Genomic DNA, 69,967 nt, shown 5'->3' with positions numbered 1-69,967 from the left:
GCCTCCCAAAGTGCTGGGATTACAGGTGCGAGCCACCACATCCAGCTGTAATTTTAAAAAAACATATCTTCCAAAATACATGAAGGCAAAGACCTTACTTATTTTTGTATCTTTAATATTTAGTGTATTACGTACATTCGTATAGTACATGCTTAATAAATATTTGCTAAATTAATGGAAAGATGGAAATAGATTCCATTGGTCTCCAAAGTTTTTGTTCATATGCTGAATCAGAAAGAATATTTGAGCATGACCCATATGTGTATTTTAAATATATAGTATATGATATTATGTACATTATAAACCACATAAAAATTATTAAAATTGAATAAGGTATAAAATTAGCTCTAACATTTTAATATCTTATTTTTAACAGCAATACCAATAGTAGATGCAAATTTAACAGTAATACAATAGTAGATGCAAATTCATATTTGAAATAACCTCCATAATTTTGATTATTTTTTTGGTCTGGCCTTGTCTGATCTGATCAGGGTATTATTGTTTTCATCTCATAACATGATAGATGAAGTGTCCAAGTCAGGAGCTGAAATGCCTACTCTGTCATCTTTTTCCCCATCGTTTGCTTGTATTAATTGTCTAGTTTTTCAATCTAAAGATTGTTTACAAAAATCCTTGAAAGTTTCTTAACCATTTGGGGATGGGTACTTTTACTAAAGCTAGATCCCATTGTCTTGGCACCCATAAACTCAAGCATTTCTGTAACATGAGGCACACAAATGGCTCAAGTCCCCACTTACAATCCTGTTGGGGACACCCCCTCTTCCCTTGGCATAGCTTGTATATAGCAGGTAACAAATACCCACCTGAAACACAGCCTGAAGGTGGGTGCCAGTGTCAAATCTTATATAAAACATTAGTAAAGGCTCACTTTACATTCTATAGGTAAAACTAAAATATGAATGAAAGTTCCATTATTTTTGTGTCTCGCCCCAAGGCATCATTTTGTGGACTGAGTCATCGACCTTAGGTATCTAGAGAGGCTCCCTTGAACCTTGACAAAAAGGTTTTGAATAGAGAAGAAAGACTAGATTTAGAAAGTGTACAGCTAGAGGCTGATACAGAAAAGCTAACTTCAATTAAATAACGTGGTTTCAAAGCATGGCGGCAAAAGTTCTTATACTTGTCCCATCAAGAGGCAGAATTTATCTTCCTTCTCTTCCAACCTGGGCAGGCCTCTGACAATTAGGATGTGGTGGAAGTGGTTTTATGTAACTTCCAAGGCTAGGTCATAAAAGGATATGCAGATTCCACCTCATTTACTAGAACCCTCACTCGCTCACACGGGGAGTTCTGAGCCTCCCTGAGAGAAGCCCAACTGCCCTGAGGCTCGTGATGTGCTCTAGTTCATAGTTCCAGCCCAGCCCAACCTTTCAGCCCTCCCTGCCAAGGCACCAGGTGTGCAAGAGACACTGTCTTGGACCCTCCAGACCAGCTCATTGGCCAACTAAATGCCCCACGGAACAGAAGAATCATCCGGGCGAGTGCTCTCTGAATTCCTCACGCACAAAATCATGAGCTATAAGAACAGGGTTGTTGTTTAGGTTTGGGTTTTGGTTTTTTGGGTTTTTTGGTTGTGATTGTTTTCGTTTTGAGACAGGGTCTTGCTCCATTGCCCAAGTTAGAGTGCAGTGGCGCAATCACGGCTCACTGAAGATTCAATCTCCTGGATTCAAGCCTCCTACCTCGGCCTTCCAAGTAACTACAGGTGTGTGCCACCACACCTGGCTATTTTTTTTTTTTTTTTTTTTGAGACGGAATCTCGCTCAGTCACCCAGGCTGGAGTGCAGTGGCGCGATCTCGGCTCACTGCAAGCTCTGCCTCCTGGGTTCACACCATTCTCCTGCCTCAGCCTCCCAAGCAGCTGGGACTACAGGCACCCGCCACCATGCCCGGCTAATTTTTTTGTATTTTTAGTAGAGATGGGGTTTCACCGTGTTGGCTAGGATGGTCTCAATCTCCTGATGTCAGGTGATCTGCCCATCTTGGCCTTCCAAAATGCTGGGATTACAGGCTTGAGCCACCACGCTTGGCCACTATTTTTTTTTACTTTTTGTAGAGATAGGGTCTCATCATGTTGGCCAGGCTGGTCTCAAACTCCTGGACTCAAGCAACCCTCCTACCTCAGCCTTCCAAAGTGCTGGGATTACAGGTGTGAGCCACTACGCCCAGCCTGTTGTTTTAAATCACTAAGTTTTGGGGTAAGTTGTCATGCAGCAGAGGATTACTAGACAATAAGGAAAGTGTTTCTCAAAACCCGAGGTCTCAAACAGTGGGACACACCACCTTGGGAGGGAGTAATTGTGGCCATTGTGTCAGTATTCAGTAAGAACTGGATGGGCCGGGTGCCGTGGCTCATGCCTGGAATCCCAGCACTTTGGGAGGCTGAGGCAGGCAGATCACCTGAGGTCAGGAGTTCGAGACCAGCCTGGCCAACATGGTGAAACCTCGTCTCTCCTAAAAATACAAAAATTAGCCGGGGGTGGTGACGCATGCCTGCAATCCCAGCTACTCAGGAGGCTGAGGCAGGAGAATCACTTGAACCCAGAAGGTGGAGGCTGCAGTGAGCCAAGATGGTACCACTGTACTCCAGCCTGGGTGACAGAGTGAGACTCTGTCTCAAAAAAAAAAAAAAAAAAAGAAGAAGTGGAGAAACAGTTACCAAGGGTGGTGGGGAGGTAGCTGTGTTGCACAGAGTGCCGACCTTGAAGTCAGATGACACTAGGAAATCTTGCTACTTAGTAGCTAGGAGTCCTTGGGTGAGTCACTTCACCAGTGTTCCTCACAGGGTTGCAGTGAGCATTAAAGAGATATCAACATCATCTGCAAACTGGAAGGGACCCTGCTGCTATCAAGTTGTCAAATTGCAGGAAAGATTCCTGCATTGGGTGAGTAATTGAATTAGGTAAGTGAACTCTGAGATTCTATAAATACAGGATCAGTCCTAATTCATGTAGTAAGGTGTAAACGTGTAAAAATATATGTTCTCGGTCTGGCGCAATGGCCCATGCCTGCAATCCTGGCACTTTGGGAGGCCAAGGCAGGCAGATTACTTGAGGTCAGGAGTTCAAGACCAGCCTGGCCAACATGGTCAAACTCTGTCTCTACTAAAAATACAAAAATCAGATGGGTATGGTGGCCTGTACCTCTAATCCCAGGTACTCGGGAGGCTGAGGCAGGAGAATCGCTTGAACCCGGCAGGTGGAGGTTGCAGTGAGCTGAGATGGCGCCACTGCACTCCAGCCTGGGCGACTGAGCAAGACTCTGTCTCCAAAAAATATATATATGTGTGTGTGTGTGTGTGTGTGTGCGCGCGCGTTCACGCACCCTCCAACCATGTAGGTCCAGATTCCATCTTTCCAAAGACTGTTCAGAGTGAAATCCAGATGAGCATCTGCCTTTCAGCTTTACCTAACCCCTGAGAGATGAGAGGGTTGGCCAGGCAAGCTACCTTATGATGAGGCTGACAAAGTAAGCAAATCATAGACGCTGCAGATCCTGATGGCAGACCTCTGAGAGGAGGCTGAGGGTCTGGGGATAGTCCCAGAGTGTGGGAGTGGTGGAGAGCATCATTTACGACTTGCCCAAACTCTTCCGCAGTGTTCCAGGTCTGGAAGCACCGTCAGTATTTCTGACATGTTTATGAAGGATTGTTCACGATGCTCAGATAAAGAATCAGAAATATCGAGAGTTTGGGGAGGAAAGTGGCATGGAGAAGGTCAGTTGGAGAAAAGATGATGTGGGTTTCTATGAGATATTAAAGCCCTAAATATAAAGGAAAGGATTCCCAGACAGCTGCCTCACATGCCTGCTTGCAAACTCAGCTTCCATCGCAAGCCACGGAGACGCGGAAGGTAAAGTTATGGCGCCACCTGCTGGATAAATGTAGGCTCGGATTCCCTCCACTTGGAGATTCCGTTCCTCCCTAACACTCAGCCCTAAAGCTCAAGCGTCCAGAGACCCCCAAACCCTCAAGGGTGCCATGTACCAACCAGGTGGAAAACTACTGTCCTGCTTACCAATATGATTTCAGTTTTTCAAAGCTCGTGCTTTGGGGTCTGAGAAATGCAATGTTACAAGCCTAGCCGTCTTTCCCAAAGGAGACTGGGATAGAATAAACACGCTCCAAGCCCCTTAGAAAGGTAGGACCAGAGGAGGTTCACCTATTCGTAAATAATCAGCCCCCCTTGTCAGCCCACCACAGTGAGGGTCCTCGTCCCAGGGACAGATGCTGCCGAGGTTCCGGGAAGAGTCATGGGTCCATGAGAGATGAACGCCTTTCCTGGCACATGAGTCATCAGAGATCCAAAGCCAGTACGGACACTGATGAATGTGCAAGCGCTCCACTCTGTGTAGACCGGGTCTGAAGGGCTCCATAATGACCCAATCATGGCAGCAGATGCCCTGAAACTGGCTCCCTCCTGTAGGGATCATTAGAAAGCTATTAAGGGTGTCTAATTATTTCCTGGTGCTTATAAAGATGCCAATAAGCCAGGCAAGTTTTCTCACTTTTATGGAGATAATTAGAAGGCCAATTATTTTTTATGTCCATAAAAGAGTGAAACTTTAACCGCTGTCCCAGCAGCTGTATTTTATACCACCCTTATGACAGAAGCTGCTTTGTAGCACTTCATTACGCATTAACAAGGATCTCGGGTTTTTAAACTCCAAACCACAGTCTACCCCAGATTCAGAGTTAGTCTGAAGGAAGTGGAGCAGGAAAATAGGCAACAGATCATTCTCCAGGCGCTTTGGGGGAAGGGGTCATCTTGGCCATGCATTCTGCTTCAGAGGTTGTATCCTACCCAACTCTAAGACAGTGGTTCTCAAACTTGAGCCCATAGCAGACTCACCTGGAGGCTTATTCAAGCACAGATTGCTGGGCCCCACCCCAGAGTTTCTGATTCAGTAAATCTGCTGGGGTGGGGGGCAAGAAGTTACATTTCTGATAGTTTCCCAGAAAATGCTACTATTGCTGGTGCTGGAACCACACTGCGAGAAACACTGTTCTAAAACAAATGATTTTAACTTGGACTCCACAGACACCCCCTTCCCTTCACCAAGGAGATTAATAGGTAGAATTCAAAGGGGTCCATGACTTTGGTTAGGTTGTCTTCACTAACTTCCAACTGAAATTTAGCTTTTTAAAAAATGATGAATGTAGGTAACAGACCACAGTAGTATTAGCAGTGATAACAGATATTTTCCAATCCCGTTACGTAGTGGCAGGTTTCTGCAAATATCATCTATGCTCATCCGTGTTTTAAAACTCCAGTGGTTACTAGTCCTGCCAGTAGATTTTATTCTTTAATCCATTAATGGAGAAGCACATATTACTATATCACTGCTTTAAAAATATTGTGATAACTGTATTTCAAAATGATTGGTTTCCTTTGATGTCCTATGTATTATCTTTTGTGCATTTGAAAGTGTTATTCAGACTGCCTGGGGAGGAGGGGGGAAGGGAAGTGGGACTCATGGCACACAAAAAAAGTGTAAAAATCTTGCTCTAAAGGTATTAAATTAATCCTCAAGAAAAACTCAGAACTTCCTTCTTTTAAACTTCAAGGAAAAGTTTAAAAGAAGTGATAATGCTTGGATAAGTGAGGAGAGGATGGACAGGGAGGTAGCCTAGAGGCAGGGGGATGGATGACTTGGCCAGATTGTTTTACCTCAGTGATGAATGGAGAGCAAGAAAGGTCCACTTGGTCTTCCCTGTGCTCTTCACAAGAGGTTAGGTCAGGCCTCTTAAAACACCACCCCTCGGCCAGGGGCGGGGGCTCATGCCTGTAATCCCAGCACTTTGAGAGGCCGAGGTGGGGGGGGGGGGTGGATCACCTGAGGTCAAGAGTTCGAGACCAGCCTGACTAACATGGTGAAGCCCCGTCTCTACTAAAAATACAAAAATTAGGGCAGGGTGTGGTGGCTCATGACTATAAACCCAGCACTTTCGGAGGCTAAGGTGGGTGGATCGTCTGAGGTCAGGAGTTCAAGACCAGCCTGGCCAACATATGAAACCCCGTCTCTACTAAAAATACCAAAAAAAATAGCTGGGCGTAGTGGCGGGCGCCTATAATCCCAGCTACTCCAGAGGGAGGCTGAGGCAGGAGAATCGCTTGAACCCAGGAGGCAGAGGTTGCCGTGAGCTGAGATCACACCATTGCACTCCAGCCTGGGCCAGAGTGAGATTCTGTCTCAAGAGAAAACAAACAAACACACACCACCCCTCAATTCTCAATTTGGTGTGAGCAGTGGCAATAGCAACTATAGCATCAATATTTTAAATATGAACTTCTATCAGGAGCCATATGGTTATTAAGGACTTAGGTGTATCATACATTTTATCTGGGGGATCTGATTTTGTTTGTTTGTTTTTTGTGAAGCAGGTCATCACTCTGTCACCTGGGCTGGAGTGCAGTGGTGCTATCACAGTTCACTGCAGCCTTGACCTCCTGGGCTCAAGCGATCCTCCCACCTCAGCCCCCAGAGTAGCTAGGACCTCAGGTGCATGCCACCATACCAGGCTGATTTCTGTATTTTTTGTAAAGATGGGGTTTCGCTATGTTGCCCAGGCTGATACCAAAGCCCTGGGCTCAAGTGATCCACTTGCCGCAGCCTCCCGCAGTGCTGGGATTACAGGCATGAGCCACTGCGCCTGGCCTGACAGCGGTCATGGTTTTATGAAGTGCAGAGATAGAAAGGCTATCCACTCAGTAATTCAGAGATGAACCTGATCTCTTAACTCCAAATCCTGCACTTTCCAGCCAGTTGAAGGAATGGGGGTGTGTGTGTGTGTGTGTGTCTGCTGGAGATAGTTGGGAGAGATGGCCCCCGCATGAAGTCCTTCTTTACCCCTTCAGGCAAACAAGCCCTGTCCCTGTGGTCCCTAGACACAACCCCAAAGTTCTCTTTTATGTGAACAAAGGAAAGAGCCTGGGATCTGCAGTCAGAGAATTGAGTTCCACTGCTGATTCTGCTATTGTGATTCCAGGTGATTTACTCAACCTCCCCAACCTTAGTCTCTACCTCTGTAAAATGAGTTTACCACCCCCCTGGCATCGCTGTGGTGCTCAGTGGGTACTTAGTAAATGCCAGTGGCCATCACTCTTACACCTTCCCCTGCTCCAGTGGCCCCATACCAGCACCGTCTCTCTACTTCCCTGTCAATGCCTGTCATTTTGGCCTGGCCACACTTCTCTTCCCTCCTTTTCCAACTCACCCCAATCTTGCTTACACCTAAATCTCCTAACTCTCCCAGAACTGGGCATCTCAGTATAGCTCACTCGGTATCTCCAGCTATGCAAAAGAGGGCCTGATTATGTCTCCTTTAAAGATTGCTGCTGGTTGTTGCCTGAACAGAGGAGTGGGTGCCTAGTCAGAAGAGAAAGATGGTTTCTTCCAGCAAGGCTTCCCTAGAACAGTTCAAATCTTTCTAGCATATTTCTTAGCCACAAAAAGTCTGGGACTTGTTTTGACTTTGTCCTTCCACTCTCCTGTGTGTGTTGAGACAAGTCCCCTAAACCTGTGGCTTTGAGTGCAACCCCCATACTTCTGCATCTTCCCCCTTTTCAACCCACCCACCCTTTGTGGATGGCGCCAGAGAAGCACACTGACGCTTTGTTTAAGAAGTGGGAGGAACTGGCAGTGTCAACACCTCAATGTCTTGCATTCAAATGTGTTAATCCTTTTATTTGCTCTGCATCCTTAGGCAAGTTGCCTAACCTTTCTGGGCTTAGGATCAACATATCCTGGTGGAGGGAGGGAATGGTTGCTTCATTTTCCTGAGTGTCTAGAAAGAGCAAGAGCAGATTCAGTTTAAGCACCGCAAAGAGGGGTCGTTAAAGTTTAGAGAGAATGATAGCTATGTCACTAGATCCAAGATTCACAGTGTTTCTCCACATCCTGTTTCCTATCCAGCCTTCCTTGATACCTGCCTTATAAAAGAAACAGAAAGCGTAACCCTTAGGCATTCTGTACAGGGAAGATAGGCTTAAAAACAAAAATGACAGCATATGTGACAAGCACTACCCTGGCCTTGTGGAAAAGCACTCCAGGTGCAGGTGAGTGAGTGACTGACTCCTCCTGGAGTGGGGTAGCTGGGCCCAGATGTGATTTGCACACTAGCTGAGCACAGTGGGCTGAGGGAAGGGAAGGATATGGAGGGGACGCCATGCATTAGGGGATAGTGTGCCATTCACCAAACTGGGGCATTCAGGAGGAGAAGCATGTTCGCTTTTTTTTTTTTTTTTTTTTTTTTTTTGAGATGGAGTGTCACTCTGTCGCCCAGGCTGGAGTTCAGCAGCGCAGTCTCAGCTCACTGCAACCTCCACCTCCTGGGTTTAAGCAATTCTCCTGCCTCAGCCTCCCATGTGGCTGGGACTACAGGTACGTGCCGCCACACCTGGCTAATTAGTTTTGTATTTTTAGCAGAGATGGGGTTTTGCCATGTTGGCCAGGCTGATCTCGAACTCCTGACCTCAGGAGATCTGCCTGCCTCGGCCTCCCAAAGTGCTAGGATTACAGGCGTGAGCCACCGCACCTGGCCTCCAATGCATTCTTGAGGGAAGTATGTGCCCAAAGGACAAGCAAGAATAATAACCATAATCTTTGTAATAATGATGATGATAACTACAATAGTAACCTACATTGACTGGGAACTTACTAAGTGCCAGGCACTTTCTCGGTGTTTTGATTTGTTGTTTAATCTTCATAACAAACCCATAAGGTGGATATTGTTGCCTTCATTTTACAGACAGGAAAACTGAAGTATCAAGGGAATGTGTAACAAGCTCATTATCACACACCACTATGTGCCCAAATCCTGACATGGTGCCCTGGCGGGCCAGGTGGGCCAGACTCCGTTTACTCCCAGCTAATGACCACAGCCTTACAAGCCACCATGGGCCAAACGGTCACTATGCCTGTCCTTCCCAAATTGGCTGTGATCTTCAGCAGCTCCAGCAGTGAGAAACAGGTCATCTAGTAAGAAAGAATCAAGGTCCACAGCTGAGCAGGCCCAGGCTGCAGGCCCTCGTCCGCCTCACCTGGCCAAGGGTGTGTGAGCCGCTAACAAGCACCGAGGCTGAGGAGGCAGCCGAGGGAGCAGGAGGCGGCCTCTCCCTCATCAGAACTGGCCTGGCTCCTCCCACCCCAATTTCGCTTATTTAGATCCCTCTTCCTACTTGATTAGGGAGTTTCATGTCTAGGCCAGGATCCTGACCCACTACTGAAGGGGGATGGAGAAAGGGTGAAGAGGTGGGAACACAGAAGAGCCTCAACATCCCCCTGCCCCCGGCTACTGCTCTTTCTCCTGTTAACTCACCGGGTTCAATAGGCAAGCCTGGGAGCCTGACATCACCTCCACTTCCACCTCCCACCTCCAGGGAGGAGTCTTGCTGTGCGTGTGTGTGCGTGCATGTGTGTGTAGGGGTTGGGGAGGTCCCCACCACACCTTACCTCTGACTTTCCCTGAGCTCTGGCCCAGATCAGTTCACAGATACGCTGGACACAGGGCTGAAAGTTAGGCAGCAACCAGGACAGCTGGATCCGGAATCCGGGAGAGGCCAGGCTGAGGCGCTTTCTGCCTCCAGGGCCTGAGAGGCGGGGCTCAGCCAGGGCTGGGGACTGCGTAGATCCACAGCAGCCAGGGTCTTGCCCACAGCCCAGCAGCTCCTCTGAAGCACTGGAATCCCTCTCACCCGCTCCCAGCTCAGGAAGTCCCTTAGGTAACTGAATATAAAGACCATCTTCTCCCTCTGCTTTTACCTCCCAGTTTGAGCAAATAGGAAGCTGTTGCTGCTGCTATTAGAAAAGTGATTTTTGTAGCGACTCTTGTTTACACAAAACTTTTGTCAAGCGTCCTAGAACCTTAACTTCTTTCAGCCTCATCGGTAAAGTGGGACTAATAGCTTAAATGGGATAATACATGCAAAAAGTTATCTTAGTCCCCTCAGGCTGCTATAACAAAACGCCAACCTTACGAACAACAGAAATGTATTTCTCAGGGTTCTGAAACTGGGAAGTCCAAGATCAAGGCGCTGGCAGATTCGACGTCTTGTGAAGGATCCCTTCTGGTTCATCACATGGTGGAAGGGGCAAGAGATCTCTCTGGGGTAACTTTTATAAAAGCACTAATCCCATTTATGAGGGCTCTGTCCTCATGACCTAATCACCTCCCAAAGTCCCAACTTCTTAATACAATTACACTGGTGATTAGGTTTCCCAGATGAAATTGGGAAGGTCAACCAGGCACCAAGGCTCAAGCCTGTAATCCCAGCACTTTGGGAGGCCAAGGTGGGTGGATCACCTGAGGTCAGGAGTTCAAGTCCAGCCTGGCCAACATGGTGAAACCCCGTTTCTACTAAAGCTACAAAAAAAAAAAAAATTAGCTAGGCATGGTGGCACGCACCTGTAGTCCCAGCTACTCAGGAGGCTGAGGCAAGAGAATCGTTTGAACCTGGGAGGCAGAGGTTACAGTGAGCCAAGATCGCACCACTGCACTCCAGCCTGGGTGAGAGAGCAAGACTCCATCTCAAAAAAAAAAAAGAAAGAAAGAAAGAAACTGGGGAGTTCACAAACATTCAGACCATAGCAAAAGCCTAGCACAGAACATAACTCCACAACTGCCGGCACTCAACAGAGGCTGGTGTTTCTCCCTTCCTCCCCCACACCCTCCTCAGCACTGGGGCTCAGCACTGGGACTAGGAGAGGAGAAGGACCAAGCCACCTCTGGCGAAACAGGCCCCTGTGGCTGTGGCTGTGGCTGGACTGAGATTCTGTGGTCAGGTCTAGGCAAGAGACACCTCAGACCAAAACGCGGTTCTAGAAGGAAGATTTTCCAAAGCCAGGATGTTACACTTGGAAAAGAGAATGCCTCAAAGTGACTGAATACTGGTCTCCAATTCAAGGAGTACCTCACTACTTCTAAGAATGGGATGGGATTCATCCTAAGGAAGCCCCAGGGGTAGATAAGGGACACATAGAGGGCGCTATAGGGAGAGACTTTGAGTCAGGAAGAAAGAACTCTTCAGAGGTGAGTCCAGAGATGGCTGGGCTGGTTTGGCAGTGGCGAGTTCCCAGTCACTGGAGATGATCAGGCAGAGGCTGGGTGAGCTCAAGAGGATTTGGGACTGGAAGAGGGACTAGAGTAAATGACTTTCACCTTCCCTAATCTGGGGCTTCTGAGTCTATCAAAATAGGTGGCTACCAAGAGGTATGATTTGAGGACCCTTCACCCCAAATCTCTCTTTTGTCCATTACCGATGCCTGACATTCCCCAGTTATAGATTCATTGCTTTGGGTTAAGACAGTGTCTCTTGCAAAATGCCAGGCTCCCTGGTTGGTGTCACCCTGGTTTATCAGAGACCTGATCTTGGACTTTCCAGCTACCAGAACTGTGAGCCAAATACACAACTTTTCTTTATTTATCACCCAGGCTCAACTATTCTGATATAGCAGCAGAAAACGGACTAAGATAGATGTCAAATTTTATGTTGTATATATTTCATGATAAAAAATTACACCCTCCAGAATTGGGAGATTCAGAGGATCAGTGAGGGAGGCTACAGATTCTGTTTGCACAGACACAGCCTGCTGGCCCTTTGCCATGGATACCTGTGCACTGCCCACTCCCTGCCCCAGTGCCTGCAGTTGTGGCCGGGCCCCAGGCCCTATGTTCATGGGGGAAAAGGTGCTAGTAGGGCTTAAGGGAAGGAGCTCCAAGGCTTGCTGAGTGAGAGGCTCAAATATCCAGTAGCCCCACTTAGGACTGAACACCGGGGCACGGAGCTATAGAAAGCTAGTTGGAGTGATGGCTGAGTGAAGCAGTAAAGTTGCCGGGAGCCTGAGGGCAAACCAGGGGCAACAGGAAGGGGAGGAGTAGGAAGCTCACTAGGGACAACAATCCTGAAAATATCCTCCCATTAGAAAGGGGCTTCATTGTCCAAATGGGCATCCTGTGGTCAGTGGTAGCTACAGAGTTCTCGTGGAGCAGGACCCTAGAGTAAGCACTCTTTGGGTACTTAGACAATAGGATATTTGGTGCCCCCACCACTCCTGGAAAAAGCCCAGGCTTTGCTCCGTGACACAAGGAGGAAACAAACAGCAAGCAGACTGCTTCTGAGTCGGTAGAAGGAAGAACTTTCTAACACAGCTGCAAATGGATTGGGCTTCCTTGAAAGGTGATGAGTTTCCCACCCTAAAGGTTTTCCAAGATAAGCTGTCCTCTGCAGATTCAGAGCTCCGTATGGGAAAGTGGGAGGGGATGCCCTGAAGAGGAGGTATTGTGTAAAGGAGTGGCCGCTGCTTTTCAAAGAAGCCACTAGTCCTCGCAGGAGACTATCTGGCCCAGGACACTAGAAAATCCCCAACTGCCATTCTGGAGTTTCCTTCCATCCTGCTTGGCATGAGGGGCCAGGCAGCAGAGCCCACTCCCTGACACTGCCTGGAGAAAGTGCCAGGTGGGGGCACAGAATGGCTTTCTGTTCCTTTGCCTTAAATGCTAGGGTGGAGAGAAGACTGGCAGGAGGAAGGGCACAGAGAGACATGGCATGTCACCCTCTCCCTCTCAAAGGGCTACTTCAGAACCTAAGAGCTGGTGGCCCTGGACTGGGCTGGGCAGGAGTGGGAGGACTCTGGGCTCCCAGTATGTGGCAGGTATGAGGTCAGCCCACCTCACAGGCAGGATGTGTCCTGGCCCAGGTGACCTGGGCAGTTTTTGCAGCCTCTATCCTTGGGGCAGAAGAATGGACTCTCCAGAGAGAGCTTCATTTATTTTTTATTTTTTACTTTTTTGAGACACAGTCTAGCTCGCTTGTCAGGCTGGAGTGCAGTGCAGTGGCACAATCTCGACTCACTGCAACCTCCGCCTCCCGGGTTCAAGTGATTCTCCTGCCTCAGCCTCCCAAGCAGCTGGGACTATAGGTGCGTACCACCACACCCAGCTAATTTTTGTGTTTTTAGTAGAGATGGAGTTTCACCATGTTGGCCAGGATGGTCTTGATCTCTCTTTTTTTTTTTTTTTTTTTTTCTGAGACAGAGTCTGACTCTGTCGCCCAGGCTGGAGTGCAGTGGCGCGATCTCGGCTCACTGCAAGCTCTGCCTCCTGGGTTCATGCCATTCTCCTGCCTCAGCCTCCTGAGTAGCTGGGACTACAAGTAGCTGGGACTACAGGCACCTGCCAACACACCCGGCTAATTTTTTTTTTTTTAATTTTTAGTAGAGACGGGGTTTCATCGTGTTAGCCAGGATGATCTCGATCTCCTGACCTCGTGATCCGCCCGCCTCGGCCTCCCAAAGTGCCGGGATTACAGGCGTGAGTCACCGCACCCCGCCAGTCTTGGTCTCTTGACCTCGTGATCCGCCCACTCAGTCTCCCAAAGTGCTGGGATTACAGGGGTGAACCACCATGCATTCGTAAGAGGTTCTGGAGAGGACAGCACTCAGCCCCAAAGACTTGAGTGATCCCTCATGGTGAGATTGAAGGTGGGATTGGCAGGTTAGATGAGGGCATCTTTGGGGGCAGAGGGGTTTTCTGGCACTTTTTCACCCCACCTCGCTCCCTGTCCCATCTGGGGACTCATTTAGTCTACAGAACAATCACCAGCACTGCCAGTCAGCACTTCCCCAGGCAGGAAGGTCTGGGTACACTTGAAGGTCCCAAACCGGCTGCACATGAGAATCACCTCCAAGGCATGTTAAAAACACAGACTCTTAACTGTGAAGCTCCCTTGCTTCAAGGAGCATCTCAGTAAAAGCACAAAATCCTATAGCAAGTGAATATATCCAGGAACAAGAGCTGAGAGGAGAGAGCGCCGTCCCTGCTGGAGCTTTTGCCTGACAGGGTTAAGGATCGGGTGGCAGTGAGAGAAAGTCGTGCGTGCCTGGCTTCATAGGCATCCCACCTTGAGCACTTACGGGCATGTGCGAACTGCCCGCAGCCTCGTGAGATAGCCAGCAAACCGTCTGATGATCTCTACAGTTGTCTGGGTCCCAAAAATGGCCCATGAGTCCCCACTGCAGGGTCCCCAGAGCCTGGCAGACAACCACACAGCAGCCAAGCTCCAGAGATGGCCTCAGGGGAGAATCTGACTTTCTGGGAGCGCCTCCCCAGGCTCTGCTGGAACCTTTGCCTCCCCTTGCTTCAGCCGCTCCTTGATGTCTGCGCCCGTCTGAATGTCTGTGGCTGGGTCACCGCCCAAGCTGATGAGTGTTTAGAAAACCCAACAGGGGCTGTTTTCTCCTGGTGACAGGCAGAGACAAGGGGGAGGTCAAGTGAGCTGTCACCTCAGAGGATGCACAGACCTGCCTCCAGTCACACGTCACCTGATCCCCAGGTAAAAGGCAGAGGTCAAAAGGGGTCCAGGGAATCATCTGACAGCTCAAACCGGGGAACAATACCGAGCACCAGCAGAACCGTGTCCTGCCTGCAGATTCCCCACCGTGGGGAATGCAGGGGGCTGGAAGGAGCAGAAAGGTCCGGTCCCTAAACCTGGGACCTTTTCCTGAGGGCAGAATTGCTTTAATCTGCGAGTAGTTAAGCAAGGATGCCCCTCCATCAGACTCTGATTGACTGTAGATTCTTAGCCATGATAATCTGATTAGCAAACAGCTCATTTCTCTGCCAGGCCTTCCACCTTCCTCCACTCATGCAGTGCTCACATAACACTACTCATACAGTAATTCAAATAACAATGACGGCTGGGCACAGTGGCTCACACCTGTAATCCCAGCACTTTGGGAGGCCAAAGTGGGAGGATTGAGACCAGCCTGGACAACATAGTGAGACTCCCATCACTACAAAAAAGTTTAAAAATTAGTTGGGTGTGTTGGCACATGCCTGTGGTCCCAGCTACTTGGGAGGCTGAAGCAGGAGGATTGCTTGAGCCCAGGAGGTGAAGACTGCAGTGAGTCGTGATCGCATCACTGCATTCCAGCTTGGGGACAGAGCAAGACACTGTCTCAAAAAAAAAAAAAAAGTTATCACTTGCTGAGTTCTTCATATGTCCAAACCCTGTTAGCCCTGCACATGCATTCCTGTATGTTCATCATGGCAGCCCTCGGCCTTCCTGTACTGCGTTGACTTCTTGGACAACACTCTCTTGGTTTTCCTCCTGCGTCCCCGGTCACGCGTCAGCTTGTTTTGCTGGTTGTTCCTCGTCTCTCTTCTCCCCGGCCCATAACAGTCGGAGTGCCCAGGGCTCCGGCCTTGTTCCTTTTCTTTTCTCCTTCTCCACTCTCCCTTAGTGAGATTATCCACTCTGTGGTCTTAAACATCATCTCTATAAAATCTGCCAACAACTCGAACTTGTCCACCTCTCCCGAACTCCTACTCATAGGTCCAACTGCCCACTCAACCTCTCTATCTGGATGTTTCACAGATGCTCAGACTCAACATGTCCAACCTGAAATCCTGATTGCTCCTGTTCCTACCCCAAACATGCCTCACTCTCACCCTCAGCTCTCCCAGTTTCTGCCAATGGCAGCTCCCACCTTCCACTTGCTCAGAACTTCCTAGGGTCCCCAGTTTCCTTGAGTGTGAGGCAATTCCCTGTGATGACCTGAATGGCTTGGCGGGACCTGCACCCTGACCCAACATGGTTTCTGTGCCTCGCACTTCAAGTTACGCTGGCCCCCTTGCTGTTCCTCAAGCACAGCAGGCATATCTTCGGCCTTCACTGTAGCTGTTCTCTCTTCTTGGAACACATCCCTTCCAGATATTTCCTTGGATCACCTTCTTCAAGTTCTTCTCACATCTCACTTTCTAACAGAGGCCTAAACTGACAACTCCATTTCTTGCCACCGCTTTCCCCCACCCCACCTCTCCTGGTCCCCTTACCTGACCTCACTTTTTATTATTCCTTGTTACCTTCAAACACACTACATGTTTTACTTATTGATTTTGTTTCCTTTTCATGTTTCTCTTTAGAGATGAGGACACATCTTTTTTGGGTCCATCGATGTCACTCAAGTTTCTAGAACAATGCCCGATACATCATAGGTGCTTAATAAACAATGCTGAATTGACTCACATAAGCTGCTGAACCTCCTCCAGGCCAATTTGAAGAGCTTCAGAGGCTGCATATCAAACACACTAAACTGTTACCACGCTCACATTAAGTTTCCCGCTTAACAATTTCCTGTCTATAGAATCTTGACACATTTCATTTATGATTGGCTTTGATGTCTCAATCATTAGGCATATTTGGGAAATATGAGATCCTAACTTACAATCTGATTTCAAATATTTTACAAATATTAAATATTTATTTATTTATTAGTGACAGCATTTCGCTCGGTTGCCCAGGCTGTAGTGCAGTGAAGGGATCATGGTTCATTGCACTTGAAACTCCTGGGCTCAAGCAATCCTCCCACTTCCGCCTCCCGAGTAGCTGGGACAACAGGCAAACACAACTGCGCCCAGCTAATTTTTATCTTTATTTTTTGTAGAGATGCAGGGTCTCCCTATGTTGCCCAGGCAGGTCTGAAACTCCTGGCTTCAAGCAATCCTCCGACCTTGGCCTCCCAAAGCACTGAGATTACGGGTGTAAGCCATCACATCCAGCCCAAATATTAAATTAACAAACTTTGGGCATACCAATAAAATGTGTATCAAGGGGATTTTTATAGTTCTCATTTCATATTTGAACCCATAATGTATTTTCAAGATCTGAAATATTGTCATAGGCCCCGCGACTCTGGTGCCTACAGGAAAAAGTCTGATGATGTCAGTAGTGGAGTTGAAGAGTGGACAAAACCCACCTGCTAAGAGAACAGCCTTAAAACCTGGTTCCAGAGATGTCCTCAGTCTTGAATGACCTTCTGATTTTTAAACATTCACTCTCCAGTCTCCATGAGGCATGGCTGGGCAGCTTTCCTCAGGTTCCTGGAGGCCCAGCCTTATGATCAAGACTCTTCTTGTGTTCATGTCCATATGCATGCATCCTGTGAAACTTGCTTTCTGGGAAACCATGTGACTCTGTACTCTAAGAAGTCAAAAGAACCCCACCCATCCTCTCTCCAATCTCTAGGTCCTGTTTTCTTTGTCATTTCTGCATATGTGGTTGCTAGATGGATCCTAGTCTCCTTCATTACCTTCTTACCTGGGATCTCTTCAGTCACGAGTGTCTACAGTGGGCAGAGCATACAAGAAAAAGGGCTCTTGTACATAGCTGGTATAAGCCTCTGCAGAGTCACAGTTTAAAGAATCTTTGTTCAGTCTCCTGACTGTAAATAGCTGGGCATGCAAACAACATTAGCCTGTCTCATGAAGCCAGGACATGGCCTGCCCCCACCTTCACTGTATGTTGTCACTCCCTGTCCATGCTGCCTGCACTCACACTGAGTCCCAGGAATGCTGGTGGCCCATTAGTCCCCCATCTGTGTGGTGGCTTTTGGGTTTGCACTCTGAACTTGCACCTTCACACCTTCAGTTTCAGGGTAACCTGTACTTGCTCTGCAGCTGTCTTGGCCCTCTTAGGGATCCCTCTGGTTTCTGGCTCCTGTTAAAAACAACAACAACAACAACAACAAAAACCCTTTATTCAACACTTCCAGATTCACCAGGCTGTGGACAGACATGTCTCAGCAACCTTGCCAGCACAACATTCCTACACCAGGATGTTCCTTCCCTCAGACCTCTAGGGAGTCTCATCCTGCCTTCTGTCTGCTCTTTTTCCCCACCCCTAGCCCTTGACATTGGGGCTACACATGGCATGTGGCATAAAAGGAACATGAGCCTGGGAGGTGCTGGTGTTACAGATTTAGTTTCCGATTCTGAATGTGCCACTCTCTATCTCAGTGACCTCAAGTATGTCATTTAGTGCATTATTTAACCTCTGTGACCCTCAGGTTTCCATTAGTCAAATGGGTTTTATAATAATATTTATATCTCAGAAGCTCTTTAAGAATTCACGTCAAGTACCTTGGATAGCGCCCGGTGCAGGGTAAGTACTCACTTAACCTTAGGCTTCCTCTGACTTTGCCTTTCTGCCCTCTAACATCTATAAGTGCTGTTTTTGAGGGAGGGGGTCTTGGCTTCAGTCTTAATTCATGCCGTCTTCCAACTTGGGCTCACATATGTCAGCATAGCCAATGTGCTGATTCTCCGTGTCTTCTGTCTTTCGCCAGGCCTTCTTAGAGTTCTGCCTAGTTCCTTAGTGCGATAATGTGTATGAGGACACCAGGGTGGGGGTTGACCTCCGCTATACCAGGGCTCTCTGTGACCCTGTCTGTGCTTGCTTCACAATTCTTCTGAAGTGCCCCCTTTGCTCTCCCCCCACTAGACACGCATTCTGTGGTCAAGAGAAAGAGAGGTGAGAGGCTGGGTCTTTTCATATAGTTTTTGACATTAATCCTGAGTCTTTCAGAAATGGCGAATTTAAAAAGCACTCCGCCTTGATAGGAATGAACACATCACATTTTTCTATTGATGTACTGGGTCTGCATTTGTACATCATCTAGGCAGCCCCCTAGATTTCTGCAGAGCCCATCACTTTGCTGGCTCCCCACCACCCTCACTGAGGCTCAAATGCTTGCAAAGAATGTTAGTCTCCAGGAGCGTCAGCAATGGCTCTGGCCTCTGAGTCGTCGGATGTCAGATTTCTTTCCGGAGATGATTATTTGTGATGTCATTTATCCTGTGTATGTGGCTCAAATTTTACAATATATGTTACAATATATCCCTCTGTCCTCTGTCCTGACTACCAAGGCCAACTGAAGAAGATGGGCCCATCTCTGAAGACTGGAAGCTGCTCCTCCAGCTGGCTTGGGATGTAGGTGGCCTTGTCTGCAAACAGAGAGAGGGATGAAATCAGTGGGTTCTTAGGCTTTTGCAGACCTTGACCTCCTGTGACAGACAAGAGCCTCTCTGCTGCTGCTACAGTTGTCACAGTGGAAACCTCTTCCCCAAAAGGCAAGTTGTCACCAGCCTGGCTGCCCACATGGGGGCCTGGGTGACGAATGTCTTGCAATTATTCTTCAGTTGATGCCAGAAACAAAAAGTATATATCCCACACTCTAGGATTTGAGACCAGCTCCCAGGACCCCTCTTAGCACGGTGAGTCTTGGGGAATGCAGGCTCTGGGCTCATCTCTTACCACATGCCCTTCCCCCCCGCCACCCCTATTTCCCTGCAGATGAACCAAATCAAACTGCACAACCTCAAAGGGAGAGGTTGCCAAAAGACAGTCTGAGGGGAAATGGGAAGAAGCAATCCCCATTCTGCTTTAGGGCTGGGGACAAAAGGGTTCCTTCTTCCTTGAATACTGTTAATCACAGGCCTTTTGGGGGCCCTGCTGGAGGAGACATCCCATGGGCTGTCCTCTAAACACATGAGATGACTCGTCTCCACCCACATCAGCTACCCTGCTTTCCACACTGTGGAAACTTCTCTGTTCTTCTCTGACAATTGAATGCCAAAATTTTTGAGGTTCTTTCCTGCCAATAAATTCTGTTTTGTTCCAGGAGAAATAGGAGTCTACCATAAATGCTTTATTTGTATGCAGTATTTATAGTGTTCGTCCACCTAAGTATGATCAGTGTTTTCCTTTTCACATCCAGCCAGCCATCCTGGGTCTTCTTGCAGGACGGACAGTCCGGAGGCACTGAAACAGGTGCAGGAGATAGAGAGGATGTCCCCTGGCACTAAGACAGATCGTATTTGACCCCACTGTTCTCTGTCAGTCGATGGGGAAGGCTCATTTTAACAAGAGCGGGGATCCCTCTCAGGTTCTTTGAGGTGCCGCCACTCCTGCTCTACCGGCAAACCTAACACCTATTCAATATCATGCCCGTAAGGTATGAACACTGGGGACTAATCAAGAAGAGCAGTGAAGGGGAAACTGAGGCAAGGGCCAAGGCCAGATCGGTGGGTATTGCTGCTTCCAAGGCAGCTGGGGAGGAGAGATCCCATTTCCTGAGCTAAGCTTGTTCCATTTCAGTTTGAACAGATGGAAATATAGTTCAATGTTTCAACATCATTTGCCTTTCTCGTGCTAAAATATTGATAAGTGCTGCCCGGGCTGATGCCCCCGCAGTTCCGAGCAGTAACTGGAGCATGATGTGTACTGAAGTGAGACATGGCAAAGCCTTTAACGAGTGTTTAAAATTCCTGGAATAATGCTCAACACTGGCTCGGCTCGTTCGGCTCCTGAAAACTGCCCCCCCTCCGGGTCGCCCTCTAATCGGCAGGAGGAGTGCGAGCACAGCCCGGCCCCCCTGCTGGTGGCAATTAGTGCGGCAGCTGCTCGTCTTCAGGACGGGAAACAATGCAGGGGGTGCCTGCATCTGCCCAGGCGGCTGAGCCAGGCAGGGAGGCTGGCGCACCGGGGAGGCGAGGACACAGGGAGCTGGCTCCTCCACCTGCAGGGGGCTGTCACACGGAACTCAGACCCCAGGGAGAGGGAACACTGGGTGGGGCCCTCCAGAAAGGCAGATGAGGGAAGGGCAAGAAAAGAGGGAAGAACGCCGGGCACGGTGGCTCACGCCTGTAATCCCAGGACTTTAGGAGGCCGCCATGGCTGGATCACCTGAGGTCAGGAGTTCGAGACCAGCCTGGCCAACATGGTGAAACTCTGTCTCTACTAAGAAAAAAAAAAAATAGCTGGGCATGGTGGTGTGTGCCTGTAATCCCAGCTACTCGGGAGGTTGAAGCAGGAGAATTGCTCAAACCCAGGAGGCAGAGGTTGCAGTGAGTCAAGATCATGTCACTGCACTCCAGCCTGGGTGACAGAGTGAGACTCCATCTCAAAAAAAAAGAAAGACAGAAGAGAAAATGGAGAAAAAGGGAAAAGAGGAAGATGAAGAGGGTAGGGACTCAAGAAGGAAGGGGAGAGGAGGAAGAGAGGAAGTAGCCAGGGAAGAGCTTGCCAAGCCCCGAAAAGAGAATCCAATGTGTGGCTGTAGAAAGGGAAAAAGAACCCTCAGGAGGGCCTCAGCCACTGGCATCCCAGTCCTAAGACACCTCTTTGCAAGTTGCAGCCAAGTTGCAGCCAAGACGAAGGCCCCCAGACCCAGAGCTGAGAGGAAACCTACAGTGTGGACCTGGGATGTCACTTCAAAGGTTTAGAACAATCCAGGTTTCCCAGGCAAGGCTCTCCCAGGATCACAGTATCCCCCGTGTGGCCATCAGGTGGTCTAATTGTAGAATGTTACATTTCTCACATACTTTAAGGTGCTGGGTTTTTGGTTCACAATTTTTGAAAACTCTTGGCTGGCTGTGGTGGCTCATGCCTGTAATTCCAGCACTTTGAGAGGCTGAAGTGGGTGGATTACTTGAGGCCAGGAGTTCAAGACCAGCCTGGCCAACATGGTGAAACCCCATCTCTACTAAAAATACAAAAATTAGCCGGGCATGGTGGCGGGCACCTGTAGCCCCAGCTACTTGGGAGGCTGAGGCAGGAGGATCACTTTAACCCAGGAAGTGGAGGTTGCAGTGAGCTGAGATCATGCCACTGCACTCCAGCCTGGGTGACAGAAAGAGAATCCAACAACAACAACAACAAAAACCTCTTTATAGATCTTTGTAAGATTGTTCAGAATAATGTTTTCCAGGAGGCCTACTTGAATCAACAAGATGATGTCAGCTCTTTTCAACAGTGACATGGTTAAGAGAGAAAGCAAGACTGTGAGAGAAAGCAAGGCTGTGCCCCAGAAAGCTGTGGGGTATCCCCATTGGAAGGAATTCCAGGCTGGTGAGTGTATGGGACTTAAGTCAGTAGAACTCAGAGCCACTAACTGAAAGTATAAGCATTATTATTATACATGATCATAGATTGATTAATATTTACAACAGGAAAGAAAAAATAGGGCCGGGCGCGGTGGCTCACGCCTGTAATCCCAGCACTTTGGGAGACCGAGGCAGGCAGATCATGAGGTCAGGAGATCGAGACCATTCTGGCTAACATGGTGAAACCCCGTCTCTACTAAAAATACAAAAAATTAGCCGGGCGTGGTGGTGCATGCCTGTAGTCCCAGCTACTCGGAGGCTGAGGCAGGGGAATGGCGTGAACCCAGGAGGCGGAGCTTGCAGTGAGCTGAGATGGTGCCACTGCACTCCAGCCTGGGCGACAAAGCGAGACTCCGTCTCAAAAAAAAAAAAAAGAAAAAATAAGAAATCTACAACGGGTTGGAAAGCAAGGCCCAACGAACTCATTACTTATGCTCTTACCTCTGCCTTCCACAAAATAAAACTCAATGAAGTAATGTAAATATAACAATCCTATTTTCTGAGACAAAAAAAAAGGGGGGACATGTGATCTGACACACAGGAGGATATTTATGGAAGCAAACAAGGTGCAGTATAAAATGGAAGGAGTCAGGCCAGGAAGGTCTAGGATGTGAATACAGAGAGGCTGGGGCAGACCATGGGCCTCCAGAGGCCCGCCTGGGGCCGCTCTGATTGGACAAATCTGCATAGAGGAGGAACTGTCTGGGGCCAGGAAGTGCTATGGGGTTTGGGCGTCTGGGGAAGCTGGCAGCAGCCTCATCTTGTCCTTCATCCGCAAGTCAGGCCAGCTGGGTGGGGAATACCTGGCCCAGTGGCACAATGATACTTCTATCTATACACATTAGTTCCAGGCATCTTTCCTCACCCCCATGATGTTTTAGCAGCTGGCCCCTGTCCAGCCACCCTAACAAGGCCAGCCCATCACCCAAACCATTTCTATGTGGGCTGTTTCTGGAACCAGCACAGTCCCTCTGGGCTGAGGCCTTGGCAATGGGTCTGCCCTCTGGGAAGGGGGCTCTGTCTGTGATTATTCTCCAAGTTCTTCTTCAGCATCTGTCCATTGAGTGATTGGGGCATCTGGTTTCCATGACCAGAGGTGGGGGTGGGAAGGAGGGACTGTGGTTGTGGCCAAGGCGGAGACCCCCCCAGAGGCTGGCCATCTTCTCAAGAGTTTATCTGCAAGAGTTGAAGAGCCCTACCTTCAGGCAGCCAGCCTAAGCACTGCGGCCGGGGCTGGCGGGGAGGTCAACACCTGTGAGAAGACAGACGGGATAGGGAGTCCTGGGGTGGCCAGAGTGAAAGGAGTAGTAGCCAAGGACAAGGGCCAGACATCAGGGGCAGTCCACATTTCTAAACTTGGTGAAATGTTTCCAGCCCCACATCCAATCTGGTTATCACAACCAGTGCCAACTGTTATTACCACGAATTCAGAGAGGAGCAAGACCAGAGCTCAGATTGCTGGAATAACAAGACCAAGGTTACAAGGCCTGCGTTTCCCCCCAATGCACAGTGTTACCTTGAAGAATTTCCAACCCAGAGATGCCCCTGTTCCTACAAATCACCTGGGATCTTGTTAAAATGCATTTTTCTTTTTCTTTTTCTGAGATGGAGTCATCACACAGGCTGGAGTGCAGTGGTGCAATCTTGGCTCACTGCAGCCTCTGCTTCCCAAATTCAAGCAAATCTCCTGCCTCAGCCTCCCAAGTAGCTGGGACTAGAGGCCAGCACCACCACGCCTGTTAATTTTTGTATTTTTAGTAGAGACGAGGTTTCACCATGTTGGCCAGGCTGGTCTCGAACTCTAAAATGCATTTCTAAAGAGTCCCCAAGAGATACCAGCGCTTCCAGGACCCCTCCCTCACCCTTGCACTGAAGAATAAGGCCCTCAGGCAGTATTTTCCCATCCTTCCTGTTAAGAAGAATCACCTCCAGCACCTGGGGATTCCAACGCAATAAGGACTCAGAACCGTGACCGTTTGACGAGAGCCTCAGGTGCCCCTCATGTTCAGATAAGTTTGGGAAATACTGCCCCAGACGTGCGGGAGAGATGTGGCCCCCGCGGGGAAGCTTTAGCAGGGCCCCAGGGATGGAGACCTTTTTCACGGGCATCCCGGGTCTCCCAGGGGCCCTTCGCTCCCGCAGGAGAATACCTGCCTTGGCCCTGAGGGTGCTTCAGTGTTCAGCCTTGGCAGGCTTCTTTCCCTCTCTCTGCCTCCACCTTCTCATCTGCATTATGGGAACCAACATCCAAAGGCCAGGACAGATGGAAGGGGCCACCCAGAGAAAGGGGGCATTTGGAGAAGGGGTCTGCTGGAGCTGCTAGGGACAAGGCAGTGTCCATCCTGTGAGCAGGAGGGAGATGGATAAAAAGACAAGGCAGCAGGAAGGGGGAAGGAGGGGAAGCCAGAGTCGTGCTAGATGTAAAAAAGCGAAGATACCATACATTGCCCCTACCGCTTGGCATTAGAAAAAATGCAACCAAACAACCAAGGAGGAGACTAACGGGCAGGGATGAAAGGGGGACTCCAAGGTGAAGTCTGCAGAGCCCATCACTGTGGTCTTCTGTGCCACAGAGCAGCAGAGAATCAATGTCTGGGAGGCTTGGTGTGGGACTGGCAACCAGAGAGAATGGCCAGGAATCCTGAAATGAAATGAAGGCAAGGAGAAGGGGCTCATCTACCATGTGGCCAGATAGGAGGAGCCCATGGGCAGGAGACAGACCCCTGGCTTCCCACTCCCTAGCTCCACCCCCATCCCAGCCACCATCACCCCACTCCACAGCTGCCACCACCAGGCCTGCTTCCTCTCTAGAGGCAGTTGTTGAGCATGTGTCTATGTGGAGAACATGGGAAGGTCAAGTTGATCACATCAGTTATTCCTTTTTTTGTTTTTTTTTTTTTTTAGATGGAGTCTCACTCTGTTGCCCAAGCTATAGTGTAGTGGCCCGATCTTGGCTCACTGCAACCTCTGCCTCCCAGGTTCAAGCAATTCTCCTGCCTCAGCCTCCTAAGTAGCTGGGATTACAGGTGCCGGCCACTACACATGGCTAACGTTTTGTATTTTAATTGGAGATGGGGTTTCACCGTGCTGGCCAGGCTGGTCTCAAATTCCTGACCTCAAGTGATCCACCCACCTCAGCCTCCCAAAGTGCTGGGATTACATGCATGAGCCATCGTGCCCGGCCTGTTTTTTAATTAAATGCTAGTTCCCTCCACAAAGTTTCCACTCAGAAAAACACCTGCTGCTTCCACAGAGAAATCTTCTAGGCAACTGTCACAACTCTCTTTTCTTTCTACTCAGGGTAGGCCTGTGTTTGCAGTCAGGCAACTGACTACATCAAGTACCAAGAGAGGGCGTGAGCCACCACACTCGGCCCAGTTGTTCCTCTTTACACTGAGATAAATAGACAAGAAGACTCATGTTCAAATGCTTGATGTTTAAAATCAAAAAGAAGCAGGGAGAGATGGAAGGGTTACTCTAAAGTTTGTCAAAATATGATGAGTACAGATAGCACCAGGGAATAACTTTCAGTACTAGGGTACAAATTGACCCCAAGTGAGAATGTTCTGTCTCAATTCCAAGTGCTTCATGGTGACATCATCACCAAGGCCGCCCTCCTTCCTCTGCAGCATGCAGTGTTCCTCCAGGGCACTGCCTGTTATTCTCCTGCCCTTGCCCGAGTGGTACTCCCCCCTTGTAAGTTCCCTGACTGCTTCCCTTTCAGCTGACCCCAGAGAGTCCTCCTGTTGCTCCAGGCAACAGACAGTCTGCTCAGGTTCTCTCCCATCCCCTCCTTTTAGGTGATTTCCATGGCTCTGGGTTCTGCATGCCCCATCAGGGTCATCTGTAGATTTCTGTAGGCATATTCTGTGGAAGGCTGGTAATGCCTGTTTTTGTTGTTGTTGTTGTTGTTGTTGTTTTGTTTGTTTTCTTTTCTTTTCTTTTTGAGATGGAGTCTCACTCTGTCACCTAGGCTGGCGTGCAGTGGCATGATCTCAGCTCACTGCAACCTCCGCCTCCTGGATTCAAGTGATTCTCCTGCCTCAACTTCCCAAGTAGCTGGGACTACAGGCACATGCCACCACATCTGGCTAACTTTTTTGTATTTTTAGGAGAGACAGGGTTTCACCATATTAGCCAGGATGGTCTGCATCTCCTGACCTCGTGATCCACCCACCTCGGCCTCCCAAAGTGCTGGGATTACAGACATGAGCCACTGCGCCCGGCACTGCCTGGTTTTTAAGCCTATGGTGCTTATTCATTCACTCACCCATCCATTCAACAGAGTCTGGCTTTGTGTTAGGTGCTGTGGGCAACACAAAGCTGCATTTAACACAGTCCCATCCCCAGTCTAACAGGAGAAATAACCCATGCACCGCAATCACAGTAAAGCCAGGCAGAATGTGGTCTGGGGCTCTCTGGTGGCCAGGATAGCTCCATGAGGGCATCATTTTCTGCACTGTAACTTCCCCCACCACCTGAGGTGCATCCTTCCTCCCGCTACCTGAAAACTCCCAGCTCCCTCTGGCCCATCTGCAGGGTCCCTGTTTCCTCTACTTCTGGACAGGTCATGATGATGCTGGTATCTCTGAGTCACTCTTCCCAGCTCAGCTTACTGTCCCCACCCTGTCTCTAAGCTGTTCTCCAGTGACTCAGGAGCCCAGATGTTCCTGAGGCGTGCAGTTCCAAACTCTCATCACTGCAGGTTTTTAGTGTTACAATACTTTAAATAAACATAGAAAACAATACAGCCGACCGGGTGCGGTGGCTTATGCCTGTAATCCCAGCATTTTAGGAGGCCAAGGCAGGCAGATCACTTGAGGTCACGAGTTCAAGACCAGCCTGGCCAACATGGTGAAACCCTGTTTCTACTAAAAATACAAAAATAAGCTGGGCGTGGTGACATGCACCTGTAGTCCCAGCTATTCAGGAGGCTGAGGCAGGAGAATCGCTTGAACCCAGGAGGCGGAGGTTGCAGTGAGCTGAGATGGAGCCACTGCACTCCAGCCTGGGCGATGGAAGGAGACTCCATCTCAAAAACAACAACAACAATACAGCCAAAGTTCTCACAAAGAGACAAGGGGGAAGTGTTGACACAGAAGGAAGAGCTGAACAGCTGCAGACGGAGGTGAGCCCCACTGGGAAGGGAGCAGCCTTCCCTGGAGGGACAAGGGAATATGCCACCATTCTGTTCGTCTGTGATGGAACTTTGGGAAAGGAGCACCACAGGGTTAGCCTAGATTATCCCACAGAGCTCAGGGCCCCCAGCCACTCCCTTCCAAGGGACCCACATTCTCCTCTCCAACACACACTACCAGGGCTCCAGTTCTCCACTGTCCTGGAAGGTGGAAAAGAGGAAAGCTTGGACTAGAACTCCTTACCCTACTGCAGGGGGACTTCGGGGGAGCAGGAGGACTAGCAAGGATCCTACAACCTCACAGGCCCTCAATTCCCTCAACTATAAAAATGAGGATGGAAATACTGATCTCCCAGGATGCTGCAAGGATGAAAAAAAAAAAAAAAAAAAAAAGCTGGTGTAAGAACCTAGGGCACTGCTGGATGCCTAGGAAGCATTCAATCATAAATGTTCACTTTCTTCCTCCTTCGCAGCTGTCTCTCTCATGTAAAGTTTTCACATTTTAGGCACTTACCTGTGGCTTTCTGATAGAGATGGATTTCCCCCCAGGGCTTCCAGGGAATAGAGGGAGCATCTGGCTGCCCCTACCTGACTGACCTGGAGAGGTGGAGTTAGATGTTCCCTGGGTTTGGAGAAAGGGAGAATTCTGGCATCAAGGGGAGAGTCTGACTCTGGGAGAGAATGGCCATGAAAATATGCCTGGAGCCAGGATCTTATCTACCTTCTCCAGCTTGTGTAGAAATCTAAGGGCTGGGCACGGTGGCTCATGTCTGTAATCCCAGCACTTTGGGAGGCCAAGGTAGGAGGACTGCTTGAGCCCAGGAGTTTGAGACCAGCTTGAGCAACATAGTGAATCCCCGTCTCTAAAATAATACAAAAATCAGCTGGGCGTGGTGGTGTGCACCTTTTGTCTCAGCTACTCAGGAGGTTGAGGTGGGAGGACTGCTTGAGCCCTGGAGGGTGAGGCTACAGTGAGCTGTGATTATACAACTGCACTACAGTCCGGGTGACAGAGTGAGGCCCTGTCTCAAAAGAAAAAAAGAAATTTAAGACCCTAGGCCCTAAGGCCCTCCGGAAGCCAGCAGCTTTGCTGGGCTGGCCCTGTGACCCTGTCCCATAGCCAACTTGACCTACTCTTTCTGCAAACTACCGATCATGGTTTATCTCATTACATTGTTTAAATTCCCACTCTCTCCTGACTTCCTCTCCCACCACGAACCTCTTTATCAAAAGACAATCCAGGCTCAATCCCAAAGGACCACAGTCCCTTTCCAAAAACTTTGGGAAATTCATAGTTTTGGAGATTTTAGAAAGGTAGATATAATGGTCCGTATATTCTGTATTACATGATACCACCCAAGTGGGTCCAGAGCAGTACCTGTAATCCAACACATCAGCATTTCTGCAGTGAAACATCTGATATCTATGCCAAGCAGGATAAATAAAGACTATAAATAGCTTCATACTGTTTAGGTCAGGTTTGCTGCCAAATAGTTTTGGCAGCAAATATACCAAACAAACAAAAAACCCCAAAGCTTTTAGAATGATTGCATCTGTAGAGAAGAGAGTAGGGGTTAGTATTTATGCTGCCTAAGAGAGAAGCAGGCAAGCAAAACTGTAGCTGAGAAAAGGAAAAGAGCCTGTGATGGCTCCTCTTGCCCCCTCCCCACCACCACCACCTTCCTCTTTCCAGACCACCTGGCATTGGAACCCAGCCTCCCTTAGGCACCATGGTGGACTCTATAGAGCGATCGGCCCCCTAACTAGCTGTGTACTTAAGGACAGAGACTTAGCCAGAGTCTTGGTTTCCTTGTTTATTTAAATGGGAAAAGAAGCAATTCCAAATATTCCTTTCACGGCTGCCACTTGATACTCTTATCAATACATTCGCCCAAGCTGGCTGGCTATGCTCTCCAGAGCAAAGCAATGTCTTCACCATCAGACTGTGGAGCACCCCAGGAAACAGCTGTCCCTCTCAGCACCCCATGCTCTTTTGTACCCAAGTGTCTTTGGACACACACTTCCCAGTCCCTTGACTGTCCTTCCCTCCTCACTAGCCTGGAAAACTCATGCTTATCCATCAAGATCTGTTTCAAAGGCCCTCCTCGGGCTCCCACTTTGTCCATACTTCCATATGGCAGCTTCAATGATAATCTGGGTATTGTGTTTCTCTGCTTGCACTAAACTATAATCGCAGGGGCAGGGTCTAGGCTGCCATTGGCTGTCTCCAAGGTGTGGCAGCGTCAGGCACATGGAAGGCCTTCAGCAGACGGTTGTGGAGAGGAGAGGGCGCTAGCGTGGCATGGCTTCCCACGGACAGCCTATCACGGTGGAAGACAGCCCCATACGCCCTCTGTAGGAGATCTGGAGGCATCTATCTGCAAGACAGGAAGTTAATAGTGCAGAAGAAGGGAAATATTAGCATGAGACCTGTTGCAAGTCCAGGTGGACAGCTATGGGATCAAGTAGTAAAGCAAGAGAAAGGAGCTAGAAAGGTGACCCTAAATCCCACAGGCCAGGATGGAGGGTCCTACCCACACAAAATGGTGGACTTTGGCATAAGACAGGGCGCAGTCCATCGCAGACCTCAAGAGGAAAAGGAGGCTGTCCTGGTGGAAGAAGTGTTGTGAAAACCCGAGCAGAAAAGGACAGCGCGGCAGGGCAAGGCCCCCCAAACCACCCGCGTACACTGCAAACGCCCGCGGCGCGGAGGGTTCGCATGCTACGCACCACCGCCGCGAGGTGGCAGCAAAAACCCGCCAATGAGCCCAGAGCGCGCTGCCTTCCGCCTCCAACCTGCAGTGCTTTGCGCCTGGGTGCTCACAGTCAGCGCCGAGGGGCGTCCAGCCGCGGAACCGCTGGGTCCAAGGCTGAGCACTGCGGCCAGGCTTCGGGGTTCTCGGAGGCCGAAGAGGGGACTTCCCTGGGTCTCTGGCTCTTGAAAGCTCCCCAACCGGCGTCTGGCAACTTCTTGAGGGCATCATGGAATCTAGCTACCCGACCTGCAGCCTTCCTCTGCTCTCCCATCCCCGGGGGAAGTGATCCATTCTCCTGCCTCCCCGCTGGCCCGGCATGCGGGGTCGCGTCCTGGACTCTTGCTGGCGCAGAGCCCTTGTCTGTCTCAATCCTTCCTCACATACCTCCTTCTGCTCCTACCCACCGCTCCCGCCAGCACCCGAGAACGGGTCTGGAAGCTGAGGCTTCCTTCCCTGTCCTGCTCCCGAGTACCTGCCACACACGCTCCCACACACTCGGAGACAGTTGCGGGCGTGGAATCACCCAGAGGCTACGCACACAGACACGCACTGGTGGTCGCACCTACACCCCAAGCTCGCGACGAGCGGATGTGAAAGGCGGCCCAGGGGTGCAATGTGAAATGGAAGGATCGCAGGACTAGGGGCCGAGCAACTTGAGTTTGACTTTGACTCATTCCATTTCCCTGGGTCTCTAAACCCTCGCATGTCCAATAACAAGATCGCCAAGCTGCCTGGGAGCCGTCGCCTCCTCTGCGTGGAAGCGCCGCGGCAGCCCGTAAAAGCCTCCCTGAATGTCCCAATAGTGCAAATGGAACATTCCCGCTCTGGGTTGGCTTCACCCCTGGAGCCCGAGGCAAAGAGGTCGCGCGAAAACGATGTGCAGGAGGCTGCGCGCATTGAAGTTTCGCAGAGCCTGCAGCGGCGCTCGGACGAATACTCAGGGTTTCGGAGGCGCGTGCGTCCTGGGTCCCTTGCACCACCTCTGACCCTCGGTACCCTTCTCAAGGGCCACGCTCCCACTCACCCAGTACGCTGCTCTCCTCGGGTCACCCCCGTTACTCCTGGAGGACTTGCGGCCTGGGACTCAAGCTTTCACCGTCCTCCCGCACTCCAGTGCCAGCTGTTATTGTGCAGTATAACAAAGGCCGAAATGGGTGGGTATGGGAGGAGACCTGGCCCTACAGGACTCCCATTCTGGTAGGAAATGGGTTTTGGAACAAAGTGCATGGGTTTTATTGGTTCGCGGCGTCCACCGACAGACCCCTCTAAGGAGCACGTGTGAGCATGTGAATTGTGAGCGCACGTGAAGCTGGAGGTCACGATGCTTCTGGAGGAATTGAGGTCAGAGAGTGGAATCTAGGGCCAAGTCACAGATCCATGAAAAGGGGACAAACACTGAAATCAGGTCATCGGAGGGCAGCCTGTAGGTCTGCAACTGGTCATCAAGTCCACCATTTCTCCTTGGAAATGCCTTTAACACGTTCTGGTGCCTTAGCTCAGTCCTGCCTATTGGAATAGTTTCCTAAGGGCTTTCCTGTCTACAGCCTCACTGCCCCCAGCTAAAGTCCTTCAGCAGGACGCTGGATATTCCCATTCAAGCTTTCATACAGTTTTTTGTTTGTTTGTTTGTCTGTCTGTTTTGAGACGGAATCTCCCTCTGTCTCCAGGCTGGAGTGCAGTGGAGCAATCTCAGCTCACTGCAACCCCTGCCTCCTGGGTTCAAGTGCTTCTTGTGCCTCAACCTCCCAAATAGCTGAGATTACAGGCATGCGCCACCAGCCCCAGCTAATTTTTGTATTTTTAGTAGAGACAGGGTTTCACCATGTTGGCCAGGATGGGCTCGATCTCCTGACCTCGTGATCCTCCCGCCTCGGCCTCCCAAAGTCCCGGGATTACAGGCGTGAGCCACCGCACCCAACCACTTCCATACAGTTTTGTTTGACTCCCCAGTACCCTTGGGATCAAGGCCACACAACTTGCCTGATCTTGTAATTAATCCCTACTCCCTCTTCCCTCAGAATCAATTAGCAACCTCTCAAAAACTCATAGGCCGCATACTACGGTACTCTGGGGGCGGTGGAGCCACACTGCACTGCTCCCCACTGGACCTGACACCTCCTCCATGCCTTCCCGCCTGCCATTCCTGCCTAGAATCTCCTCCACTCAATCCCATTCATCCTTCTGGGTCAGTGCCATCTGCTCAGAGGAGCCCTCTCTATCCCCACCGCCAAAGTTGTAGTAATTAATTGCGAAGTTGCCACGCCACCGGGAAACACTGTGTGCAACTCCACGGGGTTGGTTTGTTTTTAAGTGGTGACCTCAACTGTCCCTCCCACTGGCTCATGAGAAACTTGAGGACAGGGCTAAATTGTGCTTGTCCCTCTCCTCTCCATTCTTCGAGAACTTAGTTGATATTTCTGCATCACGCCCACAAGCACTGGACAAGCCCCCAGGCTCATCTGTAGGTAGACGTGTCATCCGTACAAGGTAAACATTTCTCTTGCAGTGCATGAGAATCTGCACAACAATCTCACTGCACACTCAACAACGTTCACATGTCTCCACACACTTCACATCCTCGATTCCCAGCCCACTGGGAAGCACTGGTGGTTTAAGCGGAGGCCTGTCCGCTGTGGGAGGGGAGGCCCCTGAAATCCCCGCTCTTTCTCCGGGCTTGGTAGGGGCACCTGCATGTAGCTGCTTGCTGAGCGCTTCTCTTGGGTCTGGTCCTCCTAGGCAGCGCGAAGGAGGCGCGTTCCTGCAAAGTCCTAGTGCTGGTGGTGGGAGCGATGGCGCGCCCAGAAGGGCAGAGTCTAGGGCCGCCCGCTCCCCACCCTATCCCACTCCCTTCTCCCGCTTTTGCCTCATCTTGCGGGCCCAGAGGGGCATCTCAGAAAAGTATTTCCCCGGCTATCGGGAGCGCACGGCGAGGAAGACAGAGAGGGTCATCGAGTGTGCAGGTGTAGCCGGGTGGAGGTTAAGGTTGGCTGTGTGACAGTGGCCAAATTATGGCCCTCTCTGAGCTTCCGTTTCACCTCCCGATATAAGCGGAGCCGCTTCAGCTCAGACACACAGGGGAAAGGCAGCGGTGGCCGGGGCTGAGTTCCGTGCGCCCGCACATGTACACGTGTCCGTCGGTCCTCTGTCCTTCCTCCCAGTCCAGGTTGGCGGGGCGGCGCCAGTGTGTCCTGGGCGAGGTAGGGGCAGGCGGCTGCACCTGTCCGGGGCTGCAGAGGGAGAGGCGCACACGCCGGGAATCAGCAGCGCGTCCAGTCGTTAAGGGGCCTTGCTAAGAAATTCTGTTGAAAGGTCGCAAATTAATTATGATGGTAAGTATCGCAAAATCCAACAAACTAAAGCCAGTGCGGGCCTGTAAGGGCTCCAGGCCGCCCCCAGCCACAGGCCGGGCCATTGCCTGAGGCAGCCCAGCCCCAGGGGACCGGGTTCGGAGAAACACAGCGCGGCCGGAGGACCAGGGCATCAGGCTGGGAGAGGCCGGAGCTTCGGCCACAGCGCCTCCCAGCGGCTTGAAAGAAGAAAGACGGAGTCCGAGCCCGAGAGGTGGGGACAAAGGCCCAGCGAGAGAGCGCCGCGAAGGCCGGAGGGCGGAGCGGGGACCAAGGGGCGCGCGCCCCACCGGGCCGCGTCCACAGATCTTGGACCCCTACCCCGGGGACCGCGTCCCCACGCCCCGCCGCGCTCCCTCTCGCATCTGAACCCTGCGTCGGTCCCTCGGACCTCCTGTTTCGGTTCCTGGGCCCCGCACACTCTTCCTGCATTCACCTTCAGGGATCCGAGAAGTCCCCAGGGAACTCGCCCCTCTTGCCAAGCCTCATCTTTTCAAAAAAGAGACAGAGAGAGAGAGAGAGAGAGAGAGAGAGAGAGAGAGAGAGAGAGAACAGCCAGTGCTTGACTGGTCTGTAGCTCCTTCAGCCATACAGCCATTTCCATCCTCAGGCAGAGAGGGGCTCCACCCTGACTGAGCCCGCCGTGAGCAGCCTGGCGGGGCTGGAGTGTAGGCAGAGCCTGGCACATGCGTGTGTGTGTGACTTGCTTGTGCCCTCCTTTCTTGCCAGCACATTCTGTAAAGTCCTCGACGTCTTGACGGGTTAGACTCCTGCAGGTTAAAGTCCTTTTCTTTTCCAAAAAGAGTATGTGTAGAAACCAGTTAGAGTCGTGGGTTCATTTGTAAAAAGTGGGGAGTTGTTGCTAGGAGTGGAGATGTGCTTCTGTCCCTTACTGCATCCCTGTGCAGAAGGGGGTGGTTGCCTGTGCCCACTGTAGAAGGCAGAGGTGTGTGTGCGCGCGCGCAGAGCGGTGACTATGTGTGTCTTATGAATGGAATTGTATTGGGGGCATCTCTAAGAGTGTGTAGTGTGAGGGGAGAAGCTGCCGCTGAGTCCAGGGAAGGGAGGCATGGGAAGGTGAGTGCTTTCTTGAGTGGGCCTCTTCTGTGCAGAGGAAGCTGCATGACCTCCCCAGCCCACAAGGGGAATGGGTGCTCTTGAGCCCCAAGCTGCTGTGCACCCTCAGTATTCGGCTAACTTCCCAAGTCCAGCCAGCCACAAGTCAATGTGCTCCCCTAGGCACTTTCTTGGAGAAGGAATTGCTCTCCTGCTGCAGTGGCACCCTCTCCCCAACCAGCCTTGACCCTCCCTCACCTAAGCCTGGGAAGCTGTTCCCCATCTTCCCTCAGACCCTTCTGGCTCCCGCCCCTTCCCTGTTCTCTCCTCTCCCCACTTTTTGTTTCAACTCCCCTCTCCTTTCTCTCTGCTTTTCCTTTTTGCCTTTATCCCCACTCTATAATTTATCTCCCTCTTCCTCACTCTCCCTTCTTGTTCTGCAAAACAGCATATCATGGGCATTTAGGGGTGGATTGTAACACAGAGGCCTCTGTTTACCTGCTCACTCCCAACAGCAGGAATGCTTCTGTCAAGATGCTTATCTAGTTCCCTACCTATCTTTGGGGCCCTAGCCTGGTGTGTGTGTGTGTGTGTGTGTGTGCGCGCGCGCGCGCACGCACACGTGTAATGAATGGGTGGTCTCTGAGTCCCTAGAGTCAAACTCTGTGGTTTGGAGGTTGGCATGCCTCTGGGTGACATATCTCATGTCTTTGGGTTGGCTCACAGGTATGTGTGTGTGCCCGAAGCTTTCCTCTGTCTGTCCTCTGTGTGTTTGTGGTGGTGACTGTGTAGTAGCTGTGTTCTCTGACTGGATTTATTGTTATTTGCTCCCTTTCTTGTGTGTAAACTTTTGGTGAGCCCCAGCACACTGTGTATGTACAACAGGCTGTGCACTAAATGTCTATTGGTGCTAATGCCATTTTATGCAGATGCGTATTTCTATTGTGTGAATCTGGGTAGCTCTGTAGGAGGGTGTGATTGTGAGCCTGGGCATTTTGTGCGTGCATCTTGCAGATTTGGAGTGCGTGCATCCTGGAGCGTGTGCCTGCAGGAGAGGCAGATGAAGGATTCTTGTGTTTGTATCTGAGGACCGGTGTAGAATCCATAAGGGGGAAATCAGAAAGGCAGGCCTTATGTTGTGTAGGGAAGCAGGTCTGTGGGTGCTGGGAAACTGCTCTGAGGGCAGGTAGGTGCCTGAAGGAAGGGGCTCGGCTGTGTTTATGATGGCACCGCTGGGGGGTGAGGTGTGATATAACATGGAAGGCATGTTTATGTAGATGAGATGAATTGCACATACGTGTGTGTGTCTGTGTGTGTGTGTGTGTAGCCTCTGTCAGCCTGGCTGTGCCTGCCCCCTCCCGCCGAGCCCCGCCCGGCACAGTGGAGCTCAATCAGCCGCTGCATGAATACACTCGAATGGAAAGTTGTGCTCAGCTGACCGGAGAAATCGGAGCCGGACTAGTACTGCTCCCCTCCTCCATGGCTCCCTCTCGCCTGCCCCCGCCCTCCCTTGGGCCAGACGGCCACCGGGGCCCGCACACTGGGGCCAGGGAGCTTCGGGTCAGCTGGGGCCGGAAAGGGCCGGAGCTGTGGAAGCCGTGGGCGCCTCAGCGCGCCTACCGGGAGGTCGAGCGTCCCGGCGGGCCGGGCATCTCAGCCCCAGCGCTGGGGGGACGGAGAGGACAAGGGAAGGGCCCGGGAAAGCCCGAGGCACAGCCGGTGCTCCAGGTGACGGCCACACAAAGGCTTAGGCGGGACTGACAGGGCCATAGAGGCAGAGGAAGAAGAGAGGGAGAAGAGGCTGCTCCAAGAGGCCGAGTGCATCCAGTGCGCCACAGGCCTGGGACTGGGCTTCGAGCTCCGGGGGCCCGGGTGATGCGCTGGGTCGAGAATGTACCAGGCTGTCCCATTCTCCTTGCAGAAGAACCTGAGGGCCACTCCACCATCACAGCCCCCTCGGCAAGCCCAGGCACGGGCCTTCCCACTGCCTCACTGAACCATCTCCACGCCCAAAGTCTCAGGCACCCCCCAGGCTGGCCCTCCGTCTTCAACCCCATTCCCAGCCGGGACTGGCCAGACTCATGTGCCTCCAGCCCCACTATTGATCGGCATCTCCGCCCCGCGCCGTGGCAGCTTCCGGGTCATTTCATTTTAATCAGTTGTGTGTCTCGCCGGGGATAATCAACTGCACTGGCACTGGGCAGTCGATTCCGCAGGATTCAAGGAGGGCAAGAAGAGAGGCCAGGTGGAGGCTCAGGGCCAGGGCTGGGGGCAGGGACGGAAGAGAGCTGGGTGGGGGGACAGTGAGCAAGCCAGAAGGGGTAGACGGGCCTCTTCCCTCAGGCAGGCACTTCTAGGGGTCAAGGATTTTGATACAGATTTGCCCAGTTTCACACCCCATTCTGCCTGTTTAGGTTTCCAATGCAAATCCTGGATTGTCATTATTTTTCTTTGAGAAAACAACCAAGTTAGCTATTATTCCTCAAGCCTCTCGAAACTTAGGGTAGGTGACTCAGGTACACAGGAGGCTTAAGCACGCGGGGGGGCTCCGAGCCAGAGCACTCCGCTGGGATGCCAGGCAGAAGTGTGCTGCGTGCAGGGTAGTGGGTGAGGACTCACTGGAAGGCCAGAAGCAGAGAAGCCAGCCTACTGGCTGCTGCATGGCCCAGACATAGGGGACAGATGGTTAGCACTTAGGCCTGCATATTGGGCCTGACCCAGGCTCACAAGACCTACGAGAGCGCACACACCAATGCACACATTCTCCTGGCCGAGGCACAACCGGCGACATTCCCAGGAGGTGGGGGCTGTGCACAGTGACTGAGATGGCTTTTCTGCAGGTGGAACTTCAGCCTGGCCTAGCCCTCAAGCTCTGAGTGGCCTGTAGGGTGTTGACCGCTTTGGCCAGGGCTTTGAGGGACCCAGAAAGAGACTAGGCCAGCAGCTGGTAAAAGGCAAGATCTGGCCAGAAAGGGGCCTCTATTCTCTCACTTCAATGTTTAAAGGAGCAGAGGCCAAATCAACCATAATATCCCCAGTAAATCAAACAGAATAAAGGATGGACTGGGATAGCCAAAGAGCCCAATGCCCCTCTGCCCTCCAGCTGATGAATACCCATTGAGATCCCTTGTGTCTTAAAGGGACAGGAAGGCCTGTTACAGGTGGGCAGCCTGGCAGTCATATCTAAGGAGAGCCTAGAACAAGGGAACCCACATATGTCTACACTAGAACCAAGACCCACAAGACACATGCCCAAGTACCCTGTAGGTGTATTGGAGCCCCCCAATATGCACTCCTTGCAGAAATAAGGACAGGGAAACTGCCTAAGCCATACACCAATACCTATGTTATGCAATATACATGAAAACATACTGGACATACACCAATGCACTGTACATACATTTATACCAAACATCACACACACATATCCTTTTGTATGCAGACCTTGACTGAGTGTTGAAAGCCCAGCATCCAGAATTGCACACATATACACACCCACAACACACACACATCTTTCCTGCAGGGAACCTATATGCAAGGTCAGAAAGTACAAAGCATAGAGTATTGGTATTCGTGCAGACCTGGATGGAAACACAGGAGATGAGAGTGTGATACATGATAGATAGCAGGATAGACAGACAACAGGCTGCTGACACGCAGTAAGGCCCAGGCCCTCCAAACTAAAGGCTGCTGTGGAGTCTGATGGACAGTTTCCTGCAATGCAGAAGTGGGCACTGGATGTCCCAAATCTGCTTTCTCTGCACTGTGTGTTGAGATAGGAAATCATCTTAACTTCCATGCTTGTCTCCTGTCCCTTGGACAAAGAGGCACCTGCTCCCTGATGTCCTCTATCTAGGCAGGCCCTTCCAGGAGTCACCCTCCAGCAGTGCCACTTCTTGCCTTTCATCCGTCAGTTCTGGTCAGTTGGCTGAGCAAGGTCCATCCAGACTCTCCCCACTGAGGCAGGCACTTCTTTGGGCTTCTAGGCCCAAGCTCTGTGTGAAGTATGTGACTGATTATCTAAAAGCAAAGGTGGGTGACAGAGCTCCTCATCCCAGAACAGAGGCTCAAGTTGGGTAGAATCCAGGCAGTCCTTTTCCCAAATTCCTACCACCTGAGTCAATATTGCCTGAAATGTGGCAGGACAAGGAACATTTTCCCAAGCAGTGAACACACACAGAGATTCTGACACCATGTGCCAGGCCACAGAACTTGGGAGCTCTGAAGGTCAGCTGGATGCTCTGGTTCTAAGTAGGGGCGCGCTCAGGAACCTTCCCTGTCTGCCAAATGCACGCCCCGGACATGCAAGGTCCCACTGGAACACTCAGGGCACCTCTGGGCCGGACAGCCTCTCTGCCCAGCCTGGCCCTCCTAAACCCCCTGGCGCTGCTGGGGATGGGGACAAAAGGAAATCGGAAGTCAAAATTAGTTTGGAAATGGATGCAAAATTCCAGGCACGTTTCCCCCCTAATCCTCCATGCTTTGGAAATTGGCCTTTCAAGTAAAGGCAAGTTTTCTGAAATTACCTCTTTTGCTCCTCCTTGGGTGCAGGCCACCCTGGCCCAGAGCGGCAGAGGCACGGCCAGCCAAGCCATCCCAGGGAATTGTGGGGGCCCTGCCCAGGGCTTGGAGGCCTGGGGCCAGTGGGAACATGGTTAGTAAGAGGTGGTGATTTTTTGGTTTTCATTTTAAAATGTAAACCAACTCTGAAATGTCTTAGGGGCTCAAGAGGTTCCAGCTGAACCCCAAAGATGGAAGGAAATTTCAGGGAGACAGAGTCGTAAGGCAAATCACACTGTCACATAGACACACACTCAGGAGGTAAGGAGCGGAGTCCATCCTGATTCCAGGCCCTAAACTCTCAAGAGGCCTCTTCCCTCACTCCTCCTGCCTTCCCCACTCAGGCCACTGTCCCCCGCCCCCACCCCACCCCCAAAAAAGACGACAAAACCTGTCAGCTCTACTCGGGATGGATGCTGGGGTTTGGCGACCTTGTATGTTTCTTCTTTTAAAAAACAAAGCAACAACAACTGAAAGACGCCCAGCACACCCCCAAAGACCCACAGGGTCTTGGCAGGCTACAATTCTGGCTGAATGCATACTGCGGTGAAGTGAGTCTGGCATCTCACTCTGAAGAAGCTGGCGGTAGCCTCCCGCTCCCAACCCTCGAACCCTCTTTGCTTTTTTGCTCAGGATCCAGCTTTGGCTCCTTTCCGGAGGGTCTGTTCTGATCCTCCCAATGCCCTCGGCGGAAGAAAAAAAAAAAAAAAAAAGGCTGAGATCCAGCCTTGAAATTCTGCCCCAGCTCAGGTGAGCAGCAGTGGAAGTGAAGGCCGAGCACCCCGCGGCTACCGGCCAGGGGCGGACAAAAACACCAGTCTCTGGGAGTGATAAGAAAATGGAGAATACTGTATTTGCTTTAGAAAGTTTTTACATATAGATAAACACGCAGTTTAAGATAACAGTAAAAGCGCCCTACAGGGAGTGAGAGATACCTCTGAAGCTGCTAAGAAATACTGGAAATAGCTTTTGCATAAGAATACTACAATCTCACTCTCCGCTTTTGCTAGCGATGGGGTCCCTCTTCCTAACCCAGGCCACCATGCCTCTTCTTGACTGCCAAGACGACACCAGGAGCACTGAGTGGGAGGAGAATCCCAAAAAGAAAAGAGACAGGTGAGCAGGGAGGAAGACAGAGAGGGACAAGAGAGAAAGAGAAAGGGAGAGGAGAAAAAAGCAATATCATATACAGGCAATTTCTACACATATATTACAAACTGGGAAAATGACCGATCATTAAGATATACATAATTCATATAAAATTTTGAAATAAAAATAAAAATCTGTTACAGTCATAACTATTCTTTTTCCACATTTATAACCAGTACCCACACAGGCAGTGACAGAGTGGAGAGAAAAAGGTGCTTACGAAGAAAATGATTGTCTGCTGAACAAAAAACAGAAGATTGCATTTTGTTTGACCAATACTTGGACTTAAAAACAGAGAGAGGAAGAGAAAGAAAGAGAGTGAGAGAAAAAAAGAGAGAGAGAGCAACAAAAGGCGAGAAACATTTGCTATTTCCCTCTCCAGGAGTTCTTCCCCCCCCCCGCCCTTTTTTTTTTTAACAAATTCGGAACGGAGATGGCGATTTTTTTTTTCTTTTTGTCTGTTTTGCTTTTGTCCTCTTGTCCTCGTGGTGGTGATTGGTTTTTGTATAGTCGACTCTTTAAATCATTTTTAACTAGAGAGAATATTTTCCCAGATACAAATAAATCGTCATGCAGGTGGGGTGCCGGGTCCATGGGAACCGAAAGGAGAAGCCGTGCTTGTCCTAGAAAGTATACAATTGTCACCTCTTTTATGTTGTCTGCCCGCAACATCAGCGTTTGACTGTCTGTTGGCGTCGGGGTCCTTTGGGGTGGCCGTAGTGGTAGATGGTGGTTGGGGGTTGTTGATAGTTTGTGGTTAATTTGTTATTTTCTTGTTTTTTAATATATTTTTGGCTGGGGTGGGAGTGTGTGTGGACTTGTATGTGTGCATGGTTGGGTATCCTGATTTCGGTTTGTTCTGGGGATGGAGGAGGAGAAGGAAGAGGAGGAAGAGGAGGAGGGCTAGGAGGAGGAGGGGAAGGAGTGGGGGAGGAGGGGAAGGAGGGGGAGGAGGGCGGCCTTGGCTATCATACATCACATTCCGAGTCGCTGGAGGTTACCGAGAGGATGGAGGTGCCGGTGTCCGCGCGCTCCGTCAGGCTGGACACGCTGGTGGTCGGGCTGGCCGCCGTGGACGGCGACTCTGCCGAGCCGTGCGTGGGGCAGCCGGGCTCGGCCAGCGAGCGCATGCCGCTCGGTCCAATGGCCTGGTGCTGGAGCCTGCGGGAGAAAGAGAGCCGCGCCCGCCCTGACACAGAGGCCCGCCACCCGGCTCCCCCGCGCCGCCGCTCCCGACTCCGCTTTCGGGAGCGTCCCAAGTCTTCTCAGATAGAGACTGGCCTCGGAGGAGAGGCAGAACCCGAGCCCGGCCGTCTGGGGAGGCCTGGGTGCAAGCGGCAAAATACTGCAAGCCCTGGAGCAGCAGAAGTCGGAGGAGAGCCAGGCGCTTCTTCCCTCCGCAGTCCCTGGGGCTCTTCACACTGAGCCGGCTACCCCGCGACCGGTCGAGTTCCCTCAGTAACCCCGTCCCTGATCCCTCAAACACACACCCGGAGCTGCGGGTTCCTCACTGGCCGGCCCGTCTCCGGGTAGAACCGCATACTTTGCTCTCTGGATCCCAGCGCAGAGCGCAGGACCGAGGGTAGAGAAAATAGGAAAGCTGGCGGTGGAAAAGTGGGGAAAGAGCTGGGAGACAGCAAAGGGGCAAAAGAGAAGGCAAGAGAGGAGCACAGAGCAGTCTCCAGCTGCCCCTTTCCTCCACCGGGAACCTTCTGCCTGGACCTGGTGTCTGCAATTCTCTCCACAAGGAGGCCTTGGCTTGACCCTGGGCGCTCCCCTCATCAGACGAAAAGTGAGCTCCACAGCAGGGGTGAGAGGGCCATGGGCTCAGGTCCCGGCCGCCTAAACTCGAACACACCTCCAGAAACTCACACCCACCCCCCACCCACAGGCAGCTGTCAGCAGCTGGGGGTCCTGCTCCCTGAGGTACACCAGGCCCTGGGCCTTCCTGGCTGGATAGAGACACAGGCTCCACATCAGGGCTTTCACCCAAGTTCCTCTCTTCCTTCTCCCTTCTCTCCCCACTCCTTTCCCCTATCCACTTCTTTCCCTCTGGTTCTTTTTCTCCTTCCCCCAGGCCCAACTCCTGTGATGTTGGTCAAGCCCTATACAATTTTGTGACTTCGTGGCCAACTTGCCAGCAACGAGGCTGCTCCTGCCCGCTTCCCAACTTAGAGGACCAAAGGCATTCTCCGTGGCTGGGGCAGGAGGGTGAGTACATGCACACGCGCGTGCACACACCCATGCACACGCACACACACTAGGCCTCTCCGCTCCCAGCCTGGCTCTCCTGCTCCCGGTTAGGCAAAGTGCAGCGTTGCGGGAAACAGGCCCGCTGTGCAGTGGCCTCCGGCCTTTTCCCCTTGTGATAGGGACCCAGGTTAACTTTTCTCTCTCTGACGCTCCTGGATTTCTCTCGGGGTTTTGCAATGCACAGAAATAAGAACCAGATGGCAAGAAGTGCTTTCCTTCCCTCCCTGTCTCCAGGCTCCAGAGGATTGCCGAGCTGGCGACAGGGCTGAGGAGGCAGGCACGGGTGCAGCGCAGGGCTAAGGCTCCCAGGGGCCGGGATCAGGGGCTGCGGGCACTCGGGTCGCAAGCACACACTCTCCGCCCTGACGAAAGCCCCTCTTGGTCAAAGCAATCAATACACCCACAGCCCGCCCGCCCCCTCTTCCGCGCGCCCAGGACAAGCGGAAACTTTCTCCAACTGGCCAGGAGTCACGGCTTCCCTGACGCTCAGCGGCCGCTCCGCTAGCCCCTTCTCAACCCCTCTCCCCTTCCCAGGCCTTTGAGGCTGTAGCCAGGCCGCGGGCCCCGCCACTAACCTGTTCTTGGCCGCCGCGGCGCGGTCGCGCTGCCGCCGGTTCTTAAACCAGTTGCCTACTTGTGTGGGAGTGAGGCCGGTGGCCTGCGCCAGTTCGCGTTTCTTGCTGGGGTTGGGGTAGGGGTCCTGCAGGTACCACTCCCGCAGCAGGCTCCGAGTCCGCTCCTTGAAGCAATGCGTCTTCTGCTCGCCGTCCCAGATGGTGCGTGGCAGCGGGAACTTCTTGCGCACGCGGTACTTGTCCACCGGGCCGAGTGGGCGGCCGCGCAGCTTCTCGGCCTCCTGGTAGTGCGCCTCGAGCCACATGGCCTGCAGCTTGCCGTGAGACTCCTTGGTGAACTTGTGGTTCTCGAGGATGTGGTAGAGGTCTCGGAAGTTGCCCGTGTGGAAGGCGACCACGGCGCGCGCGCGCAGGATCGACTCGTGTTTGTTGATGGCCTCGCACGCCCCGGGGGCCACGGGCAACGACCAGAGGAAGCGGCCCAGCCGCTCGATGTCGCCCGTCTCCTCCAGCGTCTCACAGACGCTGGCCACCTGCTCCGGCGAGAAGTTGAGGGTGGGCAGCTGGAACATGGACAACTCTTCCGGGGGGGCCCTGGAGCCGCCGCCGCCGCCGCCTGCTCCGCCAGCACCGCCGCCTCCCGCACCGTTCCCTCCGCCGCTGCCGCCTCCCGCGCCGCCGCCGCCTCCCGCACCGTTCCCGCCGCCGCTACTCGCCAGAAGTATGGAGCGGTGGTGAGAATCGGCGAAGTTTGGCAACAAGAAGTGGGAGGAATAGAGGTCTAGGGGGGAGCGGAATACCATGGACTGACCTGAGAGGAGAGGAGAAAATTCAGGGAGAGGAAGAGAGAGGGGAGGAAGAGGAGGAGAGGGGCGATGAGGACCAGGAGGAGGGAGAGGAGAGGGGGGAGGAGAAGAAGGAAAGGAGGGGGGAGAAGGAGGAGGAGGAGGGGGAGGAGGAAGGGCGTAAAGGACACCCACACCCCACACACATCCACACACACACACACCCGCGCAGCCACATAGAGAGGGAGGAAGGAGAGCGGCCCGGTGCGCGCGCGCAGAGAGAGAACCCGAGACGGAGAGAGAGAGGGAGAGAGGAGAGGGAGAGCCAACCACCGCCGAGTCAAGATTCAGCGATTCCACCGCAATCGCCCTAATGACAACAGCCTCATAATATCTCCCCTAAATCCACAGTGAGTGCAGCATTGAAACATTTTGTTTCGCTTTTCTATTGGTCTGTGGCGTGTCGTTGTGGCGTTGCCACGGCAACCACTGCCAATCACTGTCAGCCCTGCCAATCAATACCGAGAACGTAAGGACGGTTTTACCACTTAGCCAGAGGGCGGGGGGAGGGGGAGAGCAGGGAAGGAGGGAGAAGGGGGGGATAAAGAGAATTTTTTTTATCTTTGCAACTCTTAATCTCGCTACTTCCCCCTCTCTCTCTTCTCTCTTCTTCCTCTCTCTCTTCTTTTCTCTATCGCTGTCTCTGAGCCGCCTTCTTCCCTTTTCCCCAAAGAAGTTGATCCAGAAATTCGAAAAGCCCTGGGCACAGAGTTGTTGAATGGGATGTGCAATTAGAGCGGGGATTTTGTTGGGAGGCAAGAGGGTCCCCCAGGCTCCACATAGGCCAGGTCGGCGGGCAAGGAAAGACGGCTGACCAGCCCAGCGGGCGCGGTTTGCACATGGTTTGCACGTCGGGTCGCCTCTTTCTGCCTATGTGAGCACTAATAGTGGCAAGGAAGAAAGGAGAGATGAGATCATGGGGCCCACCAAGCACCGACCTTGGCCCAGCGGGCCGTGGCGCCAGCCAGGGATCCCGGATTCCGAGGGTATCTGGCGCCGGGGAGCCTAAGCCCAGTTCCCAGGGTGCTGGAGGCCGCTCTTGCCTCCCCCATCGGTGCCCATGGACCACATTCACCTCAGCTCCCTCTTCATCAGTTAGACTTCTCTTTACTCCCTCCCCAGCCAAGGAGCCTCGATTTCCCCCACCACCCATTTTAAAATAATAGTCCAAACAGTACAGTTCTTTCCATCTTAGAAGCAACTCAACTCTTTGTTTCCTCCCAGAATTCAGCAGCCTCTGTGAGGAGTGGTGGAGGAGCTGCGGGAGCCGAGAAGCCCAAGAGCCCTCTGGACCCGGAAAAGTCCCACAGATGCCCACTCCTCACCACACAACAGAAGGATCTCTGGTCCTGCCTGCCAGCCCCAGAGGGCACTCAAACTTTGGAGGCCAGCCACCCGGATGACGTGAATAAGGCTTGAAATTGCTTGTTTGCTCGTATTGTAAAATAATAATAATTACCATTATTATTTTAAAACTGCCTAATTTCTCTAGGGAAAGTAACATTGAAAGCCTAAAACACACCCCAAAAGGCCCATAGAACACAGAGGGCCCTCTCTGTCTCTGGCCACTACAACCCCCAGGCCAGGCATGGGTATTTATTCTTAGGTATGTTGCTTTTAAGAAGATGTAATCAGCATCTTGAGCCGGGCCTCCCTTTGTGAGGCTTCTGTAACTATGGAAGTGTGATTTACGCAGATTTGTCGGGGTCAGAGACGTCTTTCCCTGAGCGCTGTGTATATTTAGACAGGACTCGGTTTGGTGTTAAAAAGTGTATATGTTGAATAGATTCACACACAGTAGCCAACAATGACCACATTGTCGGCCCGTGTACAACGCGTATTGAAACGCAGCGCCCAGACTTCAACTAATCTGCCCTCAATAAAGCTGAAATAATTATCCTAAGCTGCCTTTCCAGAAGAAAAATCATTGAGGAATTCAAAACTTTTTTTTTTTTTTTTTTTTTAAAAGATCTTTTCTGCATTCCGATGCAGATCTGGGGGCAAGGCGCCGGGTCCACACCACTTTGGTGATCTCAATGAGGGAAGAGAGAAAGAGAGGTTGAGAGAGAATTTAAATGGGAAACCTAACGTGACTGGGGCTGCGAGTGTCCCAGCCCCTAAACTCCGAGCTGGAGCCCTGCTTAGGCCTTGACTCCCGCAGTGCCAGGCCTCTGAGGGCCGAGGGGAAGAGCAAGCCGGCAAGTGTAAGCCTCCTTGGAGGCTTCCGGCGGCAGGGAGGCCCTGGGACCGGCGAGGGGCCAATACTGGCTCACTTAGCCAGAGGCAGCCGTGGGGTAGCAGGTCTTAAACACGACGACTGGGGCAGAAAAATATTCCTCCAAAGGGAAGACCTGCCAAGCCCCATTTCAGTGCTCTCTCCACTCCTGCCAAGCCCCATTTCAGTGCTCTCTCCACTCCACATATATTTCCTCCCCTCCCGGCCATGAGTCCTCCTCCAATGCAGCTGAGAAGCTCTGGGCGGTCGTTCACTAAGGGCCCAGAAAGAGCCCAAAGGTTGGGACTCAAAAACAGACACTTCATGTTTTCTTCCCGATCCCTTTCTCTCGTAGGGGAAGGATTATAGGCTGAAGGGTGGGAGGGGGAAGGGGCAGGAGGAGGAAGCGGGGGAGGAAGGAATGAAAAAGGGGAGGGGAGTGGGTATTGTGCCGCGTGTGGGGGGAGAATTCCTACGGGTGGGTTTCCGAATATTGTGTTCAACTTTTTGAAAGCAGCTCGTGACCCCGAAACTGCATCCCCCGGAGCCAGGGACCCAGGCGCCGGGCGGGCGGGTGAACCCGGTCAGTCCCCTCCCCGTCCCCGAAACCCCCGCCTCCGGGTGGGGGCGACCTGGCCTCTCCCTGCCACTGCCGGGCCAGCCCCGGAGGGAGGCTGGGCAGGTGCTGCGGGCTCTGCGAAAGCGCTGAAATCAAAAACCATCGCCACTCAGGGAGAACTGAGGCAAGTGGGGCTGAGACTCTGGCGACACCCCCACTGCCCCCCCCAGCCTCTGCCCCAGAGCCTGCCGCCCCGCCGCGCCCCGCCGCACCCCGCCTGCTCGGGTGGTGACCGCGGCTCCGGAGCGCCAAGCAGGGCAGAGGGCTGCAGCTAGGCGTGTAGCTTTGTGCGCCGGGACCCGGTGGGGCGGGTGGCATCCCGCGCTGTCCGCGCCTCCCAGCAGAGCCGAGCTCGGCGCCGCCCACCGAGCCCACCTCGCGGTCCAGCCGCCGCCAGCGCCTCTCGACTCTGCCCTGAAGCACTACTCTCGCCGCCTGGAGCCGGTAAGTTGAGAGTCCGCAGAACAAGGCAGGGAGGCGGGGCGGCTGGTCCCAGAGCGGAGGGCCGTGCTGGCTCCTGGCCGGGCTGTGGGCGCAGGCTCCATAGGGTCTCGGTCGAGGGGTTCTGAGTGTGTGTTTGGGTGGGAAGCTGGGCTGTGGAGCGCCAGAGCTTCCCCTCCCAAATTTCCCGGCGCTGGGCACTGGGGAGTGGAGCAGAAGCAGAGGGACCTTGGGTTCCAGGGCCCACGCCGCCTTCCTCGCTGGTCTAGGAACCAAGCAACTTCTAGGGCAGTGCGAGGACTGGGAAGGCACCCTGGGGGACTGCTAAAGAAGGTGGCGTGTGGAGGGTGCCTGCACCCTGGGTCGCTCAGAGCGGAGAGTCTCGGGTGGATAGGTCAGCTTGCAGATCCCCTACGTCTCTTCTCTGCTCTCTGGCCACTCTGCGGGATCTGGGACTTGGCGCCCGTACAGGCCGGGTCGCCTGTGCAGAACAAATTTGCTGCCATCATCCCCGCTTCAATCCTGGCCTCGGGGATCGAAAAGATCCCTTCAGGTGGGGCAGGGAGAAAAGATGTCTTTGGGGTTTAGAGAGTGTTCTCCTTGTACCCGGACCTACTGGCATTTATTTACAAATGTCAGCCGCAGTCCCAGCACTGGGAAAGTCTGAACCACATCTGGAAAACGCCCGAGAGACCTCCCACTCTCTCCTTGTTTTGGGTTACAGGGAAAGCCAACGGGTCTGCAGGCCTCCGGGAGAGGAGCATCCGAAGGGTTGGGGCAGCTGCACCCACTTGGCCTTGCTTGGCTCTAAACAGTCGACCCAGGAGGCCGGGGGAAGGTTTGCCCTGTGGGGGCAACGCCCCTTCCGGCTCCCAGGATGTCGGGAGGCGGGGGCTGGCCGGGTGGCCCATAGTCTGGGCCTCCCCGCAAGCTGCAAACTGAGGCGCTTGGCGCGGGCTGCCTGGGAGGGCGCAGGGGAGCGCAGCACGCAGGCGGGGAGGCCGCGAAGCCCTTCAAGGACCCCGATTACTTTCCTTTGAAAAACAACAACAACAACTGCTCCCTCCCCGCACCCCCGCCCCCCGCCTTAGCCTCCGGGGACTGGCGCTCCAAGCAATTGTCGCCCTGGACAGTAAACACAGCTCAGTTGCCTCAACTTTCTCCATGCATAAAAGTTCCTGGCGTGCGGGGAAATTTGAATATTTGATCAGCCCCTTTGAGTGACCCTCATTAGTCCGGCGCCCTGCTAAGGCCGGGCATTGCAAGAAAGCTGCTGGGCTCGGCATTTGTACGCCTTGTTAGCGCAGCTTAATGAAGCCGCCCCGACGGCTCAAAGGCGGCCTCAGGGGCCGGCGGCGCGCACCTCTCCGCACCCTGCTCCGCCTAATGAGCCCCGCCGCCCTCTAAAGGCCCTTCCACCACCACCCCCCGCCACATTCTCAAACAAGGGAAGTTTGGCTCTGTCTTGAACCACGGCACCTCCCACTGCCAGGCCCAGGAAGATGGGCACAAACCCAGCCTAGATGCCTGCAGTGACCCAGCCCCAAGAGAGAGGGGCGGGAGACTTGGGAGGTGAGAGCCGTACCGGTTGGGGGAAGTGCGGGGAGGGTGGCTGGTGGCGGGAGAGGCTTTTGCTGTCTAAGGATCCAGCCCAGGGAGTGCACTGTCAACCTCTCCCAAGAGGACCAATTGCAAATCAATCACTCCAGTTCCTTAAAGGTGCATCTGGACTAATGGGGTGGCTGAGGGTCAGCCTTCCATCCTCCTATCACCTCAAGTTTCCTTGGCTTCCACTACCTAGAGGCCACACACTTCTTCCCAAGGTTCCCCTTCTGAACAGCCAGACCTGGTGTGCCAGGACTTGGATTTGAGAAAGGGTGGGCAGCTCCCCTCCCTAACCCATCATTGCCTCCACCATTCACAGAGCCCAGTCACATGTTATGACAAGGGGCAGTAGGGAAGGCAGGGGACCACAGCCTGTCCTGCACTCCCCCTCAACAGAGGTATCCCTTCTTTGGCTTCTAGTGCCAGGGAGGCCTAGCAAAAAAAAGTACTATAGGCAGGACCACCCTGCAAGTCTGGCCTGGCAGCCTGGCAGAGAGGCAGAGAGCCAGAGCTCTGGAAGCAAGGGAAACCAAAGCAGTCATCTACTTCACCTTTTCTTAGTGGGGCAGCTGACATGGCTGGCCCATAAATTTAAGACACCCTCTTAGAAACTGTGCTTCAGTGCTCAGGAAGAGTAGCCTTCCTTCCCTTCCTGTCTCTCCTCTCCTCTGATGCCCTTTTCCCGGAGCAGTTGGAGGTCAAGGTCCTTCACTCCCTCCTTGCATACACAGCTCTTGGGCCCTTAAGGGTTACTTTTGGAGGGAATTAATGCTCTGGGCTTGGGAAACAGGCTGCTCCAGATCCACATTCAGGACTTTCTGGACCCCATCCCCCAACACACAAACACAAACATGCCCAGGATCCTTCAGACATACAGTGGGCCTGGTCAGGTTGGTAACCTCAGGACCCCATGCCAGCGTGAGCATCTCTGGAGGTCGTGGGAAGGAGCCAAAAGGCCAGGTAGGCCCTGGGATACAGAGGGCCCTCCAAGGGCATCTCTTTTGCTCCTCTTCCTTTTTCTCTCCCTAGCTCCACTAGCATGCCCTGCCCCATTTCCCATCCCATAACCCCCTAACTTAACCCTAAACTGGCAATCTTTAGGCATCACCTCTGAGCTGGGCACAGGCGGTGCCCGGGCCTTGATCGACCCAGAGGGCTAAAGTAGGGGCGGGGAAGAGAGGGGTGGGCGCTGCTGGTGAGAAAGGGGACCTGAGGCGAGGGTAGAACTCAGCCCTGTGGCCTCGAGGCCAGGCCCACCGGCTGCTCAGGGGAGGAGGCGAGGGGAGGGGGCTGGGAGTCCGCAGTCATCGGTCGGGGCAGCAGGGACCTCAGGCGTCGGCGTGGGGGGCTAGATCCGGAGGAGAGGGGAGGGGAGGCGGGGGTCGGGGGATCGCGCAGGGCGGAGGAGGGGTGCAGCTCTTTAAGAGCCACACGGCTGGCAGGAGAGGCGCGCGGCCCGGTGCTGGTAGAGCACTGACCCCGAAGGGGATTTAGCGGGAAGAGAGTGGCCGGGCTCTGGGGGTTTTGTCCGAGGGGGCCGGGAGAGGCCGAGGCACAAGAATAAGGAGCGGCCGCGGCATGAAAGGCGGCGAGAGCAGCAGAGCTGCTGCTCTTGACTTCTGAGCAGGGCTTAGAGAGCCTGCCCCGGCTTAAGCCGAGCTGCTGGTGCTGGCCCTGAGCACCAAGTCCGCAAGCTCTGAGTCCCGAGCCTCCCAGCCGTGGAGCAGTGGGATGAGGGGGGCGTTGGGGGACAGGGTAAAGTCGATCTTGGTTGTACAGCCACCCGATCCTAGCGCGGAGCTGAGAGCCTGACGGCCGGTGAGAAAAAGAATTTTCTTTTTCCAACTCCGGCTTTTGGTTTTGTGTGTCCACCTTGCGCAACTCCGGAGCCTGCCGACCCCACATGGATTCTCAACAGGTGGCCGGGTAAGTCCGTTTAAAGAATTCTGGTTATAAGGTCAGCCCCACCCCGACCTTCTTCCTTTTCCCCTCCCTCTTTCCCCCTTGGCTGGGCCGGGTTCCCCGTGCTCCTCCCTCAGGCGAAGGCTGGGGTGGTGGTGGGGGAAGAGGCGCCCTTCTCCTGGGGGTCTCTGGGCTCCGAGTTGCAGCCCAGGAAGCTTGGCGGGCGGCCCCCAAGGAGTTCCACCCGGTACCCCCAAGTCCCGATCACTCTTAGCTCCTTGGTCTGGGCCCTGGCGCCCTGAGGGAGGGAGAAACAACGCGCCGCAGCACCTCAAAAGCCGAAGTCCCAGGAAGGGGGACAGGGGACCCGGTGGCCGGGCAGCCTTTGTGTGGGGGTTTACGGCGGAAACAGAACTATTCATCTTGTATGAGAGGCCTGGGATGCGGCCCGGGGGAGCCCGCGCCAGCCGTACAATAGCCGGCAGAAGAGCGCCTCAGCAGCCGGGGTAGGAGTGGGGTAGGGTGGGGTAGACCGGGGTGGGGGAGGGGAGGGCGAGAGAAGGGGGAGGGGAAGCAGAGAAAGGCAAAGGCGAGAAATCCAGGGCGTCCGAGTGAAAAGTCGGAAAATGTTTCCAGAGCGCGCCAGAAACAGGCGCGCTTGCTTGCGGGCGCATAGTCTGTCTCTCTCTCGCATACACACACAAACACACTCTTACATGCTCACGCTCATTCCACACAAGGAGCCCACGCACGCGGTTCCTAGTCGTGCAGGGTCGCATGCCCGGGCACCCAGAGTGAACGCAGAATAGAGCCGCCCTCCCACCCCTACTGACGGAGAGCCCTCCCGCCCAGCCACAGGCACCCCGATTGAGGAGCTAGGAGGGCCCCCGGGGCTGGGGCACAGGGAGGATCTTACCTGCAGAAAGGTAAGGGAAGCCGGGAGCACCGAGCAGCGGCGGATAAATATTCATTAGTAAGTCTCTCCTTTTAAGCCGCGCGGTGCGCTCTCTGGCTCCCAGCTCTCTTTCCCTCCCTCCCTCTGTCCTCTTGTGAGGCTCTCTCCCCCTCTCGCTCTGTCTTCCCCCCACCCCTTCCTGCGAAATGCCGGGTGGATCCCAGTATAGCTAACCTGTTGGGAAGCCTGAGTCGCGGGCAGCGCCTCCACAGCTGTTTGCTTTCGCTCTTGGGGCGCGCATTTCCCCATCCTCTCCCCTCTCTCCTTTTGCCCAGCCCCTCTCCCCCTCCTAAATTACTACATCATTAGCTTTACTGGGGGGGTGCAGCTCAGCCAAACACAACTCCCTATAGCAGGGTGAAAAGCCGCTGCTCTCCGAGGCAGCACCAACTCCACCCTACCCTAGCCTCACCCATCTCCTTGTCCCTACCTAGTTTTGTTTATTTTTTCTCTCTTTCCATCTTCACTTCCGTCCTGTACCGACCCAACTCCCTTACCATTCCTCCCTCCCTTGGCACTGCCAATACGGATCCCAGACGGGGTCGGGGCAGGGAGATGCCAAGTGGGTAGGCCCAATATGCCAAGGTCGGGACTCCACCCTGCCATGGACGTGGGGGTAGCTCTCCAGGTCCCCCTTTCCCACGTAGGCTTTCCACCCTGACCTTAAGTGGGCACGGCGTAGCTTAGGCTTTAGGATCAGAGCACCAGGGCGCACAGCAAGGGCCTCAGCGACCTGGGGCCTGGGTCCTCTGACCAGGTCTGGGAGACTGCATGGGGGAGGGGAGGTGGCCTCACTCTGTACGTACGAATGCTCATGAGAGACACAACCACCGACCATCGGACTGACATTCTCCCTTTCCAAACAAACTGACCTGAAGTTAGCAGTAAGTCCGCATCATTCTCACGAGAAAACACATCTACAAGATTCTAGAAATGCACAAGGAACCGCTTCCAGTCGCGCGCGAACACGTGCACACACACCACACCCCTCACCCCCACACACCCGTGGCCAGCGTTCCCGCTGGCCTCTGAAACCTGTAGGCGCGCGGCCCCGAAAGGCTAATTCTAGCGGAGGAATACATGGCAAAACCGCCCCCAGGAGAGCCCTGGCCAATCTTGTTGGCCCCCATTCTTCCAGATCCAGGCCCCTAGGATGCCCCAGGGACCCTGAGGGGTGGTGAGGTCCCAGGGTGCTTGGGGGTGGTCGGGGAAGCGCACTCTGGCAGCCCGCTGAGCGCTGTGTGTTGAGGTAGGGGCTGGAGGAGTGGCCAAGGGAGGCGGGCCCAGGCCAATTCCAAGTTACAAATACAGCTGCTCCTGGGAGGCCTAGGAGAGTTTTGCCGCAAAACGTGCATATCATTCGCCTCGAGACGCCATGACTTCCCCAGACAGAGCCCCAGGGCGCACTCGACCTCGAGGTGGCTTGGGTGATGGGGGCAATCGAGAGCAAGGAGGAGACCTCGAGACCTCCGCCCGCCCATTCAGCCCAGCCCAGCCACAGTCCACCGGGAGACGTCCTAGATGATGGTCCTATCCTTCCCAAAGGGTGGCAGGGCGCAGGATCGCGGAGGGTCTCCCTCCTTGTCCTGAAAGGTTAAGAAATTGGGCGGATGAAAGTATTTAAGAGGGGCCTAGAGCGCCCTGGGACCGAAAGCCGTATCAACCTCACACTCCACCCAAAGTCCCGCATTTGCACGTGTACACCTCCTCCTCCCCATGCAAACATGGGGTCGCGCACGTTTGAGCTCAGACTCAAGCTGAGTCACCTGACTATGCCTGGAACGTACAGGCAATTGTACCCGAATACACATCGGAGAATTAAAGGAACACTAATAGAGGAATTTGAGGAATAAAGAAGTGTCCACAGGCATAATTATTTGAATGAACGGGTGCACACCCAGTTGTCCAGATGCAGACAAAAACCACAGTGCCCGCGAGGAGTGACCCCAACCACAAGGGCAGATGTACAGGAAGCCGCGAACGGGGAGAGTTCGCAGAATGAGGACGCAGGCTGCAAGGCCAAGGGGGCTTCCTGCTAGAGGGACGTTGGCTCGGAGCGAGAAACTTTGTTGAGCCGACTGGGGGAAAGGTTTCAGGTCAAGTCCTGGCTACTAGAAAGAACCAAGGCCTTATCCACCCGGAGCCAACCTTTTAGCCTTCCTCTCAGCTCTGTTGGAGATACCCAGAAAAGGACAATCCAGGAAAGATTCATTTTGACCGAGATTGTTTTTATTGTTTATTTATTATTTTTGACCTAGGGGTTTGCATTCTGAAAAAGGATTTGGGTGGAGCGCATACAAGTTCTCACTCACTGCTGGGAGATTCATAATTCTTAATAGGAACATTTAGCTCTAACCATGCCCTGAGAAGCTGAAGGGCCCTTATTTTGCCCCTTTCACTCTTCTTATCCTAAACTTGATCATTCACACGGATCCACACCCTCCTGCCCCCATCTCCACCCCAGTACCCTGTATGTCAAATACATTTGCAAAAGAACACACTTAAGAGTCAACCAAATTACATAGTTCATTTTAAATTTTTTTGTGTGATATATTGGGAAGTCCTCACCCCCTGCTGTCCGGTCTCTGGCTGAGCACCGTGTCCAGGGCAGAGGTGGGGGGTTGCAGAGAGGGGTTTCCAGAGTGGCTCTTGGGCAAGGCCTGAGAAACTATTCTACATACGCTTGTTTTTACTGTGAGCTCCCTTGGCCTAACCAGTTCTAGTGGCCACCTCCGGGTTTCCTGCAGCAGAGGCAGCCTCCCTGGGAGCAGGGGTGCCCTCACTTCCACTTCACCTCCCTTCTCAACTTTCTCTCTTTTGAGCACATCTTCTGAGCCTCCCTCTCTCATCTGAAAGTGGAATGTAAGTCCGAGAAGATTCATTTAGACAAAGAAGGTGGAAGAAAAGGACTTTCTGGGCCAGCAACTCGGATGACCACCCTCCAAGGGGCAGAGGAGGGTCCACTTTGTGAAGAAGAAATGAACCACCCGGAAAACACCACAAGAGGACATGTTTCTACAGATGTAGTTGTCCTAGAAACAGAAGAGTATGGGGGTGTGAATTTCTTCTCTTTTGGGGGCAAACACTATGTCCTTCTCTTTTTCTAGATAGTTAATTCCTTGACATTTTAGCGAGTTTGTTCCTGTGGATATTTTGAACAATAAAGAGTGAAAATCACTTTGGAGTCACTTAAATCTTCGTTGGAAGGGTAGTTTCTTCCAGGGCCATTTTCTTTCACCAGATTTGTTTTTCCTTGTTCCCAAATTCCTTGTTTTAAAAATCAAAGTCCACCTGCTAACTCACCTGGGAAAGAGACTGACAGAAGGAAGAGAAACAAATAGACATCACTCTCAAACTCAAAGTGTAACTTTCATTCCCGGCAGCTGAGATTCAGAACACAAACTCGTTTACCTTTGAGTATTTCCCCCGTGTGGGTAATTTATCTAGAGTTTTCCCAACAATCACAACATCCTGAAGTTGGAAATGTTTGCTATTATTTTCAGCCTTACAAGGTTCTTCAAACTCTGCTTCTCTGGTTTTAAAAACTGTTTGCGTCTACATAGCTATGCCTGTTGCAACATTTATCACTCAAGCAGAAAAGCAACTCGTTTTCTCATAGCCCCAAATGCCCCGTGTACAGCCACTGGAGCGAGTTTATTTTTCTCTGTCTTTCCCAAATGCCCTTGTCACTTCTGCCAGGACCACAAGGCTTGGGGCAAAACTTAGGAGGTTTGAGACCTCTTGAGCGTGGGTCGCTATTATTGTTAGTTTTTTTGTTGGGAGAAATCGTGCTCAGTGATTGCGTGCGGTTCTCTCTGTCTACGCCGACTAGGGTTGCCTGCGCCTTCCTCAGCACAAACTCCTAGATGAAGCTAACCATTTCCGCTGCCCGGGGCAAAGGGCTGAACCGTGTTGTCGGGTCTAGGGTTGGGGTGGGAAAGTGAGGAGGGTATGCGGGTGGGGGTGGGGGCAGTCATCATCTTCAACAATAAATTAAAATAACCTGATACTCCTTTAATCCCTTCCATCAACAGTGTCAACGCGCTATAGAGGCCGTCTCACCTCCAAAGGTATCTTCACTCCCGGAGGGCCCGGGCTCCCAGCCACAGTCCCACACTGGGCCCGCGCGCCGGATAGGAGGTGCTCCGACGGCAAAAATCCCATACATTTTTAACTACAGTGATTACTAAATTAATAGCAGGCACTAAGACAGATGTCAAAACGTCTTGAAAATGTTTATCTGTGAATAATTGAGAAGGTGGTGGGACGCATTATCTGATTGTGTAATGAAATATGTATGAGGAACAGCTGTTTGCAAGAGTCCCCTCCCGCCGCCGCCTCAACCAAGGCCCTTCTTTAGGAAGCAGGAGTCGCGGCGAAGTTGGTCGCCCACTTCCGTCCACTTGGGAGCCCTATTGGCCCTTCCCCGGCTGCTGGCAGAGTGGTGGCTCCAGCGCGCCCCAGAGTAGCCCGGTTTCCCGACGGACAATAACATGGAGTCCTCCTCAGTCTCGCTCTGTGGGCTCCGTGGCTGGGTGAGGCTCCACCGCCGGCCGCGCTGTCCCTCGCGCCTTCGGGGCGGGCCGTGGGCTCGGCCTGTGGGGACCGAGGGGAGCACAGGCCCGGGCGGCCGCGGAGGCCTGGCGTGCGCCCACCGAGCGGTGCGGCCTGCTCGGAGGCGAGGCCCGGGAGCCCCGCGGCTCAGCGGGACGGGCCTGGGGTCACCGAGGGGTGACGAGGCTCCCGAGAGGGCTTTGTTCGCGCTTTCGCCACACTGCGCACTTCCTTCCAGCCCCCTCGGCCCCCACCTCGAGCCTCCGCGCCCCGGCCCTGTTTGTTTTTCCAGCCCCGCGCCCTCCACTCCGACACGCAAACAGCCCTCGGGGCTGCGTCAGCGGCCCGAGGCCGTGGCCCAGGGCAGGCCTGAGTCCAAATGGGGCCAGCACGGCGAGCCCTGGCCCTGCAGGAAGCGGTGTGAGGGGAGAGGGAGCTCCAGGGCCTTCCTGGCGCGAGAGGGGCAGGCGAAGGCCGGCGGGAAGGTGGTCCAATAGGGCGCACGGCCTGGGCGGGCGGCGAAGGCCCGAGGCCTGGGCTCGGAAGGGTGCGGGCGGCCTGCGCGGCTGCCCATCCCCTGCCGCTGTCCCCAGCCCCAGCCGGACAGGGGAGGCGCGGCGGAGTGGGGGTGAGGAGGACGCCCGGAAGGGCCCCATCACCCCTGGGCCTTGAAGGCAGTGTCAGCCACATGGACAAATCCGGTGCCCCGTGCGGGTGTGCGGGTCCCCTCGCCGCCTTCACTGCGCTTCATACCGCTCGGAGACTGCGTGCCGGGCGCGGCGCTCCCGAAGCTCCCAGCCGGGCCGTGGCGTGCCCGCGCCTTCCGCCTCCACGGCCTCTCAGCCCCTCATCTTCCCCAGTTCCGGGGACCCGTCCCTAGCCCCTGACGCCCGGGAAGCCTGGCTGCAAAACCTTCGGCCGCGTTGGCCCTTCCAGCGCCGCCGTCCTGACCGCTCTGGGGCCGGGGCTGGGAGCGGGAGCGGAGGAGCCGAGTCCGGCTTGGCGGCGCCATGGCGCCCTGACACCCTGCGCCTTCCCGGTTTCCCTCGGCTGACTCAGTCGAGATGCGCTCGGGCGTTATGTCTCGAGCGTCGCCCTTTACCTAATCCCTTATGCTTTTATTCTAATCCTACACATTACAGTTAATCTGTAATGATACCGCTTCGGAGGAACCTGTTGCATACGAGGCTCGGCAATTTGTAACCTTGGAAACAGTTTTAAATAAAGATTATAAGAGTGATGTCAACTGTGTTTATTCTCCACGCGGGGGGTGGGTTGGGGGCAAGGCGGTGAGGACGGAGTTTCTGGAGAAGGGGGCGAGGCGCGAGGGGCAGGGCCGAGCGGCGGCCGGGGTCGGGGAAGCGGAGGAGCAGCCAGAGCTGGCTCTAAGTGACTCCAACCCGGCGCCTGGCATCTTTTGAGTTTTTCTTTTTGGGAAATCGCGTGGTCTTAAACCGCGAGGCATAGAGAGAGGGAAAAGGATTTGCAAAACTTGAGCTCCTGTGTATCCCAAATTAACATTCAGCTGGGCCCTGCGAGCCTGGATCGCTGAAGCTGCGGAGAGAGAAAGGGCGGCTTGCAGGACCCTTAGGCTGCGAGAAGGCAGAGCCGCCTCGGTCCGGTTGCTTTGCGCTTCCAGCTTCCTACTCTACTGAACGCACTGGCAACAGCAGCAACAACCAAAAATTGCCGGCACACCAAAAGCAAAATTAAACATAATTGCTTTTATTTATCTATTGCTTTTATATCATTAAAATATTTTTAGTTACATTGTATAAAATGGCATCCACTCTGATTATTACCTGCCATATCTGTTGATCTGCTCCTTGTGTATTCAGCATAGCAATATTAACAATTAAGAAAAAAGCACATCTTATATATTGTATCTGTCAAGATATGTTACAATTTCCATTAACAAAAAAACATTATTCTTGTTGAAGAAGCTATGAAGCATATCTTTCACAAGCACTTTATTAATAATCATAGTTGTCAGAAAGAATTAGATATGCATAGATTGTAGATGCAAAGGAAATATTAGATGCACAGAATAAAATATACAGTGGGATTCAGGCATAACTATTTCTCTTTTTTAAAGTAAATTTTACGGAGGTGAAAAAAAAACCTGTGCTATTAAGCTTACTTAAAAGATGGCTTTGTTGGTTTAATTATACTGTAGTTATTTTATAAATATGTTTCAAAGGAAGCTTGCCATATTGCATGTCAATGAGGACTGTAAAGAAAAGCGCACAAAAGCTAATGCATACCAAATACTAAATTTTAGTCATTAGCATTCCTATTTATTACAAACTAAAGGAACCTATTAACAGACAAGAATTTCTATTTAGCTAGCATTACAATGTTTGGCTATTAAAATAAAAAGGGCAAAGTATATATGTATTTTTCCCCCCTTGGAACTATATGTTCTTTTTTTCCCCCTAAAAGCTTACGGAAAGATTGGGAGATGTTTCTGATTGGGGAAACTCGATTCTCTGATGGGAATGGGCCAGAGGGCCCAGAACACCTCGCTTTAGTGGTGCAGCTTAATGCTATTCATTCGGAAGCTACAACCGTTCGGCGCTGGGACTCTGCAGCCTGCGGAGTGCTGTGTAGTGCCCACAGCCTGTGAGGGGCCCTTTGTCTTTAATTTGTGTCATGAGCATATGCAAATTATTAATTGTTTTTCCTCGAAGGGAGGGAGTGGGTAGTGATGGTAATACTGCTTTTGTATGGATATTAAAATTTCCTTAAATGCTCCCAAGGCGGGGATACTTCTCCCAATGCGGATTCCCCTAGTAGAAAATCCCACCGCTACAGTGAACAGATGGGTATTAATTCTAGAAACATGCACATAGAGATTTGTATCATTTCAAAAACTTTCTTTGAACAAAGGTGGCATTGCTGCTCTCACATCAGAAGTAAATGAATATAGAAATTTATTTTTTCTGAATGTCAATTTAAGAGGGGAAAAAACTTTTCAGCTATCCTTACTTTTAGAAACTTTATATTTTGCTTCTTAAAATGAAAGCAGATTTTCCCCCCCTAATTGGGCCGGGCAACAATTTAAGGAACTGAAATGAAATATTTGAAATAAGAAAGGGTTACTATGAATTATGTTAAGTGAGTTTTGTGTATTTTTAAGGGAAAAAATAGAGCTTGTTAAACTCTGTGCATTTGCCAAGTGACTCAAAGCACAGGTTCTTCTGGCCTGACATTTGGCTCTGACAGGATGTATTCTGCCTGCTTGGGGGACTCTTTGCATTAAAAGATTGAAACTTTTAAAGATTCTTCCCTGAAAGGCCCACATGAAAATAATTGGCATCACAAGGAAGGAAGGGAATTTCTGAATCCCTGATTTAAAAATGAAAATCTCTTCATCACAAGTCATTAACATGTGCAGATCTCATGCAAAATCTTAGATTTCAATAGCAAAATTGGCTGTGTGGGGTTGGCGAGGCTAGGTATTCTTTCCCCTGTGACTACCTGGGCAGAAACAAGAGAGGGAAGATGTAATGATTCCTACACCAAACTCTTCCCACTGGGAAATAGTATAAGTTACTTTAGTAGGAAATAAGCTTGGATGCCTCAAGGCTGGCAACTGTAGAGCAAAATGTGAATGTTCTCCATTTCTCTCCCACTATATCTGGATGCGGTGTCAACTCCCAAATCTCTAAAGCATATTTGATACAGAGCTGGGGAAAATGGCTTTGCCAGCAAAGGCTGCATCTACACAATTGTTTGGATAATTCAGCTCCTATTCCTCCAAATTAACCAGTCTGATGTTTCCTGCATGGCACCCAGATTATCCAGATGGACCCATCCACTTCCTTCCCAACCTACATCGTTGGTACGACCTTCATTGAATACTGAATCCAGACACTATCAGTAGCCAAGGAGGAGAAGGCTGCTTCCCATGTATTCACACCAAAGTGGTTTAGATCTCAGTGTGAGTGAGAGATAACCCAGTTTTCAGTGCCTTAAATCTCATTTTAAAGAGTAGATTAGGAAAGACTATCTCAGTGATGCAGAGATAAGATAGAGACCCTTTTTTCAAGGAACTAACACTTGTTGGGGAGAAAGATGTACCCAGTTCAGGACAGCACAGAACAATGCTGTTTTATGGGTGTCCTGGTTGGGCGCACAACCATGGGAGAAATCTTAGAAGGCTTCCTGGAAGAGATGGGGTTTGAGCTGAGCATAGAGAGTGTGATTCTAGATGGCAAAGAGTATGACTTCTAAACAAACTTGCTATCCAGGTAAAATATTATGTCAGGTCTGACATAAGGTAGGCATTTAAAAGTGCCTACTTGAATGAATGAATATGTTACGTGGAAGTCTGATAATAAATTCCTCTAAACATTTCTCCTTAGGATGGCCTGCCTGCAGCGTTAACCTGAAATTTGCTTATTAATCTCCCACTTTAATGTATCTTTCCACTCTTTCAAGGACAGGGGAGCTCAGTTTGAGATGGGAATGTCTAGAGCCGATTAAATGATGCCCATTGCTACCATGCAGTGGGTGAAGTTTCTTGCTCAGAGGAGACTTTTCCATGGGCAAATGTTCCCTGAACTGATGTCCTGTTTACATTCTTGCAAGAATGAGGGGATTACTGCAATTCTAAGGAGTTTTGTATTTTAACAAATCTTCCTCTTGTGGTAGCAATTTAACATTTTGTTTGAAACATCCCACAATGCAAAATGGTTAAAGGGGGCTTGTTAGGTTTTTAAATAGAGCAGAGAAGAATCCACTGTAAACAGCTTCTGGATTAAAAACAAGGAAACCTGCTACTGCCACTAATTAGTGCGTAAAGTACCTCACCCAAACCAGCTTTGCTTTTTCTCACTGAAAGACAGAGACAATATTGGCTACCCTTGTCTATACGACAAGGTTTTTGTTTTTGTTCTTTAAAGACAAAACAATAGGAAGGTAGGATTTTACATAGCTCTAGCCTCCAGCAATTACAGGATTTGTGTGATATTAATCAATTATGAACAGTTTCTTTTCACACCAGGGAACAGATGCTTATTAGCTTGAGCTTTAAGACACAAATTTTAAAATTACAGCAACTAAGAAAATAAAGAATACTGGCACAATGAGAAATCTGTACCCATATTGTCTGTTCTTTAGAACATGTTTTTATGCTTTAATAGCTTTTTGGGTCTGGGACATGCAATCCACACTGGGACACAGCAGAGATTTGCTCTTCAGAAAGTGCCTTAACTGAGTAAAGTGTTGCCAGGCTCTATTATGGGTCCTGCCTCAAGCAGAACATTGCACATCTCATTCTCCCTGGAGGATCTCTTCCACTTTTCCCTCACCTCCACCGCTGATCCAGAGATCTGACTTTCATCTTCTTCTCCTTTTTTCTCTCCTAAACATGCCACTGTTTCTTCCTAAACTAAACTTGTTGATGTGAAAGTCAACAAGTTGAGGGTAATTCAATTTCAATAATAAGCAGATGGCTTGTGAGTTCCTGAGACCCAAGTAAAGGCCCTTCCATGGGAAGCACCTAATTCGAAAGGAGGAAACACCAAGAATTAAGAACTCTGCAAGGAGTCTGACTGAAGAGGAGCTAGCTTCCAACCCCTCCTTCCTGCACCACCCCTCCGAGTTCATCTGAGGGAAGCTCACTTTCCCAAGAGCCCATCTTTTCCTGCTTGTAAATGTGTTCATTTCCAATGTACACAGGCTAAACATATGGCAGAACAGTGTGAAGAGGGAAGTGTGTCCATTAGCACATTCAGGGACACAGTCTGAGATGTACATTCAACAAAGAGCTTCTTGTATCTGAGTCCTGTACCACAGCATTGCACCAATGAAAGCTGAACTGACCTCAGTTTGTGTGGGCAGTGTGCGTGCGTGCGTGCGGGCGTGTGGTATATTTCACAAGGCCAGACAAATTCAGGCTACTCTGTTAAAGTCTCTTGGTATAACGGAGGAAAAAAGTATTGGATGACCTCGTATGTGTTAAAGAGGAGGAGGAGCTCCCAGAGATTAGAAAATGAAGAGGAGCTGGAATTTTATTTTAATTAGTCTCACATTCCCTGGAGAGCTTTTCTGAGAATATGATCTTCTTTCCCATTTACTTTTCTGCAGCAAAGTCTGGAGACTCACCAAGCTGAGGAGGAAGAGGGGAACATCTCAACCCAAGCTGAATTCTGAAGAACACTGGCCCCCACCTTCCAGAAATCCTAAATCACATAGAGGGAAAGTTTCGGCCAGGTCACCAAGAATGAACCAGAAGCTGAGTCCATTACTCCAGTTTTCACATTAACCAGGAGACACATTGAAAATTATTTTCTTGAGTGAGAGACTGAAATTTTGGCTCAAGGGTGTTTCTGTTGGGTCTTCTCTTGATATGGCACGTGAGGACTGCATCCCAGGTCACATCTGCAGCCACTCCCAGATTACACTGCAAGGGAGGGTAGATTAGGAGTAGATAGGGAGTAGAGGAGTCTGCAGACACAGCAAAAGCAGCAAGCTGGTGTAGGAAAACCCAGAAAATATGTCTCAGAGACAGCCAGTGGCTGCACATACAAAAGGAAGGCACCTACCTGGAAGAGAAGGGGTTATGAAGTTCTGCCCAGAGTCACAGCGCTGACGTCCTCAGAAGGTCTCCAGCCCTCTGTAGCAATCTATAGTATGCGTCAGTATGGTTGAAAAAGCTGCTTCTATCAAGTTTAACAACTTTCTGGTGTAACTTCTGAGAGCACTGATTGCTTATTCATGCGGAAGCAAGACGCCCAGTTCATTTTGCCCGTTTTTGCTACTCTTTGTTGGGTTTGGGAGGCTGTTACGGTAGCTGCAAATGGCTTCTCAAGTGACATTTGCTGACATTCAGTGAAGTACATTTATCAGTATTCGCCAGCTCACCTCTCTACACATGCAATCCATTTTGTTTTGTTCTTCATAGCAAACTCCTTTCCGACACCCATGCCCTGAAAATGATAAATGGCAAGGTGGCATATTTCTCAAGCTGCACTCAAATGTCACTGTGAAAAATCTTTAATGGACTAAGTGTAGCTTTTCACGTTACAACTTGTCAGGTACTGAGAAATTCTAGAGTTTCTCTTTAATCCACAAGTCTTTGGAACCACACATCTGCAAGCAGAGACTAATTATAAGCTGCACCAGTCAGACCTGGGCAAGCAGAAACCAAGGAGAAAACATCTGATATCAGCTAATTCTTTATTATTATTATTATTATCATCATCATCATTCCATTTTTGCTCCTTCCTTTCCTACTCAGATTGCTCATGAGGTATGAGCAATCTGTGACCAGGCCACCATGCAGGCCTATAATCTACTCATACACCCAGCTTTCTCCGTAATGGCTTTATTCTTTTCCTCCAAGGTTCAAAATCACCATGACTTCTCCCCCGCGGGGGGCAGTGGAGGGGGGAACTGACTCTGAATCATAAATCCTGACTCCCAAATATTGGCCATAATTGGGAAGGTGAGAGGTATCTCATATGTCTGGGTGGAAGAGTCTCCTTTCTCCCTGGTGATTCATTTTCAGAACACATGGCCATCTTTCCAATGGCTTTGAGTTTCACATCACCACTGGAAAGACCTGCCAGTTTCTTCCTGTGTGCCTGTCCACTGCCATGCTACTCACAGGATTGTGGCTTATGGGCACTCACTCACCCTTCAACATGACTTGTTCACTCCAGTTCTCCCTTTCCAAATGTTCTCAATCCCCTGGTCCATGCCCCAAGGGGGATTCGGCTTTGCCCACCAGCTATGTTCTGAATATTTGTGTCTTCCCCAAATTAATATGTTGAAACTTAATCACAAATGTGATGGTGTAAGAAGGTGGGGACTTTGGGACTTTATTAGGTCATGGAGGGGGAACCTCATAAAAGAGGCTGCCTTGCCCCCTCCATCATGTGAAGCACCATCTGTGAACCAGGAAATGGGCTCTCACCAGACACTGATCCTGCTGGTTCCTTGATCTCAGACTTTTCGGCATCCGGAACTGTGGGATACACATTGCTGTTGTTTATGAGCCACCCAGTTTAAGGTGTTTTGTTATAGCAGCCCAAATGGACTAGGCCACCACCATAGTCAGGGAAGAGCTGGCTGATTTGTGCGTGTCTGTGCTGTGTCCCAATGAAAGCACAATAATCAATGAACATTGATTCTGCAATCGATGTTTGAAGGTCAAAGGAGTTGGGAAAGGGGGTCTCCTGAAGCCAAAGAAAAGCATTGTACTCCCCAAAACTGTGCCAGCCAGGTTTACCTTTCACAAGATGCTACAGATTGAGATGCGTTGGTTTTACTTCTGGCTCTTTAAGCCCCACTCAAGCTCTAATTTTGATATCTCCTTCAAGACACCTTAGTTTGGGCCCCTCCCAGGCTCCCTTCTGTTTTTGTTCTTTTTTTCTAACATCATCCTTGGCTTTTCTTCTCTTTTAGGTTTGACCTCCTGTCTCTTGGGTTGAGAAACCGTCCGCTCTGACTCCTGGCCTACTGTGACCCCTCCAAAGCCCTCTGTACAGGTCTTTGGTCACACAGAGACTCAACAATCTAATAATCTAAAATTGTAAATGCCACAATTTGTGTGTGTGTTTATTGTGTCTCAGTTTTGAGTTCTTTTTGAAATCTTTTAGTTATTCCAGAAGGGATATGATAAAGAAAAGAAATCAGTTATACTCCCAGTGGCCAGGCATGGTAGGGCAGAAAGAGTGTTGACATTCGCTACCCCTGCAAGGGCAGAGGGCAGAGGACCCCAGGTTAACTACCTAGAGATGAGACGGATCCTGGATTAACTCAGGCCCTGGGATACCTGCACCAATTGTTCTCAGCAGGTCGAGACATCACAGAAGAAGAGAAGACATGTCAACTCTCTACCATAGTGTCTTAGCCCTGGAGATACTATTGGAGAGTGACAAGAGGCAGCAAACAGGGTTCTAGTCATAGTGGCCATGGTTTCCCCAAGCAGAGAACATATTCAACCAAAGGGACTTCAGTGAAGCTTTTCCTAATCTGTGCTCTGAAATGGCTGAGTAAAAGAGAGCTGTCTAGAGTGTATGAGAATGTCTTTAAAGGCAACCTTGCATTAACTATTGCATGCAGACTGTAATTATGGGCTAAAAATGAAGGCTGTTTTATTTGTTGGGTGAGACCCTTGCAGAGCACCCCTGCACATGTACACACACACTTTCTCTCTCTCACACACACACCACACACACACACAAAACCAACCCTATCCCAGGGAACCGAACAGTCACAGATCTCATATGGAGTCCAACCCCTAATCCAGGTGTTGTGATCATCACGTGAGAGATAGCAGAATCTCCACCAATTTTGGAAAGAACTGCTCAAGTGTTTTTTAAAAGAAATAATGGAAAAAATTAAACAGCCAATTGAACAGCCAATAATAAAAATAGGACACGGCTATCTCCTATATTTTGCCATTTATATCCAAAATAACTTATGGACATGCACAAAACATTCATGAAAATAAAAACATATTTGTTATAGCAGCCCAAATGGACTAGGCCGCCACCATAGTCAGGGAAGAGCTGGCTGATTTGTGCGTGTCTGTGCTGTGACCCAATGAAAGCACAATAATCAATGAACATTGATTCTGCAATCGATGTCTGAAGGTCAAAGATCACCCTGGACCCTGTACATTCTCACCTCCCTCCCTGCCAGCTATCTGGCTCACTGAAATCTTGACCTCCTGGGCTCAAGTGATCCTCCCTCCTCGGCCTCCTGACTAGCTGGGACCACAGGCACACGCCACCACGACTGGCTAATTTTTTTTATTGTCTGTGGAGGCATGGTCTCACTCTGTTGCCCAGGTTGGTCTCAAAGTCCTAGGCTCAAGCAGTCTGCCACGTGGGCCTCCCAAAGTGCTAGGATTACAGGCGTGAGCCACCACACCCAGCCTCCATCATAATTTTATTGACAGAGCACATGGTTGTTTAACCCAGTAACAGGCTACATACTATACTTGATTAGGCAAACTATGGCTCATGGAACAAATTCATTCTCATGCTACCTGTTTCGTAAATAAAGTCTTATTGGATCAGAGCCATGGCCATTCATTTATACACATTATCCATAGCTGCTTTCCTGCTACAACCACAAAGCCGATCGACAGAGACCGTGTGGCCCATCAAGCCTGAAATGTTTGCTATCTGGCCCTTTACAGAGTTTGCTAATCCCTGTTTGAGATTATAGGGGATGTTTGAATGGTCCAGTAGAGATGACAAACTGATGATTCTAATGCTAGAGGGGCAAGGCGGGGATAGCAGGAACGAAATCCACCAGGAGGAAGCAGGCAACAGGTTTCAGAACACAAATGAAGGAATGGGTCTTCACGAGTGAGGACACTTCATCCACTGTAACAAGCAGTAAAGCAGAAAATGAGAACAAATGCAGGCAGGAAAAGGATGGTATTTCTACCTCCTACCCTTTTTTTTTTTTTTTTTTTTAAAGACTAAGTCTCACTCTTGTCACCCAGGCTGGAGTGCAATGATACCATCTCAGCTCACTGCAACCTCTGCTTCCCAGGTTCAAGCGATTCTTCTGCCTCAGCCTTCCGAATAGCTGGGATTCAGGCATGTGCCACCATACCCAGCTAATTTTTGTATTTTTAGTAGAGATGGGGCTTCACCGTGTTGGCCAGGCTGGTCTCGAACTCCTGACCTCGGGTGATACGCCCGCCTCGGCCTCCCAAAGTGCTAGGATTACAGACGTCAGCCACTGCACCCGGTTTCCTACCCATTGTTTCTATTAGCTTTATCTTAATGAAGTGTGAAACAAGCTAAAAGTTTGGGTGGGGAGTAATGGAGATTTAAGGACCAAGGGGAAATTGTAGAAAGTGGGGAAATGAGCGAATGAGGACATTTTGTTAGGATGCTTGGGCAGTGCTGTGGTCATGAATTTAACGCGCATGCAGTGAGCAGCACCGTGGTGTGACATTCTCCATCAATGTTTGTGGGCTCTGGTGCAAGCATAGAGTGAGTCAGAGGTTGGGTTTAATCATTGCTGGGGTTTTGCCAAGCAAGTACGATAAAGGGAGAGAGAGGTAGTGGACTTAAGTGGGCAAGGGGTGACTAATGATAATGGTGAGTCATGAAATCGAAGCTGGTGAGAAGGGTAATAACGAAAGAGGAAGGTGAAGGACAGTGGGAGAATGTGGTGGGGTCAATGAATGGATTGCAGGTCTCCCTAAGAACAAAGCATTTTTGGAGAATAAGAGAGCTTGAAAGATAGGAGCTCAGACAGTGAGGTGCCTGCTGTCCACATTCCAGAGGTGGGGCAGTTTCTGGTAATGGCATGGTCTGGGGGCAGGACTATGGGAGAGGAAGGCTGAGATAAGTGAGGGAGTCAAGGGGGCTAAGACACTGGGAGGCCACCCAGATTGTGACGGTCTATACCGTGGAGAGGAAGTGATTGAGGTCTAGGTCCTCAATAGCTAAGGACTCTGAAGGAGAGAGGAGATTGGTCTGGAAGTAGTAATGGGAACAAGACAGCCCCATCTCACCTCCAGACCCACTGGTTTAGGAGATGTAGGAGATAAAATAACCTCCACCTGACAGGGTGGCAAGTCCTCAGAGCAAATGGGCTTCAGTTATATGAGAAGAGGAGAAAAGCATGCAGGGAAGTTGCTGAAGCAGTAGGAGCTGTGTTGATTTCCAGTGTGCCTAAGTGGAAGGGTTTAGAGGGTTGGAAGACATGGGTAGAACCTAAGCCAGGTTAGGATGTACATAGCTGTGTTGGGTGAGATCTGGGAAAGGGACTGGGTGGCTTGAACTCCTGGGGTTGACCAGGTTGGTAAGGACATGTAGACATAATGGGATTCAGCTGGGAAAGTCTCGGCAGAAAGCAGGCTGGAAGGACTGGGGCTCCAAGACGACCCCAGTATCTACTGCAGCTCAAGGTGGTGTGCAGTCAGCACGAATTGGGGGTTGAGAGTCTTCTCTGAGTGTCTGCCAGCATAGGAAGCATGCAGGGATGAAGGAGCAGTAGGTGGGGGTCTTTATCAGTTCCCTGGCCCTTCCGCAGAGGGTAGGAGGGTCACGGTTGGGAATTCTCACATAGGAATATGTGCTGATCATCCCTATCAACGTCCACCCCGCTTCCATAAGAACACCTGGCCAGCTGAGCTCGTTCATGCCTGTAATCCCAGCACTTTGGGATGCTGAGGTGGGCGGATCACTTGAGGTCGGGAGTTTGAGACCAGCCTGACCAACATGGTGAAACCCCGTCTCAACTAAAAATACAAAATTAGCCGGGTGTGGTGACGCATGCCCGTAATCCCAGCTACTCGGGAGGCTGAGGCAGGAGAATCACTTGAACCCGGAAGGCGGCAATTGTGGTGAGCCGAGATCGCACCATTGCACTCCAGCCTGGGCAACAAGAATGAAACTCTATCTCAAAAAAAAAAAAAAAAAAAAAAAGAAAAAGCCCACACACAAACCAGATCACCACAACAGATTCCTCCCTTGAACTTGATGACCCCCTCCAGTTTCCAACCCATTTACCTGCTTCCCTTCATCATAAAACAATTCCAGAGAACTAAGGACGTTGTCACAGTCTGCCGCCTGCCCCCAACCCTCCCCTAAGATTGTTCTTCTCAAGGACATGCACATCTAGCCACACAGGCCTTTGTTTCTGAACACACTAAGTCCACCTCTGACTCCAGAGCTTTACCCAGGCCCTTCTCTCAGATGGAATGCTCTTCCCTCACATTCCAGAGCTGGCTCCTTCCTGTTCAGTTAGCTCAAATGGCACCTCCTTAGAGAGGTTCTCCCTGAGGAACACATCTAACTTGGCTCCTAAAGTTACTCTACTTCAGATCACCCAGCACTTCTTGCCTTTGGAAATTATGTTCTTCACTTATTTGTTAACTTGTTTATTTTCCATTTTCTTGATCTAGAATGTAAACCCAGGGATGCAGGAACCTCATCTGTCTTTTTCACCGTTAGCATCTAGAACATTGCCTTGCCGCAGTAGGTGCCCAATAATTTTCTGTTAGTAAAGTTATCCTTTACAATAGAACTCTTTAACTCAAGAACACATAAAGTAAGAATCTGTCTGCAACTAGAAATCTCTTTATCCCTCTACTGGGAGCCCCAAAGAGCATGATAAAAATACAAAATATGCAGGGCCCAGAGAAGAAGGTGTGGGTTAGTCAATCACAAGTTAGGAATTAACAGCTAGCACTAAGGTACGAAATCATCAGCTTAAATCTTCCAAGGGGGTGGAAATCGCAGCTTTTACTGGTGTCTACCACCTGTAAGTGAAGAGTTTATCAAGTTCTTTCCTAAGGATAGGTCTCACGGAAGTGTGGCAATAACTATGACGGCATTGAGTATCCAAAGAGTTTGCTATCAGCATTGGAAAGATCACCCTGCTCTTCTGTGGGGTCTACAGGCATGTAGACAATCAAAGATAAGGGACTTGGGTAGCTGTATGGCATGAGAGCCATTTGAACTTGAGGTTCAAAGAACATAAGCTCCTTTAGTGGTTGGATCCATGTGGATTGATACTTTCAGTTGCTTAGTTAGTTCATAGAATGTAACAGGATCAGGGACCCAGGAATTTTCTCAGAAGCCTGTTACTCATGCCCTGGGAGATCTCCTTTTTTGTTCAAAAACTCTTGAACACTGTTTGCCTTCCCCTTCTTCTCATTTCAGAAAGGGTCAGCAGGCCAGGGCTGGGGGACCGAGGCAGCCAGGGTTACTTCACCCAGATCCAGGCAACATGGCTCTACACGTCTGCAAATGCAATCTTTGAGGACCGACTCTCTCTCTCTCTCTCTCTGTCTCTCTCTGTCTGTCTCTATCTCCTCTCTCCCTCTCTCTCTGTCTGTCTCTATCTCCTCTCTCCCTCTCTCTCTCCCTCCCCCCACCCCCACTTCCATGGCTTCACAGGACCTAGTAACCGAACCTGAAGACCCACCTTCCTAGGACCCTCGCCTTAGAAATCTCTTTTTCGATGAATTGGATCTCACTTGAATTCTCCCCATTCACTCTCTGAGCTGAGCTTATTGGTCAGGGAATCTAAGACCCAGGCAGGGAGCCTGATTATGCCTCACACAATGACAGGATCTATGAAAGCAGCAGACACAATTCCTACTGGTGAAGGGACAGTGAACCAGACTGGTCCATGGCTCGGGAGCAAGATCGTAGGGGTAGAGCTGCCATCCTCCAACAGGACAGGCCACAGACACAATGTTTCAAGCCTCTTACAAAGCAAGAACCAAGAAACAGTTCTTCCCCCATGCCTCCATCCTTC

At 51.4% G+C, this 69,967-nt stretch overlaps 1 protein-coding gene, 2 long non-coding RNA genes and 1 pseudogene across 5 annotated transcripts; 3 read left to right on the top strand and 1 right to left on the bottom strand.

The window, feature by feature from the left end:
• Window positions 1-39,423: 39,423 nt before the first annotated feature.
• On the bottom strand, window positions 39,424-43,773 carry SIX3 (SIX homeobox 3). Of its 2 annotated transcripts, XM_025354347.1 has the most exons (3): window positions 42,579-43,773; window positions 40,752-40,911; window positions 39,424-40,373 (listed from the first exon to the last, which is right to left on the bottom strand). In XM_025354347.1, the coding sequence occupies exons 1-3, from the start codon at window positions 43,379-43,381 to the stop codon at window positions 40,284-40,286; spliced, it is 1,053 nt and encodes a 350-aa protein (XP_025210132.1). In that variant the 5' UTR covers window positions 43,382-43,773; the 3' UTR covers window positions 39,424-40,283. The 2 variants fall into 2 exon arrangements, with proteins under 2 accessions (XP_025210132.1, XP_025210133.1); XM_025354348.1 differs by having other exon boundaries at window positions 39,424-40,911.
• Window positions 43,774-43,974: 201 nt separating this feature from the next.
• LOC112604868 lies at window positions 43,975-45,326 on the top strand. The gene is made up of 2 exons (XR_003115299.1): window positions 43,975-44,297; window positions 44,648-45,326. It is a non-coding gene; the product is annotated as an uncharacterized LOC112604868 (long non-coding RNA).
• Window positions 45,327-46,635: 1,309 nt separating this feature from the next.
• Window positions 46,636-54,337, top strand: LOC112604933. The gene is made up of 3 exons (XR_003115312.1): window positions 46,636-46,701; window positions 50,083-50,229; window positions 53,983-54,337. It is a non-coding gene; the product is annotated as an uncharacterized LOC112604933 (long non-coding RNA).
• Window positions 54,338-62,988: 8,651 nt separating this feature from the next.
• On the top strand, window positions 62,989-64,266 carry LOC112604932 (annotated as a pseudogene). Its single transcript, XR_003115311.1, has one exon. The product of XR_003115311.1 is annotated as an uncharacterized LOC112604932 (transcript).
• The last annotated feature ends 5,701 nt before the right edge of the window (window positions 64,267-69,967 follow it).

Source organism: Theropithecus gelada, chromosome 13, assembly GCF_003255815.1.
Source record: "Theropithecus gelada isolate Dixy chromosome 13, Tgel_1.0, whole genome shotgun sequence".
NCBI classification, from domain to species: domain Eukaryota; kingdom Metazoa; phylum Chordata; class Mammalia; order Primates; family Cercopithecidae; genus Theropithecus; species Theropithecus gelada.
Note: the sequence above shows the minus strand (reverse complement) of the source record. Positions and strands in the feature narration are given on the sequence as shown.

What these genes read in the sequence shown, in the direction of transcription:
- SIX3 (XM_025354347.1), bottom strand. Translation starts at nt 43,381, where the DNA reads ATGGTATTCCGCTCCCCCCTAGACCTCTATTCCTCCCACTTCTTGTTG. An exon ending in GCCGCGGCGGCCAAGAACAG is followed by an intron (nt 40,912 to 42,578) that starts GTTAGTGGCGGG and finishes TTTCTCCCGCAG; the next exon opens with GCTCCAGCACCAGGCCATTG. An exon ending in CCGGCACCTCCATCCTCTCG is followed by an intron (nt 40,374 to 40,751) that starts GTAACCTCCAGC and finishes TATACTTTCTAG; the next exon opens with GACAAGCACGGCTTCTCCTT.